General features: G+C 51.5%; 2 protein-coding genes across 2 annotated transcripts; both read left to right on the top strand.

Annotated features, from left to right (window-relative positions):
* The first annotated feature begins 36,550 nt into the window (after positions 1-36,550).
* PRDM12 (PR/SET domain 12) lies at positions 36,551-55,048 on the top strand. Its single transcript, XM_044440149.1, has 5 exons — positions 36,551-36,803; positions 43,018-43,208; positions 49,824-49,979; positions 52,460-52,571; positions 54,666-55,048. Exons 1-5 carry the CDS (start codon positions 36,551-36,553, stop codon positions 55,046-55,048), a joined length of 1,095 nt encoding a protein of 364 aa, XP_044296084.1.
* A 3,970-nt stretch (positions 55,049-59,018) lies between these two features.
* EXOSC2 (exosome component 2) lies at positions 59,019-68,407 on the top strand. Its single transcript, XM_044440101.1, has 9 exons — positions 59,019-59,152; positions 59,525-59,626; positions 60,725-60,770; positions 61,629-61,718; positions 62,478-62,543; positions 63,535-63,603; positions 64,210-64,386; positions 65,017-65,145; positions 66,871-68,407. The coding sequence occupies exons 1-9, from the start codon at positions 59,019-59,021 to the stop codon at positions 66,949-66,951; spliced, it is 894 nt and encodes a 297-aa protein (XP_044296036.1). The 3' UTR covers positions 66,952-68,407.
* The last annotated feature ends 1,377 nt before the right edge of the window (positions 68,408-69,784 follow it).

Below are 69,784 nucleotides of genomic sequence, written 5' to 3'. Positions count from 1 at the left end.
ACCCACATGAGCCCGGCAGCACCATCCTGCCGGCGGAGCACAGGGACTGGTCTTCCGAGGCACCCCCCCCCCCGGGTCAGGGAAGGTGCGCCCTGCCTGCCACAACTGGGGATCAGGCCCCCTAACTTTTGCCAACCACCCAGAGAGAGCACCTCGCCTGTTGGGTGGTATAAAAATGAAATCAGCGAAGATGGCACGCGTCCCTTTCCAACCACCTTGTGGGCCGCGTCTCCCTGACTTCCGCACCTTTGCATAGAGAAGCTTCCCAGCCCCGCAAATCCCCCCCCCCCATCCTGTGACTTTCACTGCAGGATCCACTGTCGTGTCCACCTCTTCTGCACAGCCCTAACCATTTAACTACCCTGGCATCTGTTGTTTTTATTTATTTTTTTAAAGACGACCCCATCTGCAAAAGTGGCAACTCGGGGGCTTATTGAAAGCCGGAAGAAAAGGGGGGTGCAGCATCGCTTAAATCCACCTCCAGAGAATCGAGACAAGCGCGCATGGAAGATGGAATGGTAAAAGCCACTTGAACAGAGATGGGGAGGGGGCTTGTGAGCAGGAGGAGGTATAAATGCGGATGAATTGGGGAGGGGGAACATGACTGGGAAGACTTCCTTCTAATTCATCTCCCAAGCTCTGTGCCAGAAGAGCATTTGGCATGTTTCTCAGGGAGCAATTGTGTGATAATGAACCCAAAGGTGTCCCTTAATTGAAAAAGGAGCAGAGCGGCTCCTCCGCCCACGAGCAGTAAATGGTGCAAGGGAAAAACTGAGAGGATGCATTTTCTTAAATGTATCTGTAAGTACAGATGAGAGTCGTTCCCTGGTGGAATCGCCTGAATATGAATTATGGAACTTGGCTTGTACGAGCTCTTCCCCTGCTCCCACCCCTGTCCTTTTTAATATGTGGGTGGGGCAACCGCCGACTTCGCTGGGCCCTCGAAACGGAGCCAGCCATTAAGAATGGCGCCTTGCAAAGCTGGGTTTTTCATCAGCGGTCTGGTGTCAAGGAAGAATTCTTAAGTGCTTGAAATGATACCAAATCTAGCAATCGATTTTCGTCTTTCCCCCACCCTGCCCGCATTAGAGCTGCAGGACCGTCGGTGTGGAGAACTTGGCATACAGACGCAACCTCATTTTTCCCTTCTGCAGATTTGTGTCTTTCCATTAGCATTGGCTTTCACAAGCAGCTGCCAGACGCAGCCCTTACCAGAATCATTCCGGACTCCCACTACAGACCCTTTATGACCGTGTGTAAGCCATTCTGCCTGCTGCAAATTAAGCCATATTTATCCCTATATTGAAACGCCTTTGAAATCCTTCCACACTCCCATGTTCTTCCAATGCGGAGTTCACAGCACTGTTCCAGCAGTTCATTGGTGTATCTTTTTTAAACTTTAGGCCATCGTTAAGGACAAAAGCCCTCCCTGGGTAGCTTATATAATAGAATCCCATAAAATAGTAAAATCAAACACCACATACAAACGTATATAGCCCAGGCTGTGCAAGCATCTTAAAGGACTGATCTTAGAAGTACAAGCAAGCTAATGTGAGTGAAGCAGTCTTTGCGTAGCCTGGTTGAAACCAACAGTTGAAATTGGACTTGGCAACTTACGGGGATCGGTGCTCTTGGTGTCACAGGGGTTGGCAGTTGGGCTTCCGCCAGCCCCTGCGGAAGTCACGTCCGGCACAGCTTCCGAACTCTTCAAAGGAAGACCAGTGTAAGGTGCAGCACGAGAACCTTGGCCGGACTTCACTAAGGCATGGATAAACATGCAAGGAACCATGCAGGGCACAGAACTCCCAAATGCAAGACCAGTCACCATCTAGAGTAGCTGCCTTCCCTATACACCGTCGCAGCATCTTGTCCGGATGAAAACTCACAAAAGGCCTCCAGTTCAAGAGTTACACTGCCTTGTCTGGACCGGTAGGTGAAAACACCGAGGTGGAGCTGAGCATCGGCAGCATACTGATGACAGCCCAGGTCAGCCAGGCGGTCGCCTTCTCCTGGCAGGTTCCTTTCATGCTCAGCAGCCCCAGGATGATGGTCATAGGATAGAAGGGACCCCATGCCTCTCAGCCCCCGAGAGGGAAGACGATTCTTGGGGTCAGTGCTGATGAAAGGAGATTTGGAAAGCTCGCTGGGGGGCGGGGGCTCTCTCCCCCATACGTATATTGTTGCTAGCACAGGAGTGGAACACCTCTGGCACAGGTCAAACCCAGGTCGGTGGGGTATTCCTGGGGCAGTTCTGCCATAGAATCGTATAGCTGGAAGGAGCCTAGCAGGCCTTCAGGTCCACCTCAAGTCTCCCATCCAGCTCCTAAGCAGGCCGGACCCTGCTCAGCTTCCAAGATCAGCCACTGCGCGAGCCAGTCTGGCGCTTTGCCTCTTACGGCTGGGATGCGGGGTTTAAAGGGATTGGGCCCGACGGCATCCTGTCCTCCGCGGGAACTCCTGGAGCTCAGCACCCGGCTTACACTCTTCCTGCATGGGGGAGAAGAGGCGATTGGCAAAGCTGCCCCAGCTGCGGCTGGGTGGGGGAGCGTCCGGGCGAGGGGCGCTCTTGGGAACAGGGGTGGGGGCAGAAAAAGAGGGGCCCTTTTTACGTCCCCCCCCCCCGCGTGACAGAACAGCTGCGATGTCATATTCTCACGGACTTGAAAGGGTGCAGTCTGAGGGAAGAGCGTTAACTGAAGCACCATCATCTATTATTATTGGTAATATTTATATACTGCCAAGTATTAAAAAAAACCTTCCTAAGCATTTTATACATAAATATTAAACTCCCATTTTAAATATTAATATTAAAATTACCTTGGAATACATTTTTGAAAACCATTCCAGTTACAATTGCATGGTAGGAATAAAAGCGAGCCGCATGTCAATTTAATTACAAGGCAGGAAAAGTCTGCATGGAAAAGTGAATTTTTCAGGAGGCATTTGAGAAATGCTGCATTTTCTGCCTCGTCAAATGACATACGGGGGAATTTTCCATGGAGGCTGAGGGGGGCCATTTCTGAGAAACACCACCACTGTGATATCAAAGGAACACTTCAGGAATTTTGAAAAGATGAGCAAGGCCTCCTCTGATGAGCTTGAGGTCCAGTCAGGTGTATATCAGGAAGGGCAGTCTGCTAGGTAACAAAATCTCAATTTACTTAGGGTTTTGTATATCAGCAAGATAAGCCTGAATATGGCTTTGTAGAGAACAGCCAGTTATCCATGTTTACTGTATCTGAAGTGGGTCTTCCTCAGACCTTTCAGATGCGTTGGACTACAACTCCCAGAATTCCCCAGCTATCTGGCTGGGGAATTCTGGGAGTCATGGTCCAACAAGATTGCTGAACTGCATCCTCTTACTTTAATTCATTAAAATAGCGTGTGCGTCAGCTATTCCAAAGTTGGGGCATGTGTTTTAGATATCCAGTCTAAGGCACACACACATATGGATCCCAGATTAAAAATCAAAGATCTCAGGGTAAAAAAGCAAACCCAAAACAGAATACCCTAAACCAAAGGGTCACTGGAACTTCCACAACTACTGAAAGCCAGCTCTCCACTTGGGTGTCTCTTCTTCTGCCCCATTCCTTGTGCAAGTTTGCATCATGAACATCCCAAAGAGCAGCCTTTCCTTCCATCTCTTTGGTCTCTCCAATTATTCTATATTAATGATGAAAATGGAAGGAACATTCCCTCTAATAGTAAATTCAGATAGTTAAGTATTTAAAGGATCAAAGCCAGAACATGATCCAATGTAGATGCACCAGGTGGACTCATTAATCCATGCAGACATTCCCAACACCTGAGGGAACCTTCTGGGCTTTGCAAAATGGAAGAAGGAAGGGCTTTTATCTCACTGAGCAAGTTATGGCTGACTTCTCCTCAAGGCTGGCGGCCACATTTTGCTGTCCACACCTGCATAGGATTGCAGCTTTAACAAGCATTCAAGGAAGAGCTGGGCCTTGCGGTTGCCCACCAGCAGAACACAGACCTCAGACTGTGGAGGACCTGTCCAGAAAACGGTGAGATGCATTTCTGCTTAATCATCTTCTTTAAATGTGTATCTAAATGCATGCAAATCTTTGAGCGGTTCGGTTCGGTTTGGTTGTGATTCATAAGTAGTCACCCTAGAAATCAATCACAGGGTCTATTACTCACTCTGCAGGTGAATGACCCCTTCTTTTTTGTTCTCCCAGCTGCCCCGAGTCCCCAGAAACTTTGTACCCTTCTCCTTTTTTTAGCCATAAGAACAGGCGTTTTCTTTCCCAAGGCCTTAAGCTATTACAAGTTCAAAAGCAAGCAGGGCTGACAACTTGGCAGGTTCGGGGTATTGTGACATTTCCCCACTGTTCTTTTCCATCACACAAGGGATTCATTTTGCTCTGTTCTCTTTTGTGTGTTTCTTCCTGGCAATTCATTCAGTAAGCAGTCAAAAGTACTTTCAAAAACAGCTTCCATTGTTTTGACGTACATATCCTTTGCATTTTTCCATTGCTCAGTTCAGGTTCTTTGTTGGTTTTTCTCTGAAAGATTTTGTGAAATGCGCATGCACTTTTGAAATGTCATTGCAATGTGTAATTTGGCTTTGTTATCGGGAAATGTCTACTAATGTAGATTATTCCCGCTATAGCTTTATTCTTTTATTATTTATGTTTTTAGATTTCTTTTCTTCCAGAACTTAGAGAAAGGTTAGGGTACTAAATTATTTGGAGCCCAGCAAAATCTAACCCCCTTTTAAGGCTACTTTCTAAAACCCATAATCCACAGCTATTGGGGAGCACATGCTGAGTTGCATTGGTGGTATTTGCAGCCTGTCATTTTAATTTCTCATGATACGTTAAAGTAACACATCAGAGGGACTATGGGAAATTTAAATCATAAACACTGGTAGAAAAAGTGCAGAAACAGTGCACCTCAGCAGGATGTGCTCTGTAGTTTCTGTCTGTTCCACACCACAGGGGCAAAGGTGCTCTGACCAGGGGACCTTTTATACCATCCCTCTAAAACTGCCCAGGGAGGGGAGTCCGTTCAGGCAGTTCCGGTTGTTTGAGACAGAGTGCAGCTATTACTTGCATGTGGTTTGTGTTGTCTGAAACCAGTCAGCTACTAGGTTACCACATACATATTGTTAAAAAAGGACATCTTTGCATATCTGCATATTCTAGGTATACGTCCCGTAGGATTGTATTAGTAGAAGAGGACCGAGGCTGCCAGTGGGTGATGGTTGGGGACAACGTGTTTCCCTCTTTTTTCTAAAGAAGTCTCTGCAGAGAGAAATAAAAAATTGCAGATATTTATTTGAATTGTTTGGAACTCATTCCCCCTTTATTGAAAGCACATCACAGGCAGTGGCATCTGTCCTTCATCCTTTGTGTGTCCGCTTTCTCTCCTTGTGTATCAGCTAAAATGAGTGAGCAAAGCACATCATTTCCCAGCCAAAAAAATTTGCAAAATGGATGCAAATGTCCATACAATCTTTACATTCTCGTGTGTATGTATAGGGACATATTTAGGAATAATTCTATTGGTGGACATTTAACTGCAATACCTTGTTCCCCATAGTGGGGAAGGGCTTGACCAGGTAAGCTGCATACCTCCTGTCCAGGTACTAAATGGAGCTGAGCCCCTGTTCCCCTTTTCTGTTCTGGTTCCTCGTCTTGAAACCAGAATTTGCCAGTACTCCCACGCAAAGACATCTTCATGATGCAAGACGGGTCTTTTCCATTGTGATACCGAGATCGAAGAAACTCTTCCCTGGGAAAGCTCATTTTGCTCCTTCTATGATCACTTTTGAGAGAGTCGGCCATGGGTGTGAACGCAAGTCAGTTGAGTGAAAACCCTGGGAACCCAAATGCAGGGGTTTCTTTGGGATCACGGGACAGGAAGGTTCCCCACTGCCACAGTCCCAACAAAAAGAATAAATTCTCTCCCCAGTGGTGCCTTTAGTTGTGGAAGAGAAACCTCCATCTTTATTTCAGGAACGGTCTGGGATGTGTTTGTTTTCACCTATAGCACTGGGACTCAAGCTGGTCTGCTGCTTTAATGCAGGGTTATCTTAACCGTGTTAATCCTGTGTTATGTTGCCCTCTGAGCCACTTCAGCCGATAAGCGACCAGCAGCCAGGTGCTTTCCTTGGAGCGATGCCGCTGCATCAGGCTGTTGTTTTCCTTGGGTGGTCTGGCTTTCCAACACTCCCCTTGAAGGAGCGGGGCCTGGCCAGCCCTTGAGAGCTCGCAGAGTGCCAGGTTAAGGCGCATCTGCATCCCCCATCATTTCGCTGCACATAACCCAGGAGGGCAGAACCTCCCGGTGCCAGTTCCTGGATCTGTCCTTGGGTGCAAATGATCTGCATCATTTGGGGGTCTCCTAGCTTTCGCGCATCATTTTGCCCCAATTTGTGGAATGTGCTCCCTGGAGAGGCTTGCCTGGCACCGAGTTTATGTTCTTTTCAGTGCCAGGTTAAAACCTTTTTGTTTAACTGTTATTTTAAAAACTAATTTAAATTATCATGTTTAACAGTTGCTTTCATTTAACTTATTTAATTTGTAGGTTTTTTTTTTTGGTTAATTGTTATTTGTTATGTTAAGATTGCTGTTTTATTGTAGTTGTTTTCATGATTGTAGGCCGTCCTGAGATGCCATGCATAAGGGACGGCATACAAAAGTTTTAAATAAATAAATAAAACGTGCAAAGCTCACGATGTCTCTTCTAAGACTTACCGTATTTTTCGCTCTATAAGACGCACTCTTTCCCCCCTCAAAAGTAAGGGGAAATGTCTGTGCGTCTTAGAGCGAATGTGCGTTTGCCCGACGCCTGGGACGCTGCCGGCTGCCTGCACCACGTGGCACCACCTGGCCGGCACGCGCTTGGCGCCCCCTCTCCGCCCCCCCCCCGGTGCAGGTGAGAGCCGTGCCACTCGGGGAGGCGTGCGGAGGAGGAGGAGCTGCGGGCTTTAACCTGCCGGCTGGACAGAGAGATGGACTGCTCACCCCCACCGCCTGGGAAGACCTGCTGCCGCACCGCCCGGAAGACCACCGCCGGCACGCTGCTGGCCTGGCTGCACCACACCTGGCCGGCACGTGCTCGGCATGCCCTGCTCCGCCCCCCCCCTCCTCCAGCACAGGTGAGAGCTGTTAATCACAGGTCGCTGTGTGTTTTCAAATGGCAACCCGTCTTTTAATGAAGCCCATGGGGAAGTGATGGGGAATGTGCCTGTGATTATCAGGAAGCTTTTCATGGATCCCTCCTCTAAAAACTAGGTGCGTCTTATAGAGCGAAAGATACGGTAGTTACAGGTGGTGTTGAGCCAAAATAGGCTGGGATCTTTGATATTTAGCCGCCAAAAGTTCCAGTCTCTGGAATAGGTGAGATATAAATAAATACAATAATGATAATATAAATATATATTAATATATTATATATTTAAATATATAATTTATATTAATATATATTTAAATATATATAATATTGTTTTATTCTACTCATTGTAAGCCATCCCAAGACATTTTCAGGGGACAGGAGCTTTTCAAAAAGCTTTTAATAAATAAATACATAAATAAATAAATACGATTTTGATCCTCACCCTTTTGCTTTTGGCATTCTCCTTTCTGTCTTTGTCTGCTCCTATCACCACGCAGGACTTTCCAATTCCTCCAAAATGGAATTTTAAGGCTGCAGACGGTTCAGCACCCCCAAGAATAACCCCTAAGTCTGCTTCTCCATCTGCCATTTTTCTGGCTGATGAATCTTCGCTTTATGGAGTTGCATCTGAAAAATAATTCAGGGCACAGACTTGTGGCTGCTGACTCCCGGCTGGCATCCCTGGAAGAGCTTCCAGGTTTGCAGTGGCGACCCGTGCTTTGGGGCTCGTCCCTCCGCTTCCTTCTGCTCTGTCAACATGGGCCTCTTCCGAGCAGAGCAGCACCATCTCTGCAGGAACCCAGCATGTCTCAGCCTTGCCTTATTTCAAAGAGCAGGGAAGCATTTAGACAGCCAAATCTGTCCATCTAAAGGCTCTGGCAGGTGGAGGAAGTGCAGAGCGGAGTGTCTTGATGCTCTGGCCACAGTTGTGCGATGCCGATAATCTACTGAGTTCAGAGGGTTACGGGCACACAGAGGATGCTGCCCCGAGTTTCCGATGGCACACGGGAAAAAAGACGATCTAAAAATTCATTTATTTTTAGATAAATCATTTATGGATTTGTTTATTTACGTTTTTTATAGACCGTTCTCTCAGCACAAGCTCTCAGAATGGTGTACAAATATTTACAGATATTGAAACCACGTAAAGCAATTATCAGTGAAATACAGATACAAATAATCACAGAAATGCAAAGGAAAAATCCTCATAAATGAGAGAATAAGATAATAATATTAAACCAGAGCAACCAATCATCTTTTTGATAAAAACCAATATAAAACCATGACCTCTAAAATGACAGAATTTATTATTATTATTATTATTATTATTATTATTATTATTATTATTATTATTATTATTTTGTATCCCAACCTTTATAGAGTTTCAGGGAGGCTAGTAAAAAGGTTCTGACTTGGCACCAAAATGTATTATTTATTATTTTATTTAAAACTTTTTTACTCTGTTTATATGGAAGAACGTCTCAGGACAGCTTACAATATATAAAGTGCATTTATAAAATGTGCAAAGTATACAGTGTTCAAAATGTGTAAAGTGTTGGTGCCAGGCACACCTCCCTGAAAAGCTTGTTCCATAAATGGGGTCCCACTACCGAAAAGGCCCTTTCCTTCAGACACGCCTTCCTGGCTTCCTTTAAAGGTGGGTCTCGGAGAAGGACCTCTGCTGGTGATCTTAGGGTCCGGGTAGGCGCACAGAGGAGGAGGCCTTCCCCAAGCTATCTGGGCCTGGAGCATCTCGCAGAGGGCTTCGACTTCAGTTGACAGACAGTGCAGTTGACGAAGAGCAGGGCTCTTACGCTCGTCCCAGTCGACAGACGGCCTGCCCAGTTCTATCCAGTCACCGCGGGCCTCGAGCTGACGATATGCCATGGGATGCAGTGACCTTGGACTGCCAAGCGAAGTGCGCCCACTAGGCCTCAGTGCCCAGCGAACGCAGCAGGACTCGTGTTGCAGACACGCAGGGGGAGCATTTGCAGGCTACAGCCATTTGCTTGGCGCAAATTATTCCCAGGCTAGATGTGAAATTTAAATAGATTCCCTGCACTGCTTCTTAAACCAAAGGGGACGCGTCTCTCTCCCCATAAGCAGCCCTGTGTGGGTTCACCTCTCCCTTCTAGCTCTGTATTTACAGTAATTTGTGTTAGCGAAGTGGATGCTCTGGGGAGAGGAGATGCTGGTGGTCCAGCATTCTTTAACCCTTAAGTCGTTTCGTTTGACAATACCCTGATTTACTGAGATCTTATTTCCCTTCACTGCATTTATAATTTATTGGAGGTGGGGGTGGCACACATGCCCATCCGCAGATGCTTCCTTCTGTAGCAATTTGAGGGTGGCTTTTTAAACATAAAACCTCTCCCTGTCATGACCTGGAGTCACGTCATTTGCTCAAGCAGGCCCTGGTTCCCCAGCAAAAACTAATTTGTGTTCACAGATTAGTTTGCAGACCTGGGGTCTGATGCATGAAAATCGGGTGCTTGTTTTCCAATGATGAAGAAAGGGTTACAGTCCCCATCATCCCCAGACAGCAGGGCCCCCGGTGGTGCGCGATGAGAATGATGGCAGGGGTTCTCGGGCACATCTGGGGGGGCACCAAGCCGAAGGAATTGCTTCCCGGGCCCTATTGGTTAAGCCAGTCTGCAGCTGAGGGTGCATTTCTGGTCATGCATTTGGACTGCATCTCCCAGAATTCCCATGCAGCCGGGCCCTTGGATGGGGATTGTGCGCGTTGTAGTCCGAATGTGCCAGGAAGGCTGCCTGGGCTCTGTCAAGACTGGGCGGCAGCAAGTAGACAGGTCAGGGGCCCCAAGCTTCGGCAGAGCTGTCCCTAGGGCCGGATGCTGCTCTGAGACGGGTTCAGCACCACGGGCAGCTCCTCCACGGCTCACCAGTGAGTGGCCCTGGATCAGGTGCCCCGCCGGCCAGTCGAGGAGATGGCTTTCCCCACAGAGGGACCACGGAAGGGTGGCCACGGCCAGTGGCTCGCCTGGATGTGCCTCCAGGGAGGGTCGTTGTCAGAGCTGGCCTGCGAGGGATCCTGTTGGACTTCTGAGATCTGAGAGAGTCTAGCTCTGGAGCTTTGCCAGTGGACTTTGAAGCAGTTGCTGACTCTCCACCCAACCCACCTCTCAGGATTGTTGTGAGGATAAGAGGGGAGAAGAGGATCCCTCTTTAGGCTCCACCCAAGGCAGCTGCCTAGAGTATTTTTGCCCTGGGGTCAGCATTTCCCATATTGTGGCCGGGCGGCCGGGCATTTTCCTAATTGTTTGGATTCGAAGTGTGTTTATCTCACTCCTCAGCCAAAGGAGGAGGAGTAATAAAAGGCTTCCAGAGCAGTGCACAACAGTCAGTAGAATATATGGCAGTCCCTGGCCATGGGTTTATATTCTGAAAGACATGACACACAAGGACGTGGGGATGAGGAGGGCAAAGGAAAAAAGGGGGATTTTCAGCAGGACTTTTGGAATAGAAGGCGGGTGGGTTGCAACCTCTTTCATAGACTGGTCTATCCATTCAAATGCATGTGCATTCCCATACACGTCAAAATCGTTCGCATTTGCTTGAAGGAAGATGCCCACGGGATCTGCCCCAGAGGAGAGGGACCGCTCTTCTGGGTGTGTGAGAGCGAGGCCGGATGCCTCTCTCTCTTGCCATCTGCAGGTTTTAGAAGGGCCCATATTCAAAGCACCAGGGCAGTGCTGGGAACCCAGGGGACCCAGGAGGGACGCAAGCGTGCGGGTGTGGTCTCCCAGAGACACCCCTTTTTGTCAGAAAGGATGCATGGAGAAGAGGGAAGCTGTTTGGTTTTGGGGGAAACTTTTGGGCAGCAGTATTTGATCTCCAGGTGAGGGTGCAGCAGGAGAGGAAGGGCATACAGGCAAAAAGCCAACTCCTCTGTGGGGCAGAGGCCTTCTCAGGGTTCAGGGCACCATGTGGATGATTTGGGGCTGAGCTCCAGTAGGTCACTCCCCAACACCCCCTCACATCAGTGTCTGGCGCAGGTCCTTAGAGCGCAATCCTATACATGTTGGGCATGAAATGTCCTTCAGCTCCAGCAGCAGGGGATTCCTGGGAGTTGTGGGACTTTTTCCACCCAAACAGGCTTTGGGCTGCACTGCTGGCCAGGTAACTGCGCGATCCGTGCCTCTCAGCTCAGAAGGAAGCCACACCGATCCGCTCTGGCTTCCTCTGTGTGTGTAGACTGCATCCTGAATGCAGAGCATGAATCGAGTAGCACCGGAGTCCAATAAGCGCCGCAAGCTGGTTCTCTGTTGACGGGGTTCTGTCTGGCCACTGCACAAGGTGCTCTTGCCAGCCCTTCACTCGCTCTTTGGGAAATCCCTTTTCAAAGAGTCCCTCGGCCAAAATGAAGCTCCTCTGATCCTGCATTGTCCCCCCCTGGCCGGCTCTTTAATCCCAGGGCGCAGGTGTTTCTGCCCCCAGAGCGATTAGCTAGACCCTTCTCATTGTCCTGGAAAGCTTGCCACTCGCTCATCTGCACCTCCCCGCTGGATTGTCCGCTGCAGGAACGCTTGTCTCTGCCATTCGGGGGAGAATATTAAACTTCTCGGTGGCCAGGTCACAAGCCTCCCCCCGGCCTCGCACTTCATTTGTTTTCAGAAGAAAGAAGATTGACAATGGCTCAGGCGAGGCAGGAAAGCTGCTGACCACCACAAGTCCCTTCTACATTTCTAGTATCATTCACAGATCACCTGTCGGCTGAGGCGGGGGGGGGGGGAGCCCAAACCTCAGAAGGTGGATTTTCATCCTCTCAGCTTAATCACCCGGGCTCAACCCACTGACTTTCATCTGTGCTGGCCTGCATCTCCCACGATCCCCAGCCCTGTTCATGCCTGTCACAGTTTCCCCAAAGTCTGCAGGATGAATCAAATTTTTAAAATTGCATTTTGATCCACAAAAGCAAGTTGAAGCCCAAACTGACCCTGGTGCATTCGAGTCAGCCAAAGAGAACTCGCTCCTTGGGCTTTGAGGCAGCGCAGTTGGTTCTGCACATATTTCTGTGTCCCAAAGGGTCACAAGCCTTCACCCAAAGAGGAAATATTTTAAGATCGGTTGAGATCCCTGACCAGCGTCCAGAGAGTTTGCTGCTGCTCCTGTGATCCTTTCATGGTATGATTGGGGGGGGGGGGGCAGAGACCAAGCCTTTTCTCTGTCCACACCTGTGCAGGATTCCACCCTAGGAAACCCCTCAAAAGGGGCTTCTAGAAAGAGATGCGTATCTCCAGGCAAAAAACCCTTTAAAGTAAAGCTCGATCTGTTCAGACCATACTGAACCTGTGCACTGAATTTTTTAATCATTAGATCAGAAAAGGGAAAGCAGAAGTGGAGGGGCTTTGGTTTTTAAATATGGGACCGACTTGTGGTGGTCAACATTTTGTGCTGAGCAATACATTCCTGGGGTGTAAAGGCTTGGGCGGACTGCAGCATTTGAGGGTAAACTTGTCCTGCAAACACAGCCAGGTTTAATTTTCAGCATGCTGCCCCATAGTTTGGCAATCCTTCCAGCTCAGCATGCCGGGCACTGACTGGCAGCAGCCATCTCTGCAAGGCTTCAGGGAGGAGCTTGTAAAAAAGAAGGGGGGAAATGAGTTTGGAAAAGCATATGCACTGCTCCTCTGTGTACCAGTCTGCCCGAAGTTGCAATTTTCCTATTATGCATGGCCCCTGGGTCTTGGATGTTTTAATGTTTCTTTTCTTAAGGTCAAGGTGTTTAAAAATCAGGTTTCTGCTAAGTGACTTAAGTATTTCAAAAACACAGAAAGCCTTCTTGGTTCTCAAGACATTGATGAGAAGCCAGGTACAGCTATTTTACAGGGTCAATTATCACCCACGCTTCTTGCAAGATTTTTTTTCAAGTGCAACAAATGCTACTTAATAGGAAATTGCCATCTTTACAATTTGTCAGGCATTGCAGAATGTTAAATAGGAGCTGAATAATATCCTTTCACAGCAGGCAGGACAGGCATCTTGGGAAAACAGTGAAGTCCCAATAAGGTTTTGGCATGTTGTCTTAAAGAACAGAAATATTGGACTATTGTATTGGCTATTGAAGCATAGGACCTAACCCTCTGCCTCAGATAAAAATTTGCTAATTTAAAAGTTTTATTCTAATTTGTATAGTAAGGATCCTCCCATGTTCATCTTCCATCTTCACAAAGGCAGTTTCTTATAACTTCTTAGTTTATGGGAAAAAATAAGAATGCTTTCTATTAATATGAATTATAGAAAATCAGCCGATCTGGGTTGGTTTCCAGTTGACTGGAAAATTGTCCAACTTCTCAGTTCCAAAATTCGGTTACCTTCCTAGTTCTGTTTCTGAACTGGAGTTGTTTGCTTCATCACCAAATGATGCTTATACTACAGTGATTTCTGAACCTGGCATGGGTCAAACTTATTACACAAACAGTCACACTGTTGCATTAATTAAAGGCGATGTTGAAATTTTAGCTGGGAGTTTACAACACCAGGCATCTGAAACATAGCCAGGGAGCTGATGATCCTGGACGAGTTGTGGATTTAGGGCGCAATTTCTTTAGGGTGTGCTGGGAATTATTTGGACCCCTGGATTTAAGGTCCTGTGACCTCAGGTTGTGGCTTGATTGTAGCTGAAGTGGATTGTGGCCTTTAAGTGCTGTAAACCTGGATCAAGCAGCCCAAGCTGCTCTGTTTCCTTGGAAGTTGTGAAGGTCATTGACAAAATTAGCTGGAAATGCAGTTTGGCCATGCTGAATCGGGTTGGCGTTCCGGAGCAATTTCTGACACAGGCTAAAAATGATTTTCGACCCCTAGAACTCAAATTATGACCTGTCTTGCTTCTCTTGCAGCCAGCATGGGATAAACCATTACAACTAGAGGTCCTCATTGTAATAATTCTAATAATTTTAAGCAGGGAGTGTGCAGTTAGAAGAATCAGTGAACAGGGGCTGGGAAAAGATTCTTCTCCCCCTGCAGGGGCCGGAGATGCGGGTTGAGCCTGTGCCATGCCCTGGAGCCGTGAGAAGAGTCCTGCTGGGCCCGACCAAGACCCGCCTGGCCCAGCCTTCTGTGCCCAGAGTGGTCAACCAGTTGCCCCACTGGGATCCCAGAAGCAGGACAGAAAAGCCCCAGCACCCTTCTGCCCACGTGCGCCAGTCGCCGGGGCACACAGCACAGCACCGCGAGGACTGGCGGCTGCCGGTCCTTCCGGGAATTCATCCAAGCCCCCTTTAAAGCCCTCCCAACGGGGGGGCTTCATGAGACGTCGTGGAAGCGAAGTCCATCGTTCGACTCTTGGCTGGCTACATAACTCACAGGGCTAGTCTCCTCTCCCCCAGAGAGCCACGCATGGCCCTCCTCCTGCCCCTCCCCACCCACGGCAAAGCGTCATGGATTCACGGGCGTTGTGTGGTTTGCCATGTCAGGTCAGCCCTAGTGCACCTCCCTTGGCGGTACCAAGCTCGCCTTTTACGCCAGGGGCTGCTTCTTGGTGGGGCCACATGCAATTCTGCAGAGGCTCTTGGCCAGTGGGGGCCCATCCCAGTGCGGCCCAGCAACCAAGGCAAAGCAAGTTACGGTCGTGAGACCAAGCCGTCACCCTGCCTGGCACCCGGGAGCCTCGGACCCCATCTCTCATTTGTCCACATGCAAGAACCCTTCCCAGTCTGGGAAGGGCTCTTCTTGAAACCCCGAGTACCTGCGTTGGACTACAACTCCCATGATCCCTGCCACCTGGGGAAAACCAGGCCCATGGGGCCAACTCGGGAGGAGGCAGCGTTGCAACGTTTGCCAAGAAGCACTTGTCTCTCTGCTGTTTTGCCAGTGAGCTGCAGCACTTTGCCAAAGTCATCTTGCAAATATCGTTGTCGGAGAGAAAGGCAGAGAAACTACTTTGCTCTGCTTACAGGGCCGCCCACAGAGCCAAACATGCCAGCACAATGCCTGAGTACCTTCCAGGCCATTATCGTTCGGCTGCTTCTGTTTGGCTTGCTGGGATGTGTTTACACGGGAGCTGGGACACTGCCGAGAAGTCGTGACTCTGCAAACAAAGCAGCCCTTTTCAGCATCTCTGTTGCTCTCCTAGCAGACTTCTGGGTGGTTGGCACCATGCAGGTACATCTTCAATTCCCTCGAGTGCCATCTTTCAAAGAGGAGCCCATTAACACACAATGCACCGTGCGATTGATTATCCATCCGCCTGCCGCCTGGCCTTTCCAAATCCTTGACCTTGGCAATTAATTTAAAAGCTGACAACAGCAGCAAAATGCACCCTGACTTTTCCCTCTTCGCACCAGCAAAGTGGCTCCCCATTTCTGAAGAATAGCTCTTGTTTCCCAGCGCCTCAAGCTTTCCTTAGTGGAGCCCTTCTTATGCCTATTCCCTGTGTGGGTACATGCCATCACCTCCCACTTAATGAGAGCTTTCCAAAGTTTCCAGTCCTGGACAGCTCTGCTCACCTCCTTGAAGGAGTCCATCCATCTCCTAGCTGGTCATCCTCCTCTTCCTCTGCCTTAGGCTTGCCCTGTTGAAGTTTGGGCTTGCTTCAGTCCATGACTCTTTTGTCTGTCCTTTGTTGGCCCAGGGTGTTAGCAAAACTCTCCTCCACCACTGTCTGGATGCATCAAAGTTCCTCAGCACCACATTCTGCCTTGTCCAGCTTTGAATGCATTTGGGTGCGATCTTAGAGCAAGCAGTTAGAAACATAGAAACAGAGCAAGGTAACCAGGACCCAAGCCATTAAGGGCTTTATAGGTCATAACCAACACCTTGAATTGGGTCTGGACTTCAATCGGGAACCAGTGAAGCTGGCGGAGAACTGGGGTTATGTGAGAGTAACGCCCAGTCCCCGTCAGCAGCCTGGCAGCTCTGTTTTGCACCAACTGAAGTATCCGGACCGTCTTCGAGGGCAGCCCCACGTAGAGCGTGTTACTTTCAAGGAGTTATCCGTGTGTAGAACCTGGATAAGAGATAAGGCAGAGCAGAAGCGAAGGCTCCGCACCCTGGATGGCTCCTCCTTGGTTGGGGCTGCCACCCAGAGTGGGTACACTGCCCCGCACATTCTCAGGGTATGCACACTGCAGAGGGCAACAGCGGAGCTCCGCGGAGCATGCATATTTTAATCAGGATTGGTAACAAGAGGTTCTAGCAGGACAGGAACGGAGAAGAAGCTGTCATACCCGGCATGGAAGTGGCGGGTAACAGGGTGGTGGACAGCCAGGTCACATCATACTGCAGGTTTGTGATGTTCATTCTGCCGAGGAGACCCACGGGGGGAGTCCTCAGCCGGTTGTCAAAGGGTCTGGGCCCTCCCTGGGCTGAGCCCCCCCCCCGCGCTGCCTGCGTCCTCCTCCGGCGCTTTCTCCCCGGCTTTGTCTCGGGCGGCGCACACCGAGCAGTTGGCCACGTTCCCAAGCGCGCCGAGCGCAAAGGCGCATCCGCTCGCCAAAGCGCGCCCAGGGCGGGGGGCTCTTTCGGGGGCGCATCTGCGGTTCGGCGCTGCTCGGGGCTCGCCCGGGCCCTTCCGGGGCGGGTGGGCCATGTCGGCGACCTCGAGCTGCGCGGCCTCCCGGCTCCCCCTCCTCTTGGCGGGCCCGACCGGGGTTAGCGGCGGAGTGAGAAGCCTCGTCCCGCTCCACGTGCCGGTCACCTGCCTTTGCCTCCCCGCTCTCCGAAGAAAGCCCTCCTTTTAAGCTGTTTTGCTTTCCTTTCTCTTCTCTCGCTATTGACCGGTTTTTTGCGCCCCTTCTTTGCAAGCTTTCCCAAATGAGCTTCGGATTGGATCCAGATTGAGGCGCCTTTGTCTCCGCAGGTTTGTCCGGAGCTAATTAAACGTGATCCCGGCAAACAAGCCCTCCCCCCGCCCAGGTCGCCTCTCATTCAGCTCGGCCCCTTGCCTTTCACGGCACACAAAAAAGCGAGCCCCGCTCGCCTCGCCTCGCCTCGCCAACTTGAGTTAAAGCTCCTTCAAGCACAGGCGATTTTCCCTTTTGTGCGGGGGGGGGGTCCCAGAATGGGGGGATACCCCGAAACGGCAGCTTGGCCCTTTGTGAGCCCGCCGAGAGCGGAAAGGCTCTGAAAATGCCCCTCCTCGGCAACCTTGCAGAGGGGGGACCTAAAGGAGCCCTCCCCCCGGTCGTAATGTGGGGGGGGGATTTCGGGCAGCGTTGGCTTTGGAGTCCGACTTTAATTGTTGCGTGGGGGCAGAGAGGCGTTGGATGGGGGAGAATCCGACGGGTCGCTCTTAAAGGAAAAAAAGTTTTGATGGGTAAATGTTGGGGTGATATGAAAGCAGAGCGGCTGAGGATCTGGGGGTGGCAGGACGAGGGGAAGCAGGAAAAGGGAGAAAATGCAGGGGGGGGCAAGGAAGGGAGGGAGAGGAATTGGGGAATGGAAAAGAGGGAGGGAAGGAAGGAAGGATAGATATGAAGAGAGAGAAAGGAAAGGAGAAGAAGGGGGAGGAGAGACAGGAGTAGAAAGAAGAGAAAGGCAGAAAGTGGGGGAGGCAAGAAAATTGCAGAGTCACCATGGAAGGGATAAATAGAAAGGAAGAAAAGAAAATGGGAGGACAAAAGAGGAAGAACTCCAGAAACTTGCCATGGAAGTGTAAGGTGCATTTTCCTCACAAAAGCTGCAACACAGAGATGTTTGAAAAGAAACAATTTGGAGGACAATCCGGAGACCTGGAGTCAAGTCAGAGCAAGTGGAGGGGGTGCCTTCCTCCTGGGGTCCAGAAATCCCCAAATCTCTCCCCCATGGGCTGGGCTCATCTCCCCCCTCCCACCCCAAATCAATAAGGTAGTGTTGCCTCTTCCCAGTTGAACTAATATCTTTTTAATGACTCTGAACAGACCGGCTTAAGGAGCTGCCCTAGAGCCTGGATTTCACCCGGCAGATGCCTGGAACAAATCTGCTTTGGCCCTGGCGAGGGACTTTAGTGCTGGGGAAGGGGCGAACCATGGGGGGGGGGGTGAACATGGAGAGATGGAACAGAGAAGGTTCAAAAGAAAAGAGAAGCTTTCAATCACCAGTTAAAAATGTATTTCTCCCCTATTAACAATGAACCTCATTCTGTTCCCGGTGAAAAGGGCTGCCAATCGATTGGCGGGGGGGGGGGGGGGCAAAAGGAATTAGAGCTCAGCTGAGCTGGGACGGCCTGAAACCAAATAGTCACCCCCAAATGGGGGGGACTTGGAGGCACTCCCTCCCCTCTCCCTTTGAATCCCCCCTTCCGACTGGAAGAGCTGCTGCTGCTGCTGCCGCGCGGATAAGAAGCATTCACTTTAAAAAGCAGTGTCCCAGGTTTTCCAGTGGAAGCTGCTTTCAGGCACGGACCTTTCCCATCTTGCCCGTGCGTTTCCTTCCATCTGTTGTGCTTCTTTGCTGCCCAAGAGGCTTAGGACTGTTTAAGAAGGTGGCAGCCCTTAAAAGTACACTATTGTCCCAAATATAAAAGCCATGGACGTGCAAACACACAGACTGGGAGTGCCCCGGCTTGCTCGCTGGCTCACTTGTTGAAGCAGGGAATGTGAGCTGCTTCGGCTCAGGAGCAAAAGATTCAGTGATGCTGCATTGCAGCAGCAGAAAAGGTCCAGTTCTGGTTGCGGGTTTTCTTAACCCAGCTATGGCTGAATGGGAGAATACAGGGAGAAAGAGGCACGCTGGATTGTGGCACAGGGGCATCATGTCGGAATGGGCCAGACCACACTAGAGGCCTCCTGCCAGCAAAGCTTGGTTTGCTCGTACTTGGGAAAAGACCGTGCTGAGCTTGGAAGTGCTGCATGGGAACCCAGACAGAATTTTGGCTGTCAAGACCAGCCTTGTCGACACGGACAGCCCTCCACAGTTTTAGGAAAGGTCCTTTCCTCAGCCCTGTGTGCAGATCCAAGCTGGGCCCTTCTGCATGAAAATCAGAGGCTGTGCATTCAGTGACCCCTTTATTGAAAGTAAAGCAAGATTCCAGTCCTCATGGCTCTGAATATACTCCAGCATTATCAGCACTCGCTGGCAGCCATGTCTCTCTGGGGTTTCAGGCAGGAATTTTTCTACCTATCCTGGAGATGCTACAGTGCAGATCTGGTACCTTTTGCATAATCAGGTTGACGCTGCAGCTCCTTCAGTACACAAACACACACAACTGCTCGTGACCAAGTCAGACCACAGCTGTGGTCCTTCCACCCTCTTGAAACAGAAACAGAGCAAGTCAGGAGGGGTCTCCCGGGCCATCTAGTCTGACCTCCGGCACCAGCCGGCTCTGCTCACGACATGCCTGCCATGTGCTTCTTTATTCATTTCCTTCTTTATTCCATTTCTGCTGCTCAGGCTTTCCAGGTGGTTGGCTAAGTTTAAAACCTTAACACTGAATGGCAAAAAACTCAACCCCTGAAAACATATAAACAGACAGACAGATACACATAGGTCAAAAAACAGTTATGGACTCTCTGCAACAAGAGAAATTTGGAACCCACTTACTACTTCATTATATGCTGCCAAACACCCAAGAGAGGGCACTAAAAAGGCACCAGTGTTGGCCCCAGGTGGGGCTGATCCGGGAGATCAGTCCAAAATCGGGGGGGGGGGAGCAACACCCCCAAGGGGGCCCTGCCTTCTGAGCTTGCAGCGGGCACTTGGAGGAGCGGGCCTTGGACCATGTATGGATACGTCAGCTTCTTTGCACATTAGTAAAGCTTACTTCTGAGTCAATGCACATCGCTTCCGGTTGCTTTATATTGTTTGTTTTGCTTATTGATTAGTTTGATGTCCCACTTGGTTCTTACAAAAAACTGAAAGCAGCTTAAATCCTTCTCCTCCCACGCTCTCAATCCTATCCCCACAACAACCACCCTGCGAGGTAGGCTGGGCCGAGAGTCTGTGACTGGCCCAAAGTCACCCAGTTGGCTCCATGGCTGAGCAGGGACTCGAACCCGGTTCTCCCGAGTCCCAGTCCCACACTTTTAACCACTGCTTGGAAGGACGGCTGCCGTCCTGGACTTGCTCACATAGCAATAAGGCCCAAGCAAACACTCAGGAAATCGACTTCCACTAAGCTACTTCTCCGCTGCCAGATCTTCAGTGCAGCCCTCTTGTTCGTGGCTCGCTTTTCATTTTTCTCCATCTTCCACCTGCAACTGTCATGAGCTGCAGCTCAGACCTCCTTGTTTGGAAGAACCAAGTTTCTTACTCTAAATTAAGTTACAGCTTTCCTTCTTTAAATTGATGTATTGTTCTTATTATTTTCATTCTTTTTATGATCACATCACATTTAAACCCCACCCCTTTTCCCCGTGAGCAATGCAAGGCACCTTCTGTGTTCCTCTTCTGCTCCATTTTATCCTTACAACAACCCTGTCAGGTAGGATCAGCTGAGAGTGTGCAGCCAGCCCAGAGCCTCCTGGGATCTTCATGACCCGGCAGGAATGAGAACCTGAGTCCCAAGTCCCTGCCTGACATGCTAAGCACAGTGCCACGCCAGGTCGCACAGCAACCCTGCGAGGCTGAGCATCAGGGGCTGGCCGAGAGTCACCCGGGGACCTGCATGCCAAACGGGGACTAGGACCCCAGCTCTCGCGCACCCCAATTCCGCACCAGAACCACGGTGGTGCACGGGATCGGGTGAAACGTTGGCTTTCCACTTCGGTCCCCTCCCTGCACGGCCTTCCCCCTGCCTCCCTCGTGTAACCCCCTGCGGAAAAGCTACCAAAGTTTACCCAACATCTTTCTTTCTGCCTCTTTTTTCAAGAGGTGCGCGCGGAAAGGAGCGGACCATGTCCTGGGCAGTCCCCATCACACGCAGCGCCCCCCTCTTCTCCCCGCCATTCACAAATTGGCAATTGTAGCAACAGAGAGACATTCAAGGGCTATTGAGGACGTCTTCTCTTTCCCCTTTCAAAGAGAGAGAAAAGAACAGAGAATTTGCCTCCCCTCCGAGAAATCCAGCGCTCCCGTCAGCTGCAGTGGCGACCGGTTCTCCCACACACTCGGGCCCCCCGAAGAACGAGAGCTGGAGGAAAATATTTTATTTTATTTTATTTGCAGCCAATCAAATGCTCATCAGGCCCGGTAGCTTCTCTCTGCGCAGTTCATGTGATAGCTTTAGCACAAAAGGATGCTTTTCATCCGTCCCTTTTCTCTTGTCCTTCCCTGCACTCTGGGAGGGTAATAAATGTTCAGACACAAGAGGCATAAATCAATCTTCAATATTCCCCATTCATGCACCAGGGGGCTGAAAGAGGACCCCTCCCCTCCCCGTCCAACCCCCTCCCCAAAAAGCAGCTGCCGGGGGCTAATCTCTTTTCTCCCCCTGACATCCAGACCCATCGCCCCCCCCCCCCCCCCCCCCCCCCTTCTTCTCTTCTTTCCCCCTCCCCCCCCCCCCCCCCCCCTTCTTCCCCCTCCCCCCCCCCCCCCCCCCCAAACATGTCCAGCTTTCCCTCCCCTGTTGGACTGGAAAAGAGCGAAGAGAAGAAGCAACTCCATGGATGTCAAATTGCTCTCCAAAAAGACCGTGCAAGATTGATTTGCCCCAATGTTCTTCTTCTTGACGTCTGAAACGGGAATAAAGATGTTCTCTTTCTATAGAGAAAGCGGGGAGGGAGGGGTTCATCAAAATCAGGGGTGGAAAGAAAGGGGGGGTAGAAAAAAAGAACTCTGTCCATTGAGGCTTTGGCAAGCTGAACACCTTCGAACAATGCCCCAATATACTATGGGGTTCTCTATTAACACCCATGAATATTAAAGTCCTTCTGAAGCCAGGATGGAAATATAGACAGGGAAATACTAAGCCAAGAATGAGCTGCGAAGAAAACGGCTGCTCTATTAAAGGCCATGAATATTAAATTGGTCTCCTCTGAAATCTTTGGAGGGCGACAGGCGGAGAAAGCAAAAGAGAAGGAACAGAGGCGTCAAAATTAAATAAACAGGGCATGCCGCACAGGCCTGAGAGAGCGTGCAAAATTTCAACTCGAGGTTTAGAAGATTGCAAATAAATGCAGGGGGAAGTTTGTTTGTTTTGTTTGTTTTTTTGTGTGGGGGGGATGTTTGGAAACCAGCAGGGCTGTGTCAAAGGTTGCGTCCAGCAGTGCAGGGACGAGCCCAAATTCACTGTGAAGGCTTGGCTCCTGCGAGGATGGATTCTGCACCCAAGCAGTGGTGGCTCCAAGGAGGTTCCCCTGGGTGAGACAGGCTCGCTTCCAGAGGGGATCAGCTCCGGGGAGGACAGGGCAAGAGCAGAGGGCCATAAGGGGAACAGAGGGGGACCGGGAGAGCTTAGGCTCTTTGGTTGTAAAAGAGGGGTGGGCAATGAGCTATGCAGCCCCCCCCCCCCAAATTTTAAGATTCCTGTGCAAGAAATCTGTCTGAACCTCTGAGAAGGGCAAGCTGTCCCTCCCCCAGCAACTGAGTGTGGGGGGAAAAGAGGGAGATGGGGTGTCAGGAGGAAAGAGAAAGAGGGACAAAAGTTGGGGTGGCAGTGGAGGGCGGCTGCCAGGAAAAAAGGGGTAAGGGAGAGAGAAAGGAAGATGTGGAGTGGGAGGGGGATGGAGCCACCTCTTCTTGGCTTTGGTCTTAGCTATCAGTGACCCCTGAAAAATTAGGACAGGAATTAGGCTCCCCTCCACTCCTTCAGCCTTTTGCTACTTTCCTTCCACTCCCGAAGAGAAGGATGGGCTTCTTGGCTGAAGGTTTGGAGATGGAAAACTTTGGGGTCAGGCGCTTAGCAGAGCTGGCTTAGGCCTGGGCTCCCACGTCCAGGACCAGTGTGGGAGCTGAGTGCATGGAGAGCCAGAGTTAGTGTGCCTAGAAAAAGGGATGGAAAATGCAGATAGCCAGGGATCAGGGGCAAGGAGAGGGGCAAAGAAACAGTAGGGGGCACCACATGTTCAAACTAGGGTTGAATCCCCCCCCCCCCCCAGCCATGAAATTCTCAGAGTCACTTTGGTCCATTCGGCATAACCGCTTTGGGCAAACCATTCTTGCAGAGCTGGCTGCATAGACACAGAGCGAGCCAGAAGGGTCCTCTGGGCCATCTAGTCTGACCCCCGGCTCCAGCCGGCTCCACTCATGACATGCCCACCATGTGCATGTCCAGCCTATCCTTGAACACCCTCACTCACTTTCTCTCTGCTGTCCTTCCCCAACCCATTGTCCTGAAAACATTTCAGACTGCAGCTCCCAGCAGCCCCATCCCACAGTCAGAGATGATGAGATCTGGAGTACCCCCAAGCTGAGGAAGGCTCTATCTGACACCAGCCTCAGCCCCATTCCCCAAGTCCAGCACCTTTCTCATTGCTGAGTTCTTGGCCTCACCAAGCTGCTCTGTGAAATGCTTTTCAGGTCTTCCTTCCAAAGAAATTAAGGCCACTTTCTAACACACACACACAAAAACACTGTATTGATTATCTTCAGTCCCATTCCCAGCCATAACTGGGAGCTTGATGCCAGTCACATTCTGCTGCCAAAGTTACCAAGTTCGGTCCCTGGCATCTCCGGGTAGGGGATGCTGGGAAGAAATCCCCCTTGAAACTCTGAAGAACCATTGACCACCAGGATCCGACCCCAGAACCTGGTTTGTGTGTAACAAGAACCTGGAGTAGGGGCTTGGGAGTGGATTGGCATCAAGCTATTCAGCTGCTGTTATATGATTCTGACCCAGGGTTTTAACTAAGGGTTGTGGGGCTCAATCAAGCCAGAGCTTTCAAGCAATGGGTTCCCTTCCTGGGGTACAAGCCATAGTTAAACCATATTGCAGAGTCTACAAGTAACAGCAAGCCATGATTCAAAATCAAGCCATGCTCTGGTTTGTTGTTACAGGAAGAATGATATGGGAGGAGACAGATTGCTTAGATATTTATTTATTTGAAATAATTTCCATTAGGAATTACCAAGATTTTGGTAGGTTGAAAATAGTCCCGTTTGTTTCAGACCTGTTTGGAGGACTTCCTCTCCCAAGATTTGAAGTAATCTTGCAAAGCACTGTGCTTCCCAGTGACTGCTGGGAATTTGTAAAAATGGCCATAACAATTTTCTCTTGTCAGAACTGCATGACATGGGCAGGCAGAATCTTTTCCTTGGGGGGAAATTATGCTTGATGAATTTTAAACAAATCAGTGCACTTTGTGCTATGTCTGCTTATATTTTGATATTTTTATTTTAAGGGAGCCGCCAAGCCCTGTTTCCCACCCCCTTGGGAGACCAGAATGAATTTGCAGGCAGAGTTTCTACTCCTGAGGGTATCAAGCTTGTGCAAAGTTGGACGTATGGTAGCACAGTGTTGAATTAGTTTTCCAGGGTACTCTCACCCTTGCTTGCTTTCTTTAACACTGCTGGCAAAGGATATTCAAGGCACAATGTGCAACACCTTTGCTTATGTTTCTGATGACTGATTTCTCATTCTCTGAGGCTCCTTGAAGACTAAACCACAGAATCCTAATCTGAGACTTCAGCGATGGTGGGAGTTTATTCCTCTTGCCTGGAAAATTCTCAAAATGCCCTGCGATGTGCACTTTTTCCCCAAACCCCCTTCTCGCATGGCCGGAGAAGGCACACCGTTCCCAATTTGTGAACGAAGAACACACACATGCTCCGGGAGAGCTGGCCAATGCGGACACGGGCCGGCTGCTAGGCAAAATAACTTGGCCCCTGTTACCCCAACACAACATCACACACATACACAAGGGCTCCCCCTCGGAGAGGCAGTGATGGGGGCTTGCATGAATTAACCACTGCATAACAAGTAATACTCTCCAGAGCAATGCAGTGCACCCCGATATTTGGAAAAGTCTCCCTCCTGCAGCCTGCCTGGTACCACATTTGCCATCTTTGTGGTGCCACATCACAACAGCGACAGCTCTATGTGTGGAAGACTTTAAAGATCTTGGCCGTCCAGGGGCCTGCTGTTGCTTCTTGCTGGTTGTTTTTATTGTATTTTTAAACTGTATTTTAAGCTATTTTAGATTAATGTTAACAATGTCGCTTTTATGGTGTTTGTACTGTATTTTATTGTACCCCCAGAGAGTTTTGGCTATGAGGCAGTAGCAAAATGAAATTAATATAGATGATGATGATCAGCATTATTATTAGAAATTCCATTTCTCTCCTGCCCAGTAGCCAAAGCTCTCTCTGGATGGTTTACAACACTTCATACAGTACCATAATTCAAATCCACAGCAGGTTATCATATTTCCAGGCAGCACCTACAAATCATAACCAGGTTTAATGAATCCCAAAACACAGACACATCTTACCAAGTATACAGTAAGGTTAAACAACTCAAAAATAAGTACGTTGAGGTCAAACAAGGGGGGAAGCCATATGAGGCGAGACTGAGGGAACTGGGTCTCTTCAGCCTGGAGAGGAGGAGACTCAGAGGGGATCTGTTGGCGACATGCAGGTATGTGAGGGGGCGTCACACGGAGGTGGGCAGAGACTTGTTCTCCCCTGCAGAGGGGGGCTGGACGCGCTCCAACGGAGCCAAGCTCAGGGAGCCAAGGCTCAATTTGGATGCCAGGAAGCACTTCCTGACAGTCAGGACCCCGAGGGTGTGGAATGGGCTTCCATGGGAGGTCGTTGAGGCCCCATTGGTGAGGGTGTTCAAGGACAGGCTGGACGTGCACATGGTGGGCAAGTCGTGAGCGGAGCTGGCTGGAGCCGGGGGTCAGACTAGATGGCCCGGGAGACCCCTTCTGACTCGCTCTGTTTCTATGTTTCTAACTTCAGACAGCAAAAAGTCATCGTAGCAAGCATTTTGCTCTGAGTTGGAGGGTATCTGGGAGGGCTGCACCTTGCCAGGACAGGAGTATTACCTAGAGAAGCGGAAATGAGGGTTTGTGGGAAGAACAGCTCTGGGATCACCCCAAGCAGAGGTGGGCACCCTTTTTCTGCCCAGGGTGATCTGTCGGCACTGAGCAGGACCAGACCCTGGGGGCGGGGTGGCTTGCCCCCTTCCGCCAGCCCTGCCCTTCTCACTCTCACACAGGAGGCTGCTAAGGCAAAGACAGGTCACTCTTGTCGGACGTCTGAATGGCACTCATGCAGGGGGATTTTGATCTCAGCCCAGGGGGTCCAAGTTGCCCATAACAGGTTCGGTAATAGGTGCGCAACGCAGAGAGGGCCAAGGGCATTTACCCTGGACTGACTCAGCAAATGTTTCTATTTTGCTTCCTTCTCAGAGGCTAAATCGATTGCCAGACTTGACTTGTGGGTGCAATCTCTTGCTTTCATCCTTCTCTCCGATCTGCTTTTCCTAGCTAACCACACGGGATGCACCAGGCCCAAAAGGTTTGGGTTTTATGCCCTTCTTGACCCGAACACACTTTATCTCTGTCACTTCTTTAATGGTAGGCAATTTAACTATGATAAATATAATGTCATTGCCCTTATTTCTCATTCATGTCTTCACATGCTCACACCTGGAACTGGGGGCACCTGTGCAGAAGAGGGGGAGCTCCACAGACATGGGATCACCATGAAGGTTACAGGAACCCAGAACTGCCTGAGGGGCAGGAACCCCCAAACAGCTCAGTCAGGCCACAGAAGAACAACTGGTTCTGATGAGAAGGAACCAAAACCTGGTTGGAAGGCAGAATGGAAAGGAACCAGGTTATTGTCTAGTTAGAAACATAGAAACATAGACACAGAGCAAGTCAGAAGGGGCCTCCCGAGCCATCTAGTCTGACCTCCGGCACCAGCTGGCTCCGCTCACAACATGCCCACCATGTGCATGTCCAGCCTATCCTTGAACACCCGCACCGATGGGGCCTCAACCACCTCCTGGGGAAGCCCATTCCACACCCTCGGGGTCCTGACTGTCAGGAAGTGCTTCCTGGCATCCAAATTGAACCTGGGTTCCCTGAGCTTGGCTCCATTGGAGCGCGTTCTGCCTTCCTCTGCAGGGGAGAACAGGCCTCTGCCCACCTCCGTGTGACACCCCCTCACATACCTGCATGTCACCAACAGATCCCCTCTGAGTCTCCTCTTCTCCAGGCTGAAGAGACCCAGTTCTCTCGGTCTCGCCTCATACAGCATCCCCTGCAAACCGGCCACCAACCTTGTGGCCCTACGCTGCACTGACTCTAACCAGGCTATATCCTTCCTGTAATGAGGGGCCCAAAACTGAGCACAATGCTCCAGCTGCGGGCACACCAGAGTAATGTAGAGTGGTAGTAATCCCTCTCTTGATCTAAAAGCCACACTTCTGGCTATGCAACCAAGGGTGGCGTTCGCCCTCTTGACCACCGCATCACACTGCTGGCTCATGTTCAGCCTGCAGTCAACCAGCACCCCGAGGTCCCTTTCACAAGTGCTGCTCTCCAGCCACTTGTCACCTAACCTGTACTTATGACAGCTATTCCTATGCCCCAAGTGCAAGACCTTGCACTTATCCACACTGGACGCCATCCTGTTGTCTCCTGCCCACTTCCATAGTCTGTCCAGATCCTTTTGGATCTGGAGTATCTGCTCCTCAGTTGTGGTCACTGCCCCTGTTTTAGTATCATCTGGGAATTTGATCAACAAACTGTTCACCCCTTCTTCCATGTCATTGATGAAAAGATCAAACAGGATCGGCCCCAGGACAGAGCCCTGGGGGAAAAGTCAGTTAAGTCAGTTCCTGATCCACTCTGAGAATCTATTCCAAATATTCCCAGGGACTTTAGGAAATGTGTCCACCCTGCAAGCCCACCTGGAGTGGAAGAACCAAAGTGACTGAGCAACATGGTGAATGCGTGCGCACACATGTGCACATACACACACACTCAAACTCACACGGGCACAAAGAGAACCCCTGCATGCAACACCCCCCCCCCCCATCATGCCTTCTGCAGCAACTGATTGGGAAACTATAGAGGCCAGCAAGATATGGCTAAAATGGGTTGGGGACAGGAATAATTGGAGCACCGAGCGCCTGGCTCAAGGGGGCACGCTTGCCCCTCCCTCTCCAACCCACAGTGCTGGGGGTGGGCCAGAGGGGCAGTGATGGGTAAGCCGGTTGTGGGCAGGGAGGGCCGGGGGGGGGGAGGAAGTTGAGCATCAGCAGCCAATTTAGGCATGTGGCAAGGCGCTGCTCCATCCAGGGGCAGCTGCACCCGAAATGTTTCTGCTCAGCACAGCAAGCAGAAAATTTGGGATCAGGCCTGCCATGTTCTCAGTAGGTGATTTCAGGTGCTGTGAAAACAATCCGGCAGTCGGTTATTACCAGCTTACAAGGCTCTTCTGCATTTTATCCTCACAACAACAACAACCCTGTGAGGTAGGTGAGGCTGAGAGTCCATGACTGGCCAATGCGAGCCAGGAAACTTTGTGTCCTAAGTGGGACTCAGACCTGGTTCTTCGGGCCCCACCAGCCCTCAAACTAACGGCAGCACTTCCTCCACTGTGGACACAACCCAAGTGCTGGGATGCTCTGAGTTTGCAACAAGCTGAAACTCAAGAGCAGCAGGGTGCAGGACAAGGAACGAATTTTTGTCCTTCGAGATGAGCACTCCGGTCAACTCGCATTAGCAAACAGACTTGGTGCTTTTGTTTCCACGCAAATAGACCTGATGTATTCTGTGCAGGCGTTCAGCCGTCGTGTTTGACAGAGTTCTTGTTCAGCATTTCTAACAACACATTTTCCTTGGTGGGAGCCCTTTAAGCAGCCCTTAATTCCTGCAAGGTTCATGCAGCACACCTGCAGTTGGAGAGCCCCCCCAAACCTTCCCTGGTGTGCCCCCGGGCAGGTTTTGGGGTGCTTGGTGGCTCTTTTTCTCTATGTGAATATTGCGTCTTTTATATAGCGATTATTTTAACGTGTTTTTGCATTATATTAAATTGTTCTTAGGACGATAGCAGGGCTCTCTCTACACTAGAGGAGACCCACCAGCTCTTGCCGGCTGCTGGAAGATTTTTATCAGTGCACATATCTGGCTTGCACCGTACGCCCCCTGTTTTATGGCCTGGTGAGATTTTATATGGCCAGGGTGGCTCAGAGAATAAAATGCTGGACTGAAAACCTGGTAGATTCAGGTTTTAGCTCCCCTCAGCTATAAAGCTTGCTGGGTGAATGAGAGGCAGGCATTTGCTCTTGGTCTGACCTACCTTGCAGGGCTGTCTTTGTGGAGATAAAAATGGATCAGAGGCAAAGTAACTGAACCACATCGGGTTCTTCTCAAGAGGAAGAAAGGCAAAATATCAGTACCATATAGTAATAACAATAAATGAGTGAGCTTTATTGCACTTTTCATCAGTTGGCTTTTAAACTGTTTATTTTAATCAATAAAAGTGTGTGTTTTTAGTTACAAGCGGGAGCACAAAGCTTTTAGGCTGTTTCAGGGATGTTTGGGAGCAGAAGGCATGGAGCAAAGTTGTATGTGCATTTAACTCTTTATTTATTAGATTTATAACTTTTTCTTTCAAAAAAAGAACTCAAAGTAGCTTACACAATTCTTCTCCTTCTCCCAGACCAATGTTCTTTGCCACATATTAATACTTGCAATCCAGGAATGTTACTGTTGTTATGATAAACCATTCTGATAAACCATTTTTATCATTTTTGTGTTAAACCGTATTGTTAGATCTTCTGAATAAAATGTTACGTTCATGATTCTACTGCTGCATCTGGAAAATGAGAGAAAAAACCATGCTTGACAACACTTGGAGAAGCAAACATTTAAAAAGGGGGTCTAGCCGGTGAATGTAAAAACATAAAAAGGGTTCTGGTGCATTGAACCGGGGCCTCCAAACTCCTGTTCGCCAAACTGGCCAACTGGTAGCATGTAAAGAAATCTACCAGCGGTTCATCAGCAGAGCAAGTCTTTATTCCAGCTGGTCTTTAACTTAATTTGGCAATAATGTCCATACTTTCTTTTCATCGATAGCATTATAAAATATGCATGATTAATAGCTCCTCTTCCTCAACTCCTGTCCAACTTTTTAACCATATATGAAGACTTCCGAGTTCATTCCCTTCTGATGGGGAACCTGTAGCATCTTGCCACAAGCTTACCCACTCAATGCCTGCCCTCATTATTAACCTAATAACCATCCCTTACTAGTCTTTCTGCATAGAAATGAACCCTGACTTTTTTGTTCCCACCCCCCACATAGCATGTGGCCTGGCTCACTTACTTGAGCAACCATTTAGCTAGCTGTTCAGGACAGGGCAGGTACTTCATTTAATTTAGGATTTTTATTGTTGTTATTGGCTTAGGTAGAATGGGAACAGCGGCATGATTTTGATGATCTGAGAGAGGCAGTGTGGTGTAGTGGTTAAGAGCATGGGGCTAGGACTCAGACGATCCAGGTTCTAGTCCCCGCTCAGCCATGAAGCCCACTGCGTGGCTTTGGGCCAGTCACAGACTCTCAGCCCAACCTACCTCACAGGGTTGTTGTTGTGGGGATAAGATGGAGGAGGAGAATGATGTAAGCTGCCTTGAGCCCTTTGTAGGAAAAAGGCAGGATATAAATCGCAATATAAATAAAATAAAAATAAAATCATTTTTATTTTGTATTCTGAGACTTGCACTGAATACTTTTTAATGTATCGTGCATTCCACCCACCCAGAGTCCTTCAGTATTTGGGCAGTTTAGAAATACAGTGGATTATACCCAGAATGGGTGTGGGACCAATTTAGCCTGAGGGCCAGACTCTTGGAGTGAAGGGGGGGGGGCTTCCCATGGTGGGCGGGGCCAAAGACAAAAGGGGCGGGGCTAAATGCTGGTGGTCTGCATGTTGGACTGGGGCATGGGAGGTCCAGGGACTGGTCTGGTCTGGTCCTTCCTTGGCCTTGAATTGCTGCATGATCTTGGGCCAGAGTTGTGAAGATACCCTGGAGAGGGCATCCAGGGCCTTCTCGGCCTCTCCTGCTTCCTGGAAGAAGGGGAAAAGGTGTGATAGAAAAGTTAAATTAGCAAGCATGAGAATTAGGACTTGCTGCCAACAGGAAAGACATTTCCAAATTTGAAAACTAGAAAAAGTGGTGTTGAAGGTACGAGCTAGCCATCAACTTGTGGTTGGGAGCAGGAGAAGAAGGGCCAGACTGGGACCTCTGAGCCCCAAAATCTGCACCAGGCTGAAAAGGGCCTTGTTTCTGAGCAGCCCGTTGGATTAAGTGGCCAGGCAAGCCTTCTTGCCCGGTTGCCAAGGTCAGGATCTGGATTTGCCAGGGTTCATTGGCTGCTGCGCACATTCTTTCTGTGTACTCTTGGGTGCGTCATATTGTCTGATGGAATAGGAAGGTGTGGCACTGTGACCCCCATCTCCCCACAGCAAGGAAAAACCCACCTTTAGACACGAGCAGGAGGGTATCCCTGGGCCCTCTCCCTTCTGTCTACACCCAGATCTGCAACTTGTTCTTGCAAGCCCTTTTACAAACATGAGACTCGCTGCCCTTCCTTGAGTGAGAAATCTGTGGTGTTGGTAGCTGGACATGCAAATAGGGATGAGGGGGGTGGGTGCTGGCTGGAATAATGGCAGTTGTTAATTGCACTGTGGTCAGTTTTGCAAAAGATGGCATGGTTAGAGAAGCAAGACCTGATCAGGCGTGCCTTTCTGAATGGATCTGTCCAAATGAGAAGTGGCATATAAATCTTTTGAATAAATGTGTAAACGAATGTTATCTTGAAGTCAGCTCCATAGCAATTAGCCTTGCTTTCAGGGCTCACTGTGTCTTTTTTTCTTCTTTTGCAATTCAATTAAATTTAATATCTAATCAGAATTTAGCAAGGCATTAAATCCATAAGTTGTTCAGTCAATGGATTCTGTTGTCGTGGGCTCAAACTGGAGAGGGGGAGAGTTCTGCAAGCCGAGCAGAGTTTCTTGCAGGAGGGGAAAAAGTGGCATATAAGTTCAATCAGTATATGCAGTGCTCCACCAAATGATATTGGAAGTGGACTTTATATCCAATGCCATTCTGTGCCCACACACCTCTGCCTTAGCTCTTCAAGAGCACATGCCCCAGATGGGAAAGGCGGTGGGTTCAATGCATGGAATTTCTGGACAGGAGGCTGAGGTAGGCAGTATTTTGGAAGGCCCTGGCCAGATACCCTGGCGAGCTGGTCAGTCCTGACGATACGGAGAGATCAAGCGATGATCGGCTCCTACTTCAGGGCAGTGTATTGCAACTTTAGCGTGGCGCTTTCTAGGAGCGCTTCGTAGTAGCGAACCCCTTCTGGGAACGGTGTTCAGCACCATGGAGAGCCCCTGCAAAGCTCAGTGTAAAAGCTGGAGTGGATAAGGAGTCCCACTGACCTGGAGTCACCTGCCTGCCCTTGGGGACTGAAGACTGGGGCCCCGAAGGACCAGCCCGAGAAGGGCGGCCATGAACACCCCGGAGGGGGCGGGGCATCTGCTCGCAGCCTCCTTCCCTGAAAAAAGCCACGTTTTCATGTATGGGGGGGGGGAGTAGCTTCTCATACTTGGCTGCATACGTTTTATTTCATTTCATTTTTATATTGTCCAATAGCTGAGGCTTCCTCGGATGCACATTTACTCACGAGCAGGCGCGCTGAGCCGTTTCCCCTGGCTACGCGGCTCACTTTCATCTAAGCACGTGCCCCAGGCTCCCCCCCCCCCCTCCCCCAAACATCCCCCGCTGACTTTGAAGCCAGGCTCCTGCACTTCGGGGCACCGTCCTGCATTGCACGTGTGTACGAGCGCACCAGGAAGAGTGGGAGCGGCACACAGAGGGATATTTTGAGCCCGAAGGCAAGGGTCAGTGCGGGTCTAAATTGAGCCTCTTGGTTTTCCATCACTGACGTATCTTTTGGCTTCAGCCTGGGTCAGCCCGACGGGCTAATGCAGCGGGGCAAAGTGCCCCCTCCCCGAGATCTCCAGGAGGAAGGTTCTCTCCCGAATTGCTGTGTGTGAAGAGCGGGGGAGCAGAGGGAGAAAACGGGGGACAGCAAGGGCTGGATCCCCGCATCTCTGAGTAGTCAGCCCTTGTTTAGGCAGATTCCGGGGATCCCCAAAGCAGCTGCTCCCCCATCGCTTCGCCTCCTGCCCGCCCCCCGCGAACCTTTCTGCCCGCAAATTTTCCTGAATTTCGTTGCCTCCTCTCCCTCGTCCTCTTCACAAATAGATTCGTGTGCAGGGGACAGGATCCTTCACAGACACGCAGAGAAAGACTTCAGAGCCTTGGTAAATTAGTGCATGAAAAAGTAGCCGTCTGTTTCTTTCTCTTTTGCTCCCGTTGGCCTGAATCCTGGCTCTTTTTGGGACCCTGAGGGCAAACAGCGCCTCCCAAGAAAAGGAAGCTGTTTAGGAAGACAAACGCCCCCTTCGCCCCCTCTTCTGCCCACCTTCGAGCGACTCGGAATGGTTCCGACGTGCTTTAGGCACACGACAATGAACGTCACGTGTGAATGCCACGAATGGGTGCTTTAGCAAATGCGCGGATCACACGAGGCCCTTCGGCTGCCTTCCCCTCGCGACTCCCCACCAGTCCGGAATAACCGCAAGCAAAGATCCTTTCTCCCACATCAGAACTGGGGAAGCTCTGCATTTGTCTCTTGCGTCACTTCTGAAATCGCACGTGCCCCCCTGGTCCCTTCATTGCTTGCCTGTCTCACGTTTCGAGAACGTGAGTACGCGTGCATGCGAGGGTTTCGGTGAGCATTGTTTGCATGAAAGTGGCAGGAGCCTCGGGTGTGAGATCTGGAAACCCTGCGAAGTGATCTTGAGGACTAGTGTCCGCAGTGGCCCAAGAATCGGTGACTTGCTCGGGACCCGGTAACTTCCAATGGAAAATCCGCCCCCCAGTAATCTAGGTCGATTTAACCCACTTCCTATCGCACCCATTTTCTCGGAAGACTGCTCCCTTTCCTCTTCACCTCTTCCCTCGTGTTTCCACCATAACTTATTTCCGTAGCCGCGAGTTGCTTTCTCGCGTAATTTTTGTTCTGCGATTGGGCTCCCGTTGCTACTGCCGAGCATGTTGGCCCCGCCGCCGCCCGGAGCTGTCAGATCCCCGGTAAACTGGCCGTTCAGGGTGCAAAGGAGGTTTGGGGGCGGTGGAATTCGTCGGGTCGGGCAGGGCTCGGATCCGAGGGAATTCTGGAGAGACGCGGGATCCGAGCTGAGTCGAGTCCCGGCGCTTGCCCGCCCTGTTCTTTGCGCGCGAGTTCGGACTCGGCTTTGGGTCCTTTCCTCCTCCGGCGCTCGGCCCCGATCGGCGGTTGCTCCGCAGACGGTCCGATCCGGTCCAGGTGGGCTTCGCGGGGGCTCGGGAGACCTGCTTCTGGGCTGGCACGGCACCGTTTGACCGGCTTTTGGATTTAATTTTATTTTCCAAGCAGCGCTTCACCTTCCTGGCTGCTCTGCGTTAGCCCACGTGGAGAAAACCATCCAACGTATCTGTTAATGGGGGAAGTGTGTGTGTGTGTGGGGGGGATATTTCCCACTTTTTTTGGCCAGTCCATCGCATCTTCCGTGGCCCTTCCCGCGCCCCCGCGGCACCCCCTGCGATCCTAGCAAAGGCTCCCAGGCCAAGTCTTGGGGACGCGGAATATCAGATCCAACCTTTAAAAGGAAGAACACCGCTCATGCGCCGCATTTTCTGAATTTCTACGGCTTGAAGCTGGCGCCCTGAACTGCTTCGAAATGAGTTAATCGGGGCTGACCTATTAATATTATTATTAAAGTTCAGATTAATAATGTTCTTGAGTCGGCAGCGACTTGCGAAAACAAAATTTTAAGAGTGGTCTCTCGTTCTCTCCGCAATCTAGTTCCGCTCCGAATTTAACGGGGGAAATTATCCTAGAGCGAAAGGCAGAAACGCGGCGTGCGAGGCACCTGCTTCTGCCTCCCGAGCGCGATTTTCCGCCGGCTTCTGATCGGCCCCGCGCGAGTCACCCTGAGAAATCGGTCGCGCTCGTCCTAGAAAAGAGAAGGGCCCTGTGCGCAGAACGGGCGGGGTTGCTTATAAATCCAGTCCACCTTTGTTTTTCGAATATTAAATCTTTTCATTTTTCCTCTCCCTCGTTCTTTTCCTCCTCTTGATTCAGACAATTCCGTTTCCCTCTCCCTTTACATCCAAAGCTGCCAAACCCAAAGCTCTCTTTCTGGCCGGGTGTGTGAACGCGCTCCCCGGGGGTGTAAGAGAAAACCAAGCCTCTTTTTGCGGCGGCGGGGGTGGGGTGGGGTCTCTGTTTCTTCCTTTCCCTTTTGTATATGTGTCAAGGGACCAGGGGTGAAAAGGACGCGTGTCTCCCTGTTTCAGACGACCTGTTCATACCCGGTGCGCGAGGGAACCGGAGGAAAAGCGTGGCACGAAGGCGAGGAAAGCTGCCCTCGCCCTCGCCCCCGCTCCCCATCGCGCCCGCCACCCGGGCTCCCGGCTTTCCCTCGGCACAGCAGCTGCCTCGGATCAAATCCGAATCAAACGCCGCGCAGGGGAGAGGTCGGGATTCGTTTGAGGCGGTTTGTCCCGGTGGAAATAGTACAGATACTGGGGAAGGGGCGGCGGCAGTGGGTCGGCATTTCGGGGTGGGCGCGCGAGCGCGGAGGCTAGGGGCGAAGGGGTGTCTTTCTGTGAATCTCTCTGCGCACCGGGCTAAAGGACGCGCGCTCCCGGGCCGCGCTTGGCCAGTCCCGGCGCCCGCGGGCGGAGCGCGCCGCTGTCCTTCTCTGGCCGGCTCCACCTGCCTTTCGGCGCGGTCGCTCGCCCAGCTCCTGCGTGCGAGTCCCGGGCGCGCCTCTCCTGGGGCGGTGAGGCTTGTAAAACACGAAATGAAATGAAACCAGGGGCACGGGGGATGGCAAAGGAACTCGGTTCTGGCGCCCAAGCCCGGTGCTGTAAACTCTCCTCGACGTTCCCGGGGCAAAGGGAAGGCAGCGGCTCTTCCCCCAAGCCGGGAAGGAGAATCCCCGGCGCGGCGCGGCGCGTTGCGCGCGCTGTTCACGCCTCCTTCCAGCCCCGCGCTCTGCCCCGCCGTCCCGCACCCCGCGCCGTCCCCGGAGTCGAGTGAGAGGCAGGCGAAGGGGTAGCGCGGACCCGGGAAAGGGGGCGCCGCCGTGCGCGCGCCTCGCTCGCTCCTTCCATTGGTGCGCTCGGGGTGGGCTGCGAGGGGCAGAGAATCCCCGCCTCCCCCGCTTTTATCTGCCTCGGCCCCCCCTCCGGAGAAGGAGGGCTCCTCCGGGCTCGCTTTTAGGCTTTGCTTCATTCTAGAAGAACAAGTCTATCCTGCAACGTCAGGGCGAAGGGGGGTCATTAATAACCAATTAGAAAGGTCACCGGAGCGCATATATTCCCGCCCCAGAATTTGGCCACGGGGATTTCGCCGGCCGCGAAGGAGCCGGAAACTTGCGGCTGCCTCTGCCTGCGCCCGGGCAGACCCTTCCCGGCCGGGCTGCCACGCGTCGCCCGCCCCGTGCGCCTGCCCCCGCCCCGTCCCGTGCCTCCTGCCGCCCGCTCCCCGCGCGCGTCCCCCTATGATGGGCTCCGTGCTGCCCGCGGAGGCCCTGGTGCTCAAAGGGGGCCTGAAGCCGCCCGGCCTCTCCCTGGCGGAGGTCATCACGTCGGACATCCTGCACAGCTTCCTCTACGGCCGCTGGAGGAACGTGCTTGGCGAGCAGCTCTTCGAGGAGAAGGCCGGAGCGGGGCCCGCGGCGGGCGGCGGAGGCGCCCACGCCAACCCCAAGACGGCCTTCACGGCGGAGGTCCTGGCGCAGTCCTTCTCCGGAGGTGAGCCCTTCCCGGGGCAGCCGCTGCGCGGGCGGAGAGCGGCTCGCCCGCCACCCCTTCCCGGGCAGCCTGGTGCCCGTCTGTCGGACACGCGTGCAGGCGTGTTGTCTGAACCCGGGCGAGCGCCGGCGAGGTGCAAGCGCTCCGCGCTTGGTTCCAGGGGAGGATTCGAGGCTGGGCTTGTCTCCCGGGGAAATCCGTGGGAATCGCCTGCGGGAAGCCTTTGGCCTGCAGTGCGCGCGTCCAAAACAATTTATACTTCCATAGAGAGAGCGGCAGCTTTTTCTAGTACTGACCCTCCTCTCCACCCGGACCTGGATGCTTCGGCACAGCCTAAAAATCCAGTCCGCACGTTCAAAGAACGTGCAAGCGCCACGCTGCATTTGTTTATGTCTTGCACGTGTGAGATCTTTCGCGTGTCTGTTTGCATACCGTCTCTCGGGTGTGGTGATGCGGGGCACCCGGATTTTAAATGTGGGGGAGACGCAGCCTGTAGGTAGGTTCCTCTCCCTCTCCCTCTCCGGAACGCCAGGTAAAGCGCTAAAGAATTCTAATTTGGGGAAGGTCCCTCCACCTCCAGTTAGAAAAGCCAAGATGGGTTTGGCAGAAGCAAGCGCAGCAGAGGCTGTGAAAGTTTCGGGTGCTTAAGGAACCTCTCTTCGGATAGCACAAAGCCACAGACGGGTCTGAAGCCGAGAGCTGCCGGCCACTCTCTGCGCCCGCTTCCAAATCCTCCCCCCTCCAGAAACGAGCTAATTAAAGCAGCTTAGCCTCCCTCGAGCACCTCGGTCCCGGGGCGGCCCACCAGCAATCCATCAGGTGCGCCGCTGGCTGCATCCCCTGCAAGCCAGCGGCCCAACTTCTTAAATATTTCAAAGAAATTCTCTCTCTCCCGTCCACCTTCAAAAGAAATAGCAGCATGTTTCACGGTGCGGGAGAAAGCCTGGCCCAGATTTCTTTCCCCGCTTCCTTTCTTCCTTGCTCGCTTTCTTTCTTTCTTTTAATAATCCCTCTTTTCTGACTTTGCCACTCATGTCTTTCCCTCCGGTTTGTTCCTCACTTAGCTCTTTTCCCGCCTGATCCTGTAAAGCGCCTGGCGTTTAAAGTCTTTTTAGGCATGGAAACGCAGTTGACTGATAAAGGAGAGGTTTTAATTTCATTTAGTTAACTTGGGCCTGACCTGGGGAAAAAAAAGTTCCTACTTAAACCAAGAACTTAAAAAGCGCGCGGGGGGGGGGAGTTTGAAGAGAAGAAGGAATTGTTGGGGGGGGGGTACACAGATTCTTTTATTTAAAATGTCTCAAGTTCTTTTTCCTCATTCATCAAACGGGGGACAATCTCCTCTCCCTGCCTTTGGCATCTCTGTGACTCCCAATTCCCCCTCTTTCCTGCTCCCCAAGAATAGTGTTCCTTTCTTAATGTACCATGAAAACTCCATTCTGTTGCCTTTCAGATGATCTCAAGCAGCTAATCTCGCCTGTTTTGTAAAGAGAAATTCCTCCGCCTTTTAAAACAAGCTTCTTCGGCCATTCAGGGCCCCAATGTATCGCAACAGCATTCTCCGAGGGCTAATGAATTTAGAATTAGCAATTTTCCTTCCAAGTGACTTGAATGAATACGGATCTCTTTAAACAGTGTGACGAATCGCTCCATGACCGCAATAAGCACCATTTAACCCCCTTTTCTCAGCCGTGGACCTCTCGGTGCTTGGCGCTCCGCTTTTCCCAGGTTCTTCCTCTACGCGCCTTGGAGGGAGCCTTGTAAACCCTTGTCCGCACCCCCCGCCGCCCCTGCACCGACGGGGCCTTGCTGTCTACACGGAGGGGCGGACGCGGGCACAGCCCAAGGTAAAGGCTCCCCGGCAGGCAGCGGCCAGGCGGGATGTGCGGCGCAGCCAGAGGCTTGTGTCTCCTCGGGTGTCGCTGTGGCCAAAGGGCGCTCGGAAGGGCACGGAGACGACCCGCAAAAGGCCCTGTCCTGCCCTGTCCTGCCCTGTCCTGTCCTGTCCTGGAGACGCTGCCGGAAAACCAGGGGGAACACCTTGTCTTCTGGACGCATATCCGTGTCCAGATGCGCTCGGGCCTCTTGCTAGCACCGGGCGCACTCACCGGGCGGGGGTATTTTCCCGGAACAGTGGAAGGCAGGGAGCCAGATGTGGCCTGCTCCGGGGGCCGTGGCTCTGATCCTGCGCCCCCCCCCCCCACAAAGGTGCTCCCCCGGATCCCTGGGCACTCAGAGGCCAAGAGGGGCCACGTGAGGTTTGGGCCGAGGGGCGCCCTTTGCGGCTCGGGTGGGGGCGGATGCGGCCAGGACTGCAGGTGTGCCGCACATGGGCGCACCACGCACTAGTCTCCCACAGGAGCGTGGAATGCGGTGCTCCTGCGTAGGGCAGCCGGTGTTTCATTTCTTCCGCAAGAGTGACCCAGTGTGGGGTTATTCACCAGCCGCGTCTGCTTAGCTCCCTGGGAAGCATCGGGCAATCGCTCAGTCCTTAACTACACAGGAAAGGCTGGAGGAATGGGAAGCTGGTGCCTTCGGAGGTGGTATGCAACTGCTTCCTCGCCCCAGTTTCCTGCTTCCAATCAAGGACAGCTGAGTGCTTCTGAAAGCACAAGAAGGGCAGGAAGGAGCCACGGTTTGTCCCCAGCTTCAGGTATTTAGAGAGCGAGAGAGAGAGTTTTAAAATGGTCTTCTGCCTAAAGAATAAATAGAATTTATTCAACAGATCACAGGCAGAACCACAGCCTTCCTCTGCATGTGGGTTTTCTTGGCTAGCCGCCAATGATAGACCTGCCTTCGCCGCCACATTGGAGGCGTGTTGTGTCTTTCCGGAGTGTAACACATGTGTGCTTTTGTGCTACACGCATCCATGAGGAATGCATAGAAAAGAAGGACAGTGGGTCTCTGGAGACTAAATGGCGTGTGAGAATTACCAATTTAAAACTGGCACCTGCAACAAGATGTTGCAGCGTCTCCCAGCTTTCTAACCTGATCCGTGTGCCCTTCTCCCCTCCCTCTTCCTTTCTTTCCCAGCCAAGGCTCACCAATTTCATGGCCCTTTGAGGGTTTTAAAGACTTCCTTAGGGCTCCCCCACTTCTTTTTTTTGGGGGGGGGAGGGTTGTATTTCTGCAAACCTTCTGGTTCCCTTGAGAATCTGGACAGCTGTCTTACTTCATGTGCTTTTGCTACGACTCCATTTTCGGTGGCCAGTCCCTCCTTCCTAGAAGGAGAGAGGTATCTAAATTAGGCCTAATCTAATCTAGTGCAGGGTATAGTTGTGACATGTAGGGCCATGAACATGCGCAAGGGTGTGCTTCGGTTACCTAAAGTGTGCACGGGGTACGTACATGTTGCCAGCACTGTCTGTCTGCACATCTGCAGTTGTTTAGGAAATTTAGGACTGAATCACCTGCTAACTAAACGTGAACTTTTACATGGAGGTAGAGAAAATGTGTCCCAGTGAACAGCGGAAGAGCCAATATTGTGCTATCCATTGACGCAGTGAGGTTGCAGGGTGTAATTAGTAGCGGCCGCAGACACAGGTGGGCCAAAAGACTGCTTGAATAATACGAAAACTTAGAGTTTTATTTGTCGTGGGCTCCAAAAATAGAGCGGAAGCACTGGAATCGGTGACACTTGCGATCATCACGTTACCTGTCCAGTGTGTTCCAATGTGTCTCCTCTAAGCCTGACTCAATCTGGATGCCCAGTGAAGTCTGAACAGGGCAGTGTTTCTGGAATACAAGATGCCAGCCAAGATGAGACAACTTAAAGGCAAACTGCAGTGCAATTTGGGAGAGAGGGAAGAGAGGACAGCGGACGGAAGTGTGGAGCATTTGGGTTGGGTACTGCATTGCATACGGAGACCGAACATGCCGTGGAATCGTGCAGACGAGTCTGTATGATTCGGCACCACTCAGCTGCCATGACTGGGAAAGGGGCAACCTGTCCTGTTCGCACTCCCCACGGGTGTGTTTCCTGCAGCTTGGCCTGCCTGCATGCCAGCCCTGTGTATCTTGTGCCATCGTCTTAGAACTGAAAAGTGGCATTGTGTGTTCATAAGTCCGTGCATGCAAAATTGCATGCCAGCTGGGTGGGTGGGTGCAAAATGCAGGTGCCCACATTAACACGCCTCAGGGGTGCCATAGAAGTCCTTACATTCATGCAGGCAAAATGCAATTCTGCTAAAATGCCCTTCTGATTGAAGGCGACTGAGCTCAGGTTTGGCTTCCGTGATTCAGGCTGGGCCCAGCCCGCAATGCGAATTGTCAGGATTCGGCCAGTTCTGCAGGTGGAGCATCTCTGTAAGGCAGGCTTGCTTGCTTGTGGTGGTGGTGGTTGGTCAGGATTCGGGGAGAGGAAATTGGCAGCAAACTGGCAAAAAGGAAAACTCACTCTGAGCAGGGCGTCCGAGACGGTGTTTGCAGTGAAGCGGTGGATTGCAAAAGGCCTGATAATGGCGCCCGCGTCTGGGCAGAACCTGCTTCTGCCCTGGTTGGATTTGGCCTCCCTGAGCTGTGCCTGCTGAAGGTCAGTTCACACTGGTGATGCGCCTATGTAATTTTTGGCCCTGGGTCTTACGGGCACCAGTCTCGGGGTGGGTGCCTGCAGTTGCAAAGCACGCGATTCATTAATTTGTTTTATTTATTTAAAACTTTTCTATGTCATCCCTTATGGAATTAATATTTTCCTCCTGCCATCCGCCCGCCATTTTCGTTGTCATTTTCAATCCACGTATCCCTGCCGTTTTTCTCCTCTTGCCAGGAACCCGAGGCAGCTCGCATGGCCCTGCGATTTAGCCTCACAACAACCCTGTGGAGGAGGCTAGGCTGAGAGTCTGGGACTGGCCCAAAGTCACCCAGGGAGCGTCATGGCCGAGTGGGGACTAGAAGTCCCATCTCCTGCACCCTAGTCGCCTCTCTACTGAGAGGAGACAGCCTGCCTCAGGGAGCCCGGTGAACTAGCGGCTGTCATGATGAAATCTGAACCCAGGGCAAGATATGAGGATGTGCATTAAGTTGGCGATTCATGACAGGTCTGTGTGCCAGGTGGACCCAACAGAGCTTCCATGTACAGCAGCAGTGTACCTCAGATGCTGGGTGAGAATGAATAGCTAACAGGCCACCCTTCTCACAAGTGCTCAGGGAAGCTGCTGACCACTGACGGAAGCAGAATGCTGGGCTGGCAGATGGCCCCTTTAGTTAGATCCAGTGAGGTAGTTCTTAGATTCTGCTCAGGGGTGTTGAGAGACCTTGGCCTGGGTCCTCCAATGCTTTCCCCAAGCCTTGAATGTCCTTTGGAGTGCGTGGAAGATTCATTTCTTGCTCTAATTGCTCTGCAGGGTGACTTTCAAGGGGGGTTGTGGCTGGGGAGGAAGGATTGCCCCTCCTTGCAGAGTGGAATACCCCCCTAAGCCCCCTCCCCAACATGTCAATTCAGCTTTTAAAAAATGACATTTTCACTGGTGCCACTGGAGATGGTCCTTCGAAGCATAACTGCACGGGGCGAGAGGCTGTTTTCCTCCTTGGAAGGAAGAAGGGGCCGATTAACGGAGCTTCTGGTTTAGGACGACTGGGAACATGCGCAAACCTATGGGAGAGCTTCCTATATTGGAGGTGAGAACCCCACTGCCTCCCCGCACCTTCTGCAAATTTCAGAAGGGACTCCAGAAATTATTTCTGAATGTTTATTTAGAACAGTCCAGATAAAAGTGTCTGTGCTGCTTTTAGGCCATCCTGCAATTCCAAGGGGCTTCGTCCCTTGGATCTTTTAAGCAACCGAGCAACACTCTTACTGTGCCCCTCATAAACCTTTAAAAATTTGGATTTTTAAAGGAGGCTCTCTAAATGGGTTTGAGGCTTCACCCGCGTTCTTGGTCTCATTATCATTAACTTGCCTTACATTTATACTCTGCTTTTCTTCCTCTTAGAAGGAACCCAAAGTAGCTTACAAGTCCTATCCTCCATGCACACAACACAGCCTCCCCGTGAGCTAGATTAGGCTGAGAGTCAGCAACTGGGGACCAGAACTCAGTCCTCCTGTGTCCCAGCCAAGCACTCTAACCACTGTGCCATACTGCCTCTCACAAGTTGACCCCCCCCCATTTTGGAGGGCCACATTAATGAATGGGATAAAGCACAGCCCCTTCATGCAGACCCTCTGCACTTGCCTGACCTCAAGCCTTTTCTCCTTCCTTGTCTGTCTCCCATGCAGAAGTTCAGAAGTTATCCAGTTTGGTCCTGCCTTCCGAAGTCATTATTGCTCAGAGTTCCATCCCTGGGGAAGGCCTGGGAATCTTTTCTAAAACGTGGATCAAGGCTGGCACTGAGATGGGACCCTTCACTGGCCGCATCATCTCGCCGGAGCACGTGGATCTGTGCAAGAACAATAATCTAATGTGGGAGGTAAAATTTTGGGCCCCTGGAGGGAGGGCGGGAGGGAGGGGTTGACTTTGCATCTGCGCAGGCCAACAGCCTCCGAGACCTGTGGCCATTAAACCACATAATTCAACGAAATAGAAAATTTCTTTGAATTCATAATTCAAAGAAATAGAAAATGTTTAAAACTTGAAAGACGGCAATATAAAACAGGGGTAAACGTTGGATAGGGTTCTAACAACTCAGTACCTGTTTTAAAAAGGGCCAACGCAGGAGGAGTAGAATGCCAGGGAAAATCAGTTGTTCTTCACTGGCACTGAAAATACCATATTGTGGGGGCCCCGCGAGCCTCTCTGGGGAAGCGTGTCACGGCCAGGGTGCCACCACCGAAAAGGAGACGTTGGTTTCCACTGCACCTTGTTATCTGGCAGCGTCACCCAACAAAGGACCTCTGAAGACCATCCCAGGTTCAGGCAGGGGTCCCTCTGCTGGGGGCGTCACTCCTTCAGGCTTCTGGCCCAAGGGCAGCCAGGCCTTCGCAAGTTAATCCCGACAGCTAAGATGTGTGTGCGAACAGCAGGCATGAAACATCTGGGCTTGTGCAAGCTGCCACACACACACCCACACACCCACACACACACGTGCTTCCAGAGCCATGTGCGCTCCCTCACACACGGCGTGATTTGAATGATTTCTCCACGTTGCATCCATCTCATGTGCCGATCCGCAGCCAGGACATTCCCTGGAGGGGACAATTCCAGCCCTTCCTGCAGGAAATCCTCTTCGAGGGTCATCCACTGGGAGAGGAAACATCACAGACTTCGTGGCACCTGTGTAATAGCCTGCTTAGGGACAAATACGTAAATGGAGGCAATTGGACAGTATATAAAATTGTTGCTATGATTTGCAGCTGCATCTAAAAAGCAGGCATTTATTTATTTACTTGTTTATTTAAAACATTTCTATGCCGTCCTATGCAGTCCTCAGGATGGCTCACAACAAAATAAACAACCATATAAAATACAATTAAATTTCAATAACAAACATTAAAACATTCACCCGAACCAATTATTCAAAATTAAAAGAAGAAAAGGAAAAAGGAAAAGAAAAAGAAAATGCGACTGATTAATATTTCTTATTAAAATTATTAATTATTAAAATGATGGGTGAATAAAAAGGTTTTTACCTGGTGCCTGAAAGAGTAGAGAGTCGGCAGCAGGTGGCCCTCTCTGGGGAGCATGTTCCATAATTTGGGTGCCACCGCAGAGAAGGCCCTCCTCTGAGTAGTAACCCTCCGTGTGGCCACCAAGGAGGTTTCCCTTTTGGCCTGCATGCTCTTCTCTCCCTCCCTTTCCAATTCGCTGCCCCTTTTACATGCCTCTGCCAAACGGTCTCCATCCCTGTAAGTAAATTTCTAAGCCAGGAAATATCCCCAGCCCTTCTAGCTCTCTCTTGCACCAAACCCCAACATTTCTCAGTGACTAATTCCGAAAGGAGGAGGAGAAATGGGCTCAGTTTGCACTTCCATGAGGACGTGCGTAATGTGGTCCTTTCAAAACAACTTGCAGAGCAAACTCAGTGAAGCCTTGAAATGTGCACTTCTCTGGATTTTGCAGTGGCGCTTGCCAATCCGAGGTGCGTTTTTAGTGGAACACGTGTATGCAAGAGAGAAAAGAAGGTTTAAATGCACAGAATGAATGGGATACTTGCATGCAAAGATAAGTATATTGGGCAAAGGGGCATCCAAAGATAATATAACTGGAGAAATGTGCATAGGCATATATATGCACATGGATGCGTTATTCCTTGCGGGAGATGCACTTGGAATGGGGAATGTCGCAGGAGGTGCCTGAACCTTTCTATTTAGGGATTTTGTATTTTGTAGTTTTTGTAAATCCATTTTCTGTCTGCCCGCCTGTCCTCCCTTCTGTCCTCTTTTCTTTTTTTCTTAAAATACAAAATCTATAAGCCAGAAGGACCATACAAAAGACAGAAACATAGAATTAAAGAATTCTGAGTCCAGACATTTGACTGTCAGAGTTGAAGGGACCTCCAGCTTTTTTTTTATTACAACCCAGTGAATTTAAGAGCAGCTCAGTGGAAACTGGTGGTTCTAATTGAGTGGGGCTGTGTATCCACTCCAGTTGCAGTCTGAACTGTAAAGGGGCCATTTACAAAACTGAACTCCATCCCTCCGATAGGTTCTGCTCTGTGGTTTAGCTCTTTACGTTCAACTTCCACCTGGAATGGATACACTGGACAGACACGGGCGCTACCAGTCTGCATGGAGGGTGCTGTCATTTTGTGGTTGGTGGAGGGGGGGGGCTCAGAAGCTTTTGCAAATCAAGTGGCAACCTGCAAGTAGATACAGATCTAAATAGGGCTGGGCGGGTGGGCTAAGAGTCTCGTTTTGAAACATCACGGAGAGCCAGCGTGGTGTTTGGAGCACAGGGCTGGGACTCGGGCCGCCCAGGTTCCAGTCCCCGCTTAGCCATGGATTTGGGGCCACTTGAGACTGAGCCCAACCAACCTCACCAGGCTGTTGTTTTGGGGATGAGAATGAGAACAGCAGGAGGAGAAAGGTGTAAGCCGTTTTGAGTTCATTGTAAGAAGAAGTGGGGTATAAATCTAATAAATAAATAAATTGGTGTTCCAGTGGGATCCAGCGTAGGTACGGATGTGGCATGGGGTTAAATCATTGGGCTGGGACTCTGGAGATTCAGATTCTAGTCCCTGATCATCCCTGATTCTCACTGGGTGATGCAGGTCAGTCTTGGTCTGCCCTGTTGTTGAGGATGAAAAGGAGAAATGGAACCTTGGAAGCCGCTTGAGCTCCTGTAAGAGGAAGAGATGTGGTTTATGAATGCAACAGCATCCTCATCATCATCATCTTTGGAGTACTTTAGAAGAAGTAGTAGCAATAGACCCATTGCAAGGAATTGAACAGCAGGGTCCTCTCCAGCATTGCATTCGTGAGCTGCCCTTGTGTTACAAGGTTCTTGAGGACTAGCATCAACTCCAGTGCTTTAAAAGAATGTGTGGAGTGTGGGAGTTTCTGATTTCTATAGACAGGCAGAGTATCTAGAGAGCCTGAAGGGTTCGTTGGATCCCCTCATCTGATCACAGAAAAACACTGTGACCCCAGAACTGGCTAGGATTGGGCACCCTCCCCCCACCGCAGCTGCCATGGAGGGACCGTGCTGGTTGCAACTCTGAGGTCGTGGGAGTGACCTCAGGAAGGGGTAGAGGGGGCATTCTGGGGGAAGGAACGGGAGAAGCCTGGACACAGCAGGAGACAGCTAATCCAGGGATCTCTCCCCTCCCCTCCCCTCCCCACCCAAAGCATCTCTGCAAGGTGGCTAAAACCATCCAGTTGGCAGGGTGGGAGGCAAAGGGGGGTGGCGGTCCCCTCCACGGCCTTCCCGCACTGCACCAGATGGCCACAGCCCTCCAAATCTGAGGCTGCGGCAGCAGGCCCCTGCCCCAAGGAGCTTACAGTCTAACCATTGGCTATGGAGCAATCGCAGAGGAAGGCAAGCGAAGAAACAGTTCCAGCAATTCTGGGTACTGAGTCTGGGGGCTTATTTTGAGTTCCAGAACTAACCAGGAGCTCACGGCCCTTGAACACACACAAATCCAGTGCTGGAAACTGAGCCTTGCTTCAGTTCGGCAGTGTGATTTAGGCTGGCCGGGGAGCCCATGCGATGCGGCTGCTGCCAAAAGCTTGGGAGTCAGAAATTCTTGCCAAACTTGTTCTGCCATAGGGCATCGTAGCCCTGTGCATTTTCCATGTGCAGGAGCAGTGGGCCAGATTCTGGGGACCAAAGTGGGAGAGGTATGCTCCCTTTATTTGTACTATTATCAATCAATCAATCAATCAATCAATCAGTGCTGGATCCTGGTTCTGAGGGCGGGGGCAGGCTTGGACAAGAGCCCATCCTTCAGCAAGTCCAGCTTGCCTCTTCTGCTGCCTCCTTCTGTTCTTGCCCTCATCCCCTCCCTCCCATTTTCATGCTCAATAGGCGGAGCACTGGGGGGCACAGAGGATGGGGAACCTCCCCTCCTCTCTCTCACCCTCCCCAACCAAAGAAGGCCACTGCCCCCAAAGTCAGTGGGGTGGTGTATCCCTGCCAGCTTCCATCTGAAATTCAAAGGAGCAACCTGTGGTGCTAAACCCATTTTAGCACTGCGGAGAGCTCCTTAAATGTCCAGACTAAAACCCGGAGTGGATACCCCACCATGCTGGCATGAGGGTCCCCGGGTCCAACTGCCCTGAGGGGGGCTCAGAGCAGCTGGAAGCGGGAGCAGGCCAGGTGCCACAGTGAGGAGGGAGGGACACGGGTGGATGAGGTGCCCTGCCCGCCCCGCCCCCCGAAGTTGGCCCTGATGGCCGTAGCGTGTCCAGCGCATGGATTCTATTGTTATGCTTATGGCAGAGAGCAACTCTTTACCCTAAATATACTGAGTGGGACCGATCACGACAGACTTGCTCCATAGGGGTTCTCCGTTGACATTTCTCAAATCAAGAGGTTTGGTGGAGAACACGGACAGAACACGGCCTTTCAGTTTTCTTCCATCCTGGCTTCTGCCCACCCTCTCCTGACGGGCAGTAGATTCAGGACAGGTTTTGACTGGGTTCAGGGATCAGTTCACAACCCCACATCCTGTTGTCTGAACCCAGCCAAGGTGAACCTCTCGGGGTTCCCAGCTCAGCCACAACCCAGGGCTGCTGCTGCTTCTCCTGACATCTTTCTTATTTTTTAACCTTTTAGAGCAGGGCAACTGACTGGATGTGCACCTAATTACAGGTGCTCTTTTTTAGCTGACATAAAGTTATTCTTTTTAATGTCAGAATCCTGCTTGTTCCCAAGTAAATGTATTTAAGACCAGGGCAGCAGAAACCTGCTCATTTTATTCTGGTAGTCCAGACAATGCTGTGAGTTAAGAGATTTTAAAATACAAAGCTGAAGTATTTCTTCTTTTTATCAAGGTTGGCAAGCTGTATTTCCCCCCCCCCCCCTTTTGGTTTGGTTTGATATTGATGAATCTGACTGGTATTTTTGCTGTGGACTTTTTCCCCAGTTTGTGCCGATTCTTCAAATTTGTGGACTGCTTTCCCCTTTCCCTTTCCTTTTCTCCCAAAGGGAAATTTTCCCCAAAGAATATTCCCCAAAACCGAATTCCATAGCAACACCAAACGTAAAACTGTTTATACTATGTTATTTATTTTTGATTGTGAGCCGCCCTGAGGCTTTGGCAAATGGGGCAGCATAGACGTTCTCTAAATAAATAAATAAATAAATAAATAAATAAATAAATAAATCCCAGAAGTAAAATTGCTTACAAAAATTGGAGTTGGGTGTGCAGGGAATGCGAAATTCTCAAACGAATCTCATGGCTCAAACTATTATGCAAATATTTGAAATGGATATTTTTCTCATTTGCATGTCCTGATTAGCAACACATTCTTAAAACTATAGGTGGTTAGAGGGATTATAGAAAGGGGTGTGGGAATACAAAGTTGTAAAGGTAATTATTAACTTGATTGCCTCAAAATGAATCGACAATTCCTAGACTTTCTTTTAAGGGCTTAATTTCAAAATCAGTTGTGAAAAGTTGGTCTGAGACTGAGCTTAATTTTCCAGGACTGACAAATGCATGCATTGTTTTAGCACCAGAAGTCAGTGTGATAACAACATCAGAAAAGTCCTACGGGACCCTTTCTCCTTGTGGCTACAAAATCCACGAATTTTACTATGGCTTGTGCAAAGAAGTAGCATCCCAAGACAAATGCATTTGGCTGGATAGCTCTCTCATCCACGATGCAAGAGAAGGAAAATCTTCCACTTTACCGTTGCCTCACCTCATTCCCAGTATTTATCAGGAAGTCGAGACAATATTGACTTCCACTGGGAACCATCCAGTGTTTTCTGATCACTTCCCCTGCCTTTTCTTTTACCACCAAAATAAAATAACCAGAACAGTAGCAACACACTAAGGAGAAACAGATGGCATGGCTTTCCACTTGCAAGCTCCAGGAAATCCTCCATTTACAACCACTGAGATCTGACTTCTATCAAACTTGGGACTCTTTTTATTATTGGCTAGAGAAACGGGACTTCGTATAGATTTAAATATGTTTTTAAGTTATCATGAATGGAAAAAGAAGGGTGTGGGGGCTGACCCAGCGGGCTCGATGTTTTTGATGAGGGATGTTGTTTGTAGTTTTCTTTTTGTTTTTTAGGATTATAATTTCTCAACTAAAACTTATTAAAAAAAACCAAAAAGAACCACCGAGATCAAGGTATCTTTGACCAGGGCTGGATTACCGAACAGCAAACAGGACCCTAGCCAAGGGCCTGTGATTTTCAGCATTCACTATTGATTTAGGCAACCACGGTGGAGCTGCAGGAGAGTTTAGGTGTTTGGAATAAGAGCTGGGCTTTTTCTTCTATCAGAAGGCCTTTCCAGTAGTCTAATCCCAGAAGTTTCACGTGGCTTGTGAGGGTGGAGGACTTAAGAAGGACTCTTTGATCATTTTGGATGCCCACTTTCCGCCACTCCGTTTTTGTTTTGAGATGCTTCTATTCAGACCGGGGGAGGTTGCAATCTCTGGATGAACTCTTTCCACCTTGCTCCCAGGTCTTCAACGAAGATGGGACAGTCCGCTACTTCATCGACGCCAGCCAGGAGGACCACCGCAGCTGGATGACGTACATCAAGTGTGCCAGGAATGAACAAGAGCAGAATCTGGAGGTGGTCCAGATCGGCAACAGCATCTTCTACAAGGCCATCGAGGTAAGGCATGCGAGGACCAGGCAAGGACGGGAGAGCCGAGCACAATGGGGAATTGCAGGAGCTGAGAGCAGAAGCTGCATCTTTGCCGAGGCCCTTTCACTGGGATCTCACACAGAGCACAGGAAAACTTTCCTCCCAGTCAGGCCTACCTTTCACGGGTTTTAAGATCTGTCACAAGTAGATTCTTCCCTCAGTCTGGGAGCCATTGGAGGCATATGCAGGGCGCACACACACACTGGGGGGTCTGGAAGCTGTTGCTGCAGTGTGTTGTCGGCCACAAACAGCTCGCTCCAGAAGAGGCAAGTAACTTTCCCTTTTCAAACTGACTTGCCTCTTCTGCTGTGACAAACACACTCAAGTGTCCACAGCTCTCCATCATGGTTCACATATGGAGAGGCAGTGTGGTGTAGTGGTGAACAGCATGGGACTGGGACTCAGAGGATCTGGGTTTGAGTCCTCGCTCGGCCATGGAGCCAACTGGGTGGCTTTGGGCCAGTCACAGACTCTCAGCCCAACCTGCCTCACAGGGTTGTTGTTGTTGTGGGGATAAGATGGAGGAGGAGAATGCTGTGAGCTGCCTTGAGCTTTTTGTAGGAAAATGGCAGGATATAAATTGCAATACAAATAAATAAATATACGGCTGCCTAAAATTTCAGGTGCAAGCTTGATCAAGCCACCCACTGTGGAAAGGGTTCCAACTTGCAAACTGGGAAAAGCTCAGATTCGGGATGAGCAACTGGTGCTTGTCACATGGATTGCGCAACACAAGCTGAGGCCCACTCAGCCGCCCACTGCACGGTTCCCTTGCACACCGGGGCTGAGTACTGTTATTATGTGGCATCTCTTGTATCTCAGGTTTTGCCTCCTAATGGGAAAATAATAGTTAAGATTTTAGCAAGTGCTGCTTAGCCGTGGGCTGGTGCTGCTTTTCTTTCCACAGAAGGTTTTGAATGCTTTTTGACAACATTTTGCTATTTACTTTTCAAAAAGAAAATAACTGCTATATGGCTCAATGGCAGGAGAGGCACAGGAAGCATAAGAGGCAGGAATTGCATATCTAGAAAACAGCATTGCAAGGCCACTTTTGGGGTTAACCCTTTCATTCTCATTTTTGATGGCACTTTTGGGTTAACCCTTTCATTCTCATTTTTGATGGCACTTTTGGGTTAACCCTTTCATTCTCATGACAAATATATTTTCCTGCCACCTGAAGGCAGTTGCGGTTGAAGTAGAATAATCTAACCTCCTGGGTGAGGTTAGATTATACCCCTCAAGTTTTCTGGGGATTATGGGAGTTATAGTGATGGATAAGAGGCTGAAGGTTGCAATCCTATGCATGCCTACCAGGGAATATACCCCACTGAACTCAGCAGGACTGATGTCTGAGTAGACACACAAAGAGAGAAGGTTTATAAACTACAGATCTGTCTTGTCTTTACTTGGTGAAATTCTGTGGCTCAGAGACGTCTGTCAGCTTCTGTTTCCCGTGAACAGTATTGCCATAATGCCACTGGTCTCCTTCACAGGGCTGTTGTGAGGAATGCCGTATATGTGATGTGCTTTGAATTGCTTCCCTTTGGGGTTTGGCACATGGCCGAATTCTCTCCTGTGTCTTCCCCAGTTTGATCAGGCCAAAACCCTGGTGAACATCAGACAGGTCTTATCAAAGTTTGACTCAAGTTCCCTCAACCTGGAAAAACGGCATTCCTTTGTTTATTACTGGGCAGGCATGTTGCCAGCTTTTTTCAGTGATTGCTTTCAGTGCAAGTACGAGTATGCAGCTACGGAAAAATCTGCTAAAATTATGGTGATGGGGAGCTATAGTCATCTAATAAACCTGCTCTTGCAGCAAGTTCAGTGTGGCCCTAAAACAGCTGGGGACCCCAGGATCTGGGGCCAGATCCAGGCCGTAGAGGTTCCTCAGGTGACCATGCCTCTCCCCGGCACCTTCCTCCGAACCACAGCTCAATCGTTTTGCCAGATTCCATGCCCTTCTCCCCCATCCCAAAAGGTTGGACAACCTTCCTGGGCCAGTGAGGACTGTAGGGTGCAATTCTGTACCTGTCTTACCAGGAAGAAAAGCGCTACAGCTCCCAGGATCCTGCTGGCTGGCCCATGCTAGGAATTGTGGGACTTTTTCTGGAGCAAGCACTGGGTTGCACCCTGGAGCTGCAGGCCTCTGGTGTTTTTGCACTGCTGATCCCACATCTGCTGTGTTTGGCCTCGCCGCCCCTGGACTGCTCCCCCAAATGACTTCTCTGCAACAGAATCGGGCCCTCAGGATGAAAGGGACTCCCCACTTCTGCCTGACATGGCAGATTCACGGAGACAAAATTGTCCTTTTCATCAGGAATTCCATTTCTCTGCCACCCGGTAGCCAAAGCGCTCTGGGGAGTGCGCAGCCTCTTTTTAGAGGAAGATGTGGATTAAAAACTTCTTTAAAGCCCTCTTCCTTCCCATTCCCCTCCTCTCTCTCCCAGATGATCCCCCCAGATCAGGAGTTGCTGGTTTGGTATGGAAATTCACACAACACCTTCCTGGGCATTCCCGGCGTGCTGGGTCTGGAAGAGGAGCAGAAGAAGAGCAAACACGGTGAGGGGGCAGCCAGTCTCTGGGGGGGGGGGGGGGATCCAGGACGGCAGTGGCAAAAGACCTTCTTAAGGAGGGGGAGGCGGGTACAGCAGGTATGGAGGAAAAGGGAGCAGGGAAGAAGTTCGGAATTCTGCATGAGATGGAGAAAATCCCTCCCTTTCTCACCCTCCCAGCATCCCGTGGGGTCAAGCCCAAGGTTGTGCATTGGCTCCCATGGCAATTAATGCAGCAATGCCCGGAAATCCCACCCCCTGGGTCACATCTGTACCCAGACCGCACCTGTATCAAACAGAATGATTGACGAGGCAGATCAGCTGGGGAAACCGCGTGCTAGGAGACCAGGCGTGGGGCAGAAATCCAGGGGCAGCCGGTGTCCCCTAGGCTAGTGGGACTCCATATCCCTTGCAAATTTTGTTCTGAGCGTCCCAGGAGCTGTTCGTGGTCCTCTGGGCTATGGGACCCACGGGGAGCGCAGTTCAGGACCATGGGCAGCTCCTGCAAAGCTCAGCTTTTCGCGAACGACCGAGGAAATAACAGCTCAGATCACTGTGGTATTTTGTCCTGGTGTTTTTGTTTTCCATGCAAGTAAGTTTTACAGGACATTTCTGTGGGGGGACCCAATTTTGGGGACAAAAGCACGAAATCCAGTTAACCCCCTAATGATTTAAATCCGTTGTTCTCTGCTGTTTGCTCATTTTTAATAGAACGAGAATAGTTCTGTGATGTGATGAGCTGTAATATTAACATTATTTATCTCATCAACAACATGTGGGCAGAATATGGGTCCTGATGCATCCCCCAACTGCTCCAGCCATGAGTAACTCTCAAGGTTGGGTCCCGAGAGAAAAGGGGAAAGGGCTCCGATGGGATGGGGATCCGAGAGGTGCACAGTGCCCGCCCCCTGCTAAAAATGGCCAGTTGTACAGGGTGGAAGGAGGGAACGTGCCTTCCTCATGGGGGATGGATCATGCCCAGGAAGAGGGGGGTGGGACCTTGGGGAATCGGCCCGTGTTAGTCTGAGGTAGTCCAAGCTGCTCCCCTTCCCCCCAGCCGCCCAGTGTTGGCCTGCTTTTGTGTCACTTTTCCTCATTCTAAAATGTTGAGATGCCCCTTTCAAAGGCCCACTGGGAGCTACCCGGTGCTAATCCTAAATGAGACAAGATTCTAGTCCTCATGGTTCTGGCTTAATGGCTGCTTTCAATTTGAACATGGGCAGCCGCATTAGACTGCGTCAGTCCCTGGGGCCTTCAAGCCCAATAGTGCCAGCACTGACCGGCAGCCCTGGCTCTCCGGGGTTTCAGGGAGGAGGTTCTTCCAGCCCCGCCATTCCCCAAGCCGCAGTTCCTGGCAGCAAGAGCTTTGAGCCCAGCTATACTGGCTCTTGGGGTAATTTGGCCCCGGCCACCGCGGGATGCAGCTTCCCGGATGGTCTGCAAAACAGAATGTGGCCCAAGCTGCGACTGAGTCTGCATCTCCGTAGAACAACGCCTTTTGCTAAAATTAGGTCTGTGGCGCTGAACCAGGGAACGGGTGGGGATCAGAGACGTCTGATGGACATCCCATTGAGTCCAGTGGCGGCTTATTCCTGGGTCAGGGGCTGTACGCCTGTTCTGGCTTACGGGGGAGTAAGGCCCCACGGAACCCAGCGGGATTGACTTGGGTCCAGGCACGCAGAGAATTGCCCAGTAAAGTCTTTTACTTTACTCACGAGGAAGCCCACTGAATCGGGCATCCAAGCCGGGCAGACACGGCTGCTGATCGCAAGGACGCTCCGGACGATCAGCCCCTTCCAGGCCGCGCTCCGGTGCTGATGCGCGCCCGAGCGTCGTGGGCATGACCGCGCGGACAACCGCGCGCAGCTCAGACCGCTGCCGCCACCCGTGCACACGCGCGTGCAAGGGGCCGGGCGCGCCAGAGGGGCGCGCCGCGCTTTCCCGACCCCGGAGGAGGGAGACCGCGTCGGGCCCTCGCAGCCCCGCTTCAACCGGGATCCTCGCGGGGGAACTCGCGGCGCCCGGCGCGCCACCGGCGCCGCGGCCCCTTCCCGGCCCGGGCTGGACGTGACGCGGCTTTCTCCCGCTCTGTGCCCCGCAGAGGACTTCCACGCGGCGGAGGCCGGCGCCAGCTCGACGGGGCGCATGCGGTGCGTGATCTGCCACCGCGGCTTCAACTCGCGCAGCAACCTGCGCTCCCACATGCGCATCCACACGCTGGACAAGCCCTTCGTGTGCCGCTTCTGCAACCGCCGCTTCAGCCAGTCGTCCACGCTGCGCAACCACGTGCGCCTGCACACGGGCGAGCGCCCGTACAAGTGCCAGGTGTGCCAGAGCGCCTACTCGCAGCTGGCGGGGCTGCGCGCCCACCAGAAGAGCGCCCGCCACCGCCCGCCCAACGGCGCCCTGCAGGCCCACTCGCCCGCGCTGCCCGGCGCGCACCCGCCCGCCCTGGCGCACCACATCCCCGCCATGGTGCTGTGAGGCGCGGCGCGGCCCGGGCGCTCCCGGCCGGCGGTGTCCGCGGGGCCCCGGCCGCGCAGCCCGCCCCGGGAACCGCCGCGGCCGGAGACTGGCTGCGCCCGCGCTCCCGGAGCCTGCTGGCCGGCCGCGGCTGGAAGCAGGAGACTGGGGCGGACGCGCCCTTGCACCCGCTCCGCCGGACAGCTCTTGCGGGGTGGGGAGAGGCGCACGGGAGCTGCCCCGGTGGGGTGGGAGGGCCTTGGGAAAGGGTTGCCCGCATGCAGAGGGCGGCGGCGGAGGAGGAGCGCCCCGGGGTGAGGCTGGCGTGCTTTCGGAGGGAGAGGGGCGGGACACCCGGAAGGGACTGGCTGCCCGGACTACGGATCAGGAGAGGACGGGCCCGCTTCTCGGACGAGCCGGGTGGGCGAGCTAGCGGGAGAGTCGGGCCGGGGGACGCAGCCGCAAAGCCGCGCGTTGGGGCATCCTCGCAGGCGCTGGTGCAGCTGCCCTGCGGGATCCCGGGCCCGCCTCACCCGCCCGGGAGCCGCGGGGGGTCTGGGAGCCGCAGTCCCGGGCTCCTGGGGGCGTCCGGCTTGGAGGAGGCTGGTCCCCAAGGGGGGAGCGCCCCAGCGGTGCTGTTAGTCCCGCCGCCTCACCAAGTCCCCCGCTCGGGCTGGCCTGGCCGCCGCTGCTGCGGTGGTCTCGCCTCCACCTGCAAAACGGGGACAAAACCATAGCCTACCTTGCGGGGCTGTCGGCAGAACTGCTGAGACCAAGTCCTGCGTGGTCGGGAAGAGTCAAAAGTGCTCTCTAATCAGTTGTTCCATAGTATTCTTATCATTAAAAAGATAATCATGGCACCTGAACGCAGGGGTCCCTTAAAGTTCCCCTGATGATTCCCACACTTTCTTTCCCACCTCTGCAGCTGCACAATCTTGCCAAGGGGGCAGCATATGCTTTTTTTAGTGGGGCGGCACTTTGGCCAGGAGTTTTCCTGGGGGTGGGGGCGCCAGGTTTTCAGTCAGCCTCCTGCAAAGATTGACAGGAGACCCCTCTCTGCTCCCCAGGTTTTCCAGTCATTAGCAAGGGATCCTGGCAGATTTTCTTTCCACCCCGTGCAGCTCAGGATAGTGCTGGTGCATTTTGAAGGGTGGGCGGCCATCCAGGCATGACCCCAGAGGTAGCCCCAAAAATGCCAGGAGTGGCACCAGCCCTTGGCCCTTTCGTCTCCACCAGGAGCACCCCTCATCCTGGTCTTCGGTGCCCATTCTAGGCTGAAGCACCCCGAAATACTGTTGCATCGCAACCAAGAACAGGTTTTTTTTTTTTTTGGCTGGAAAAATGCATTTCCCCTCAGATATCCTGAAGAAGGGCTAAGTGCAGAGAAAAGAGGGAAATCTGGGGGGTGGGAGAAGGCCCAGAGTTGGGCTCCAGGGCCGGGTCGAAGCGTGCCGAGGGGATGCTGCACTGTGGATGGAAGTGCAGAAGACGCAGCCATGGTGGGGAATTCCAGCCAGTGGGAATTCTCACACCTTCCAACACAGAACTCAGGTGAAGGAACAGGTACCTGGGGCAACATGCTAATGTTTCAAATTTTCACTACATGGCATTTATATCCTGCACATTTTCCTATGGCGAGGAACCCAAGGCAACTTCCAGAGTTCTCCTTGTCTCTGTTTTATCCTCAAACAACAATCCTGTGAGGTAGGCTAGGCTGGGCATCTGCAACCCAGTGAGCTTCATGACTGGGTGGGGACCAGAATCGTGTGGGTCCCTGGCCCAGCACCGAAACCGTCACACCACGTTGGCTCTGTGCAAATATCAAAACATTTTCAAGGCTTTCTTTACAAAGCACAGAAGCAACAGTTGTCCAGTTCACTCCTCACTGACATCCATCCAGATAAAATGGATGGTCCATTAATCTGCATCCGGCCACAGGATCAATGAGAAAGGGTTTCTGCTTCCCAAGCTGATTTGCCATGAAGGGCAACTAAGATTTTGGAGGGTGGGTGTTGGAGCATGTGGAGAGGGGACCGATGGCCCTCCCCCCTGCTGCAGCCTTCTCCCCACTGAAAATTCCTTCCTGCACGGCAGTTGAGGGTACGATCCTATGGATGCTTAGACAGAAAACAGTCTGGAGCTTGCTGGAAGTTGTGAGGATTTTTTTCTGCCTCCATGTGCGTTCTGAATGAAGGGGTGGGGAGAGGAAGAAGTCCACAGACACCCAGTGACGTTCTGGAGAACTGAGAACGTGGCCTCCCATCCCAGGCAGGACTGTACTTTATGCAGTGGACAGAAACAGCTGTTCTTCTCCTCCACCTCCCTGGGCCAAGGTTTAGTTCTCTGTGGCCCCAGCATGGAACCCATCAAAAGCAACAGTTGGAGACGGAAAGGGGTGGTTCCAATCCCAGGATCAGTCCGAACTTCTGGGTGAGCTCATGATTAGAAATGCCAGCAGCCCCATGGTGTTCCCCTGGGACGGAGGAAGAGGCGGGGGTTTTCCCAGCAGCTGCAGCCTGATCCTTCCGGACTGAAGATGCTGGGAAGCCCTTCAGCTGCTCGCCGCTCCTGCTGCTCCAACATCGTCTCAGGCCAGCGCCAAAGGTGGGCATAGAAGGGCCCTTGCCAGGGCCACCCCTTCTGCAAAAGCCCTCCAGGCTTGCTTCTCCATCACCACAACCTCTGCCTCTTGCTGTGCTCCAGGCGGTGGAGCTGGTGGAGAGGAGAAACAGAAACAGAAGCCCTCCGGTCCCTAGAGCCAGTACCGCTTCAGAGAAAGGAGAGGGACTTTTGTAAAATAGACTTTTTAAAAGCACCCATGCTGTGATTATATCTATTCCTATTGCCAGGATAAGATGTATAGAGTTGTCCAAATGGTGTTCTACTTCCAGGAAACAATGGTCACTTTAACCTTGTAAATAAATTTGTGCAAAACTCTATTTACAAAATGTTGCGATTGTATCATATTTGATTGTGTTATGTACAGTGCTGTATATATCTTTGTACCTCTCTCACACTCTTGTATTCTAAATAATAAAAAAGACACACATTCAAATGTCTGGTGTTGCAAGTAGAGACTGTTTTCAACAATGACATAATAGATGAAAAGGCTTTTAATACATAAACACTCTGCATCAGTGAGGCGGAGAAGAAATGCCCTATGAATTCACAGTCATCCTTGCTCCCGTATGTTGCACACTTTTCCTAGTGTTTCCCAAACAGTTTTAGAATTTGCTTCTTCATAAAATATGCTCCCAGCTGGGGAGTGGTAAAAATGGAAACAGACACGACAACAAAATGTTGCAGCGCATCCTCACCGCCTGGCAGGAAAGCTCTTGCTGGGGTTTTCGCCAGGGATGCCGCTACATCACTGGGCTCATTTCGACTCCAGTCCCGTCTGCACTCACCACCAGAGTCTGTACTGGAAGGACGGATTTGGGAGCTTCATAGAAGTAGCAGCATCCTGAACCTAAATTCCCCTGGGGTAGGCAAACTTTTGGACACAGTCCTCCTCCTCCAGATTTATCTTCACACCAACCCTGCGAGGTAGGCTACGCTGAGTCTGTGAATGGCCACAAGCTGCGTGGGAACTAGAGCGCGGATCTCCCGAGTCCAGGTTCAATACTCTCACCATCATACCGCCCTGCCCGTCACAGGAGGATTGGCCGGGGGGGGGGGGGAATTTGGTTTTCTTAAAATAAACATCTCAATCCCAAAATCCGACACTGGAGGGCGCCAGAGCGCCGCCTTGAAAAATCCTGCAGCTCCTGGCCGCTCAATCACGCTGTCCCTGAGCCAATTCCTCCCTTCCATCCCCACACCGGAAGAGGAGCAGTTAAGATGGCGGAAAGGGAGGACATACGACCGGAAGCGAGGCGGTGCCCGCAGCAAAGATGGCGGCGCCCATCCTTCCACCCTTCGGAAGGGCAGGCGTTAAGCTGGCGGAAGTGAAGGCCATGTGACCGGAAACGGCAGTGCGCCCTCATTTAAGATGGCGACGATGGAGGTGAGGTTGCCGGTGGCTCGCAAGCGGCTGGCGCAGAGTTTGTCCCGCGGGGCAGGAGAGGGCGACCGCGACCTGGTGGCCCCCGGCGACACGATCACCACGGACCCCGGATACATGAGGTGAGGGGCGGCTCCTTCCCGTCGCGGGGTTGCTGGGGGCGCTTGCTCTGCCGTAGCATGAGGCGTGCGCGGAGGGTCTGGGGCAGGCAAGGGGGCGGCCCGCCCTCGCCCCCCAGGCCTTTCAGTTGGCCTTTGGGGCCCTGGGGCGTGAGAAGACGAGTGGCCGAGAGTGCCCTGAGCATGCACAGAGCTTCAAGCCGCCTTCCCCGCTGCAGGTGCTTGGGGCGGGACTGCAGCCTCCGGCATTCGTGGCTATTGGCCTCGCTGGCTGTGGCTGATGGGAGCCGGAGTCCAAACTTATGGAGGGTTCTAGGCGGTGCCATGGCAGTGGCTGACGCTGCCTTCAGAGTGGTTTTCCGTTTTCTTCGGCAGGGGCCATGGGACTTACCTGGCCGACGAGAAGCTGGTCGCATCGGTGGCCGGCGTCGTGGGCAGGGTCAACAAGCTAGTCTGTGTGAAAGCTCTGAAAACAAGGTGAGTGGTCCTGTGCTGGCCGCTTCCTCCCCAAGCCACTAAGCCTCCTGTGGCACCTTCGAGGCTAGAATATTGATTTTGTTGTGTACTTCTGGGGGCTTGAGCTGCTTTGTGCGACTGAGACCACGCTGCCCTTATTCAGCAGATCTGTGCTAACATACAGGGAAAATGCTGTGAAGAGAGGGAGCCAGTAGCGAACGCCTGTCGTGGGGAAAAGGCTGGGGTCTCAGCCAAACTTGAAGGCAGGGAGACCAGTGCCCCCCCCCACAGCATGGCACACTCTCCCTCAAAGTGCTGTTGCCAAATTTTGGCATTACACCAGCAGTAAAACTGCTCCATTTCTCCTTTAAAACAAGTAGTACTGAGCATGTGAACTGTTCCAATAGGAAACTGAATTCTCCTGGGTCTATGAGAATACTTTAAAACAAAGTACATGTTTTGCCTTGTTTTAAAGAGGATTTATTTATTTATTTATTTATTTGTAGCATTTATAGGCCATCCATCACTGTCGTCTCTGGACGGCTTACAATGTAAAATAATCTAAATCCTAAACAAAATCAATTGGCTATACCACGACCGAATACATAAAATGGAATAATTAAAATAATTAAAATTACAGCTTTTTCAGACTCCCAAGCCTTCCAAATTTGACTACCCCAGCAATAAGTGGATAGAATACAACTTTCTACAGCAATTTTTTTAAAGCACTTCATCTGTGGCTTGAGGGAAGAAACGTTGGGCTATGAATTTTTCACAGATTTATTTTCACATGGCTCCTGAACTGAAGTGGTTCTCTGAAATTTGAGTGTGTGTGTTAGTATGCAGCATGTCAAATCCAGATGTTTTGCACTGATGCAACATGTGTTCAAAAGCGTGTGACACCTATGTAGTTCCCGAGGTGACACACTTATACAACTATTGATGGACCTTTTTGTAAAGTCACAGGCTTGCTGATGCAGCTCATCGGGGGTCGTTGTGTTTTGCCCTACTCAACTCTTTTATCGAACTTAGTGCTAACAAGTACTATTAACAGAAGCAATGAGACCAACGCTTCAGGAAGAACTTAGCCTGAGGTTGCCTTTGCTTTTTTGTTTGCAGGTATAATGGTGAAGTTGGCGACATCGTGGTTGGACGCATCACAGAGGTACTGACTTGCTTTGTGTTCTCAAAAATACTTTTCAGTCATCAAATATCCAAAGCAGTTGCAAAGTCCCATATTTCTTTCCTTAATGCGTGTAAAATTCTGGCTTCAGATGTAGAGATTTATTTTGTTTCAAAAAAAAATCAGAAAGATGTAACTACTGATAGAGAGGTAAGATATAAACATTTTCGAAGAAGCTTATTGGAATTTATGGGAAAAGTAGAATATGGGGTATTCGTGAAATAATGTTTGAGGGTCTTTGCATTTATCTAGCTGGCTTGCTTTTCAGAAGGCAGTAAGAAGACTGGGGAGGACAGAAAACTTTAATATTGAATTGAATCATCAGTTGCCTCCAAGGGGAAACTTATTTGACTATCTGTCCAGTTTTGTTGATGCTTACATAGAATTTCTAAGAATTTGTAATTTTATATTTATGTATTTTTCATCAGTATCATAATTCCGATTTCTTGGGCAAAGTGAGATCTGAAACAAAGACTTCTTGATTCCCAGTTCCATTTCTATATATCCACATTCAACTAGAATGAACTGTGTTCCTTATGTTTGTTGTGCCAGTATTTGTATATGCCACATATCTAAATGAAATCATACTCGAAGCAGATTACCAACAGAATATACAGAACGTGTTTTAATTCAGTTTATTTAAAGCACACATGTACACACTCAAATGCAAATACTCACAGGTAGTATAGTGCTGTCTTAAAAGAAAAGTCAGGTGAGGTACAGAAGGCAGCCAGGTCTATGAACACATGTTGTCTTTTTTCTTCCCCCTTGCTCTGCTATGAAGAAATGCCTTGCTGGTTTAGAAGCAATGTTTCAGGAGCAATTTCTCTCCCTCCTTAGGTTCAGCAGAAAAGATGGAAAGTGGAGACCAATTCCCGGCTGGATTCTGTCTTACTGCTTTCTTCCATGAATCTCCCAGGAGGGGAACTGGTGAGTAACCAGCAGGCTCTGGGCATTGGCATTGACAGAGCACAGAAATAATGTTGCTTTCCCCACTCACGGGCGTGCAGGGTGGCTGTGAGCGCTTGCCAGGTTCCCCAGCTCTGTTGCCACTTCCTGTTCTTGCCCCCACCCCCAAAGCAAGTGTGCGGGAGTGAGGAAAAGGAGCAGTGGCTTGTGGGCCAACTTGCCCATTCCCTCTTGGATGGCTCGCTGGTCTGAGCCCCTCCAAAGGGAAAGAGCAGCAGAGAAGAACGTGGCAAGGAGGGGGTGTCCTGCTGAGGTGTGCCCCTGCCTTAAATCCAGCACCTGGTGTGGTTTACACCAGAGCACAGGGCCCTCTGTGGAAGGGAGTTCTTCAGCCTTGGAGCCCACGCTGGGTCATGGCACCTTCTCAACGGGGGGAGGATGCAAGGTGGATCAAGCTCAGACTTTTTCTCTGGCTGGAGGGGCCATTTCTTGGCAGTGGCTCAGTCATGGCTGGGTTTGCCTCTTGGGGAAGATGGGAGTTGTGTGCAGCACTGAGCCACGCAGGCTCAAGGACTGGCTTCTGCCCTGAGGGCGGTCTAAACATCATTTTAAATAAACACATCTCCGTCCCCTGAAAAGCACAGGAAGTATGTCTCCCATTCCCCACTGTAAGCTCTTGTTTTGTTTATTAAACGCTTACTCAAACCGAGCACGACAGGTGACACTGAAGCACAGACTCGCTAACCTTGCTTGCTATTGTTTGCCGGTGCTGTTTTTCAGAGGCGAAGATCTGCTGAAGATGAGCTGGCCATGAGAGATTACCTTCAGGAAGGGGACCTTATCAGTGTATCCAACCCCCTGGCTTAGGCCGAGGAGTGAACGGAAGAATGGATGGCCTCCAAAGTTGGGGTGCAGAACCCTTCTTTGCCACGGGGCCAAATTCCATTTCAGAGAAGTTCTTGGGCCCTGCCTGTATGTCTCCACCTCTTCTGTTCTTTTGCCCTGTCAGACCTTCAGGGGCCCCAGAAGGGGGAATTCAGGGTGCTGCTTCCAGGTGAAAGGATTCGTGTACTAGCAGCCGAAAGGCCTTGTATTGCTGCCCCATCTTTTCTTTCATAATGTATTTAAGGGAGAAGATGGATGACTATGGTGGGAAGCAAGGGAAGCCAACAAGCAGCAACTGTGTGGACCCCTGCAATTGCTTTGAGTGAGGGGAAAGCGTCTGAAAAGCCTTGTTTGCCCCCTTAAGGACACCCAACCGACCTCGAGTTGCAGGCCACTGGGCCCGGCCCCCTGCTGTTGCAGGACACCAGTTTACCCCATCCCACTCAGACGCCTGTCCAGTTTTGCCTTGAATGCCTCTAGTGGGAGAGCAGGTTAGCGAGGCGGGAAGAAATGCTTTTTTTCCCAGATGAAGCAGTTTGGCCTATGTAGTTCTTTGGCCTACATCCCTTTAAGATGGAACGGGAGCAGCCTGAGAAGGACTTGCACAGCTCCTTGTACTGGTACCCGGGCCTACCCACAACTGTGCTCAATCACATGCACTCTAAAGAGAAAAAGAACCTTACCATTAATTAAGCTCCCCTGTCTGGTGGCCTGGACCAGATTGTGGCTCACCATAGGTGATCAAGTCCACCGCAAAGCTGCAGTAGCAGTTGCTGAACTGGTCACAGCTGTGTCACCTTGTGAGGACAGCTTTGTCCAGGATGCTGCGACGCCTTGTGCCGTGTGGCATATGCTTAGCGGCATCCAGCCAGAGCCGCATCGGGACCGGCAGCGAGTGAGTTCCAAAAGATGCAGTCTGCAGTTGTCTCATTTCCTTAAGCACTCCTGGCAGGCAGAGGTCCAAGCGGTGTTCTCTGACGGGGCGGTGTCACTGCATACCCGGAGCCTGAAATACGGAAAGGTGAGTGGGTGTTCCAGTTTTGCATCGGGCTTTGTTACCTGGGTTGTCTTGTGATTCGCAAAAGTCCGTCTGCCCGGGATCAGATGGACTTGGTTTTGAGCTGCGCGGAAGAGGGGTGTGGTGGGCCTCCTTCCCCCTCGAGGTCAGTTCTTCCCCTCCGGAAGGACAGTGCAACATCCATGCGTGTATGCGGTGACTTGGAATTAAGCAAGTGTAGGGCATTTTGAGGTGTTACTTTCTCAGGCTGCAAGATCGCTGCAGATGGTGATGGCAGCCAAGAAATTAAAAGATGCTTGCTCCTTGGGAGGAAGGCTCTGGCAGATCTTCCCCACCCTTGTGCCTACAGACATTTGCATGTCAGCCTCATTAGCCCCTTGGCGAATGTTGAAAGTCCCAAGTATCTGGCGGCTACCAGATTGGGAAGAGCTGGCCAGACATGAGCCAGAGGGCAAGGGCCAAAGATCCCTTGGCTGGGCTCTTAGCCTGTGGCTCATTGATGGCAGATACTTCCTATCATACCTAAGCCGGTGCTCCATGCTGGCGATTCCCCAGAACACCGGCGGCCTTGCGTTGCCCTCCAGTCACTGCTTTCTTGCCCTCTTCCAGCTGGGCCAGGGAGTCCTAGTCCAAGTGTCCCCGTCGCTCGTGAAACGGCAGAAGACGCACTTCCACGACTTGCCCTGCGGGGCCTCTGTCATCCTCGGCAACAACGGCTTCATCTGGATCTACCCGACGCCCGAGCGGAAGGATGAAGAGGCCGGGGGGTTCACCCCCAACCTGGAGGTGAGTCCGTGGCCTGTGGGTGCAGCGGTGGAAGCCTTGCCAAATCGCACTTCATCCGCCCGCCAAAGGCCAGCTCTAGCTGAGGGTTTGGCAGTTGCTGATCCCTATTGTGGGCTGTAGGTGTTCTTGGAGAGCTTGGGATCGATCCCATGCAGGTTTTTGGAAAGCTTGGCTGGGCCAGCTGCCGACTGACATGGGACAGAGCTCAGCTAGCCGTGACTGGACTCCTTTTCTGCAGCTCCTGGCTGATCTGAGTCAGGGATCCTTTCACAGGTTCTAATCTGCTCTCCAAAGCTTGACGGTAGGAACGCCCATTCTGAGGGCTTGCGCTGCTCAGCTTGTAATCCGAACCATCTTTCCTTAGAAGAGCACTTTTCTTATTCTCACACTTCAGCAACAGAAATGGGCAAACCGTCATGCTGCTCTGGGCTGGCTGGGCGCTCTGCGAGGCGAACCCACGAGAACGGCGAACATGCTATTTCGGTGCTATTTTCATTCGATGCTAGAGCGGTCGGGCTGGAAGGGGCCAGAAGGCGGTGGTCCAACCCGCTGCTGTTGCAGGGCTCAGACGGCCACAGAGATTGCCATTTCCACGATAATCACCCACTCGGGGGTTGTCCTGCTTTTCAGCCTGTGCCCCTTTCCGACCGGGAAGTGATATCCCGCCTCCGGAACTGCGTCGTCGCTCTGGTCACACAGAAGCTGATGCTGTATGACACCAGCATCCTGTACTGCTACGAAGCATCCCTTCCTCACCAGGTACCGGTTCTGGTAAAAGCTTTCCATGGTGCGCGAGGGGCCCGTGGAGGATCCAAGTGGGGCGGGCAGGGGGGCGGAGGGGCCCGTGGAGGGGCCCGTGGAGGATCCAAGTGGGGCGGGCAGGGGGGCAGAGCACCGGGGGGCGGGCCGTGGCGTCGGCCGCTGTTGTTAAGGAGCTTTTTGTTTCGCCTCCTGTGGTGGTGCTTGGAGGTGGGGAGGGAATGGGGTGGGGAGGGACACAGAGAGGCAGGCATGCACGTCGCGCTGGAGATGGGCAGGGTAGGAGGCTGCTGCAGTGCTGTGGGGCAGGGAGGGCGAGGAGGAGGCATGGAGGGGGCGTGCCCGTGTCTGCGCCAGAGAGCGGTGGGTGGGGAAGGCAGAGGGTGGGCTGCCACACGGATGTAGGGAGTGATGGGAGGGCGTGACCCTCGGACTTGGAAGGCCAGAATTGCGGGGGTGGTCTTTGGGGTTGATGGATTCATGCGTCTGTTTCTGTGTTGGTGTATTTTGCGACAGGAGTAGTATGGGTGGGGTGGGGGTGCGGGACGGGTTAGTGTCATGTGGGGGAGAGGTTTATAAGTTAGGGCATGATGCCCCATCGGTGCGGGTGTTCCAAGATAGGCTGGACATGCACATGGTGGGCATGTTGTGAGTGGAGCTGGATGGAGCTGCGGGTCAGACTAGATGGCCCGGGAGGCCCTCTCTGACTAGCGCTGTTTCTGTTTGTCTGAGCTGTGGAAGACACCGTTGGCTTGTTTGCCTGCAAGCGCGCGCCCGTGCACACACTTTGTGGGTTTCCATGAAGGCCGTACAGTTTCCCTGCAGGAAGAGAATGTGAAATAGCATGTCAGTTTTTCTACAGTATTAGCCAAGGGCAGCATTTGGAACAGCCCAGCCTGATGGGTCTGTTGGTGCCTTACTCACACAGCTGCCCAGGTGTCTCCCTGCCTGAGGAGGTCTTTGATTTAGTATTAAGGGTTCCTGGAATGAAGGTTTGATTTATAAATGAAGGTTTGATTTTTTTAAAAAATGCTGCTGTTAAAGAAGCAATATGTTCCAAGCAGGATTTAAAAATTCTCTTCTTTTATGCTTCAAGCACTTGAGGTTTATTTCGCCTGACATAGTTTCTTTGTTTTTAAGTTTTACGGTTTTATCATCGATTGTGTGTGTTTTTATCCTGTAGCTTTGACCACAGGGGGGCTCAGAAAATGAATAAATAAGTCAGTGTGATACGATAATATTGGGAGTATTAGATTGGGAAATCAGAGTTCTCTTCCCCACTCAACCGTAAAGCGGGCTGGGTGTCTTTGGCTGGCCACAGACCTGAGGCCCAACCTCACAGAATTATTGTTATGAGGATAAAACAGGGCAAAGCAAGCTGCCTTGGATTTTCCACAAGAGGGAAAGAGACAGCATGTTAATCATGACTGACGAAAGCAACTGGGTGTTTCGGCTGAATACAGTGGGGTGCGTCTATGCCACAAGTGCGATGCGATGTGCTTTTGTGTGTAAGTGCAGACAGATGGGGCAGGGTCCTAGGCCAGCGGCAGCGTGCATTTCTTGCACGGGGAAGGCTCCACGTTTGGTCCCTGGAACCCGCAGGTGGGATTCAGGTTTGCACGAATCCTTAGAGGACCTCTGCCAGTCAGTGTTCACAATACTGGGCCAGATGAGCCAAGGGTCTGGCTCTGTATTTCCATGCCCCCCTCTTTTTAAAAATTACAGATCAAAGACCTTATGAAGCCAGAGGTGATGGAGGAGATCGTGTTGGAAACTCGGCAGAGACTACTAGAACTCGAGGGATGAGTCCGAAGGGGGGGGGGGGGTTCAAGGCAGCACTGGCTCTTTCCTTTCAGAGCCAGCCTCCCCAGAGTTTCTTTTTTTGGAATGGAATTTTGGTACAGATTTTCTTAAGCCCTGTATCAAAAAGAAAAGGAATTTCTTAGAAATTTTGTACCAAAAAGAAAAGAAACCTTGAAGGAACAAGGAGTCTTTGGATGTCTCTCTCTCTCTCTCTCTTTTTTTTTTTTTTTTACCAAGAACTGCTAAAGCTGGAGAGGCGTCTGCCTTGCAGCAAGTTTTGTGACAAGGTGCGGAAGGCACCTGCCGTCCAATCCCCTTACCTGAAAATATACCATAAAAATATGCTCAGGACTCGGACATGATGGGGAGTCAGATGGGAAAAAATGTTGCCATTGTTCTCATCTGTTCCCTTTGTCATGGATATCTGCACCGTTCCTACATTTCCCTTACGCTTCCCCAAGGCCCATCTGAGTTTTGCTGCAAAGCCTGGCCAGCAACTGAAGCACGGGCTGGGTTTTGGCATCGACAATAGTCCAGGATCCATTTTGACAGCAGGCGCGATCCCCAGGGTGAAACGAGGATGCAAGGGATGAGTCCCCCGTTGCGGAAAAGGACAGCTTCCGGGTCCCCCGCCTTCCGTTGCCTCTTCATCACGTGGCAGGTGTCTATCCTGCCCCGCAGCGTTGCGAGCCATTAATGTCCCATCGTCGATTATGGAATGTTGCTGGTGAAAGTGCTCAGCGTGTTTACAGTAGGAAGATGTGTGGGTGCATTTGTGCGCGTGGCAGGATGGCAGCAGATGCTCACCCTGCAGAGAAGGGTGCGTGGGCCTGGGCAGCACCTTCCTGGCCCCCCTACAGGGGCGGGAGCTCAACGTATTGCTGGGTTTCTGCAGCAGCTCGATCACCGTGGGGCCATGGAGACTCCAGCCTTGACTAGGAGGGCCGCGTTTGGCCCGCAGGTTGCCCACCACTGCGAAAACATGCCGTTCTGGCATAGGGGTTGCTTGGATCCAGGCAAGCCAGATTTGGAGTGGGCAGGCTTGTCTGTGGGGGCCGCACCCCCTGGATGCCCCCACGGCACGTGGCTTGGAGACTGTGCAGCCCGTTGTGTGACCGAGCGATGCTGCGTGGCAAACACCTCCAGCAGCTCAAACAAGGCCCCTGAGCCGTGAGTCTCCAGGGTGTTCCTGGAATATCCCCGGGATGTGTGGGCTTTGTTCAGCTTTCTATCCCGCTGCTCCAGGCAGGAGGCCAAGGTGGAGCAGCATCTCGCTAGGCTTCGGGCCTTCTCCTGGTTTGCCCCCTCACCTGGCCGCAGGGCACACAGATCCTTTTTGTCTCACCCCAGTCAGAAGGCAGCTTTGCATGTGAACTCCTCCACCCTGTGGGGAAGTCCCTTATTTTTGTACTGGAGATGTTTCAAAACCCTTCAATAAACTTTTCAGTTTAAAATTAAAGATCTGTGAGTTTTTGAGAGTGTTCTGGCAGCAGATTTTGACCGGTAGGTGGGACACAATTCATCCAGATACTCGTCTGCGTTCGAGTTCCATTAAAATGAGTGAGCTGTGGACAAGAGCACAGGGTCTTGGGAACACCGCCTTTGCTTTTCCCGAGAAGCTCTTGGTGCAAGGGCATGGAGCCTGCCCCAAGGAGCTTACAGTCTGAAATCCAACACGGGGGAAGGAGGAAGGTGTGCCGCAAGGTAAGTGGAACGGACCGCTCTTTCAGCGATGCCTGCTTGGACCTGGCTTTGCAGTCTGGCTTTGCAACGCAAGACACCGTTGCAGTCACTCCCTTTTCTACAGAGCTCTTGAGGGTTAGGTGTGGAGTAGCGAGGCATGCTGGGAATTGCAGCCAGTGCGTAAGACCACACCTTTCGCTATTCTGGAAAGCCCCTGTACTGTTGGAGGGAGACAAAAGCTGACCAGAAGCCGGAAGGACAGGACAGATCCGCAGGATGCAAGATGTAGCACATGTTTAAAGAATTTTCTTTCAGATCTGTGCTGTCAGTTTCCCAGGTCTGTAGACTTTCTTCCCGTTCTGCAGAATCGTGGTGTGAAATGAGGCGTTTGCCCAGCATGGGGCATGCCTGTCCATATTTCTAGGTTTTTCCCAGAGCACCGGTCTGCTACAGCGCAGTCTGCACCGGAAGATCTTACTGACTGATCATAAGCATATCCCACTTTTCCCTCGAGGTGACTGCAGGCGGTTTCCAGAGGGTCTCCCCTCCAAGCTCAGGCCAGCCCGAGACCTGCTTAGCTTCAACAAGGTAGATGCGATTCGTGCCTTCAGACCATACTCAGGAGAACTTGCTGCGCCCTGAACCCTGCCTCTTACAGTGATGTCAGTGCCTGTGTAGTAACAAAAACGGTCAACCCTGCATGAGTGTCTGAGAGAGAGATTGGGGTTGTGACCGGCTCAACAGAAATGTGGACCCATCACGCTTCTGCCGTGAAAAAGACAAATTTCAAACCAGGCGCAATGAAGAAAACAACAAAAATGCAGCTGCCGATACTCTGCTGTCCTTAAGCAAACGGTTGTGCAACCACACCTGGAATTCTGTGCACCGTTCCAGGTATTGTACAAAAGTGCAGGAAAAGCAACTGAAATGATCGACAGGGTAAAAGCAGCTCCCATGTGAAGAAAAGGGTGCAGTGAGTGAAACTGTTAGCCCAGAATAAAGGGAAATGTGGTGGTGGTACCCAAAATCACGCATGAGGTGGAACATTTCCTTCCTCTTCCACAATGCCTAGAGCTCAGTGGGGTCATCTCATGGAGCTGAGTGGCAGGAGATTCCAAGGTTCCATTTGGGTGCCAGGAAGCACTTCCTGACA

This window comes from Varanus komodoensis, unplaced genomic scaffold (genome assembly GCF_004798865.1).
Source record: "Varanus komodoensis strain SLA01 unplaced genomic scaffold, ASM479886v1 scaffold36, whole genome shotgun sequence".
NCBI classification, from domain to species: domain Eukaryota; kingdom Metazoa; phylum Chordata; class Lepidosauria; order Squamata; family Varanidae; genus Varanus; species Varanus komodoensis.
The sequence above is the reverse complement of the archived record's forward strand: the minus strand, read 5'-3'. Positions and strand labels throughout refer to the sequence as shown.

Coding starts and splice junctions, on each gene's coding strand:
- PRDM12 (XM_044440149.1), top strand. CDS start 36,551: ATGATGGGCTCCGTGCTGCCCGCGGAGGCCCTGGTGCTCAAAGGGGGC. Junction 43,209..49,823: donor ACAATAATCTAATGTGGGAG/GTAAAATTTTGG, acceptor CCTTGCTCCCAG/GTCTTCAACGAAGATGGGAC. Junction 49,980..52,459: donor TCTTCTACAAGGCCATCGAG/GTAAGGCATGCG, acceptor TCTCTCTCCCAG/ATGATCCCCCCAGATCAGGA.
- EXOSC2 (XM_044440101.1), top strand. CDS start 59,019: ATGGCGACGATGGAGGTGAGGTTGCCGGTGGCTCGCAAGCGGCTGGCG. Junction 59,153..59,524: donor ACGGACCCCGGATACATGAG/GTGAGGGGCGGC, acceptor TTTCTTCGGCAG/GGGCCATGGGACTTACCTGG. Junction 60,771..61,628: donor TGGTTGGACGCATCACAGAG/GTACTGACTTGC, acceptor CTCCCTCCTTAG/GTTCAGCAGAAAAGATGGAA.